The 72,089-nt window shown below is 33.2% G+C and overlaps 3 protein-coding genes across 3 annotated transcripts; all 3 read left to right on the top strand.

The window, feature by feature from the left end:
• The first annotated feature begins 8,258 nt into the window (after positions 1 to 8,258).
• LOC141715126 (AT-hook motif nuclear-localized protein 11-like) lies at positions 8,259 to 9,239 on the top strand. Its single transcript, XM_074518608.1, has 4 exons — positions 8,259 to 8,622; positions 8,844 to 8,911; positions 8,993 to 9,124; positions 9,216 to 9,239. The coding sequence occupies exons 1-4, from the start codon at positions 8,259 to 8,261 to the stop codon at positions 9,237 to 9,239; spliced, it is 588 nt and encodes a 195-aa protein (XP_074374709.1).
• A 30,179-nt stretch (positions 9,240 to 39,418) lies between these two features.
• LOC141715125 (AT-hook motif nuclear-localized protein 11-like) lies at positions 39,419 to 40,399 on the top strand. Its single transcript, XM_074518607.1, has 4 exons — positions 39,419 to 39,782; positions 40,004 to 40,071; positions 40,153 to 40,284; positions 40,376 to 40,399. The coding sequence occupies exons 1-4, from the start codon at positions 39,419 to 39,421 to the stop codon at positions 40,397 to 40,399; spliced, it is 588 nt and encodes a 195-aa protein (XP_074374708.1).
• A 16,638-nt stretch (positions 40,400 to 57,037) lies between these two features.
• Positions 57,038 to 58,419, top strand: LOC141715124 (AT-hook motif nuclear-localized protein 9-like). Its single transcript, XM_074518604.1, has 3 exons — positions 57,038 to 57,367; positions 57,621 to 57,689; positions 58,249 to 58,419. Exons 1-3 carry the CDS (start codon positions 57,038 to 57,040, stop codon positions 58,417 to 58,419), a joined length of 570 nt encoding a protein of 189 aa, XP_074374705.1.
• Positions 58,420 to 72,089: the final 13,670 nt, after the last annotated feature.

Raw genomic sequence — 72,089 nt, 5'->3', positions numbered from 1 at the left:
TCTTTCAGGCTTGCCAAGTTAATCTTCTCCGAATAATTGATAAAGTCCATGAATTTATAAAGCTCCTCCTGATTTGGAACCTCCACTAGCTTGTCAATAGGAATGCGCAAAGCCATGTTGACATCATCCTCAGAAATCTCCACATGTTGGCCCTTGATTGAACAGTTTACAAAAATTGAAGCAACCTTATTGTCATGCACTACTGTCCTGGTCACAGCTGTAGTCCAGAAATCCCTTAGAACATCCAAGTAGAGTAAGGGATTTACAGTAGGAGCCCCTGCAAGTTATGTCTCTAACAGAAACTTCACAAAGCTTTTAAAAGCTTCAAGAGCCTGGTTTGCATCTAAGAATGCAAGAAAGTTGGTTTCCATTGGGATAAAGGGTACAATAGTGTTTGATGCCATTGATTAGTGTTTGAGGTTTAGTGGGTAAGAGAAATTTAAGAGAAAGGGTTCAAAGCAAGAGAGAAATCGGTTTGGATTTGAAAGTTTTAGGTCACTTAGAGTTCTCGAAAGCGTAAAGAACTGTGTGTATAGATGTCTGAGTATTTATAGTAAAAGCAAATGACTTATCAAGAACTAAAAAATAAGCGTTTGGAATTTTCTTATCGAGAAGTCATTGTAAAGAGTGAATTACATATCGATAAGTCATTTAAATTTACTCTTTTAGAGAACTTAAAATTGACTTGTCTAGATGTAAAATAAATACTCAGTTTGTCCAACTTGGACTGAATTGTTTCCAGTTTTTATTTGAATAAATCAAAATAAAATCAGAATAATTTTGTCAGAAGTCTAAAATTATACTTGTAGAGAACTCTGTAAGTTGACACTTACAGAGAACTCTAAAATGACTTATCGATAAGTCATAATGAAGCTTATCGAGAAGTCCATCGAGAAGTCAGAAAATTGACTTATCGAGAACTCACTCGAGAAGTCTTAAAATGACTTGTCGATAAGTCAGTTAGACTTATCGAGAACTCGGTTCTTTATATAATTTTGATAACTTTGACTCTGCCTTGTGCTAATTTTACATATTCAAAATGCAAATAAACATATAGAAAGTTTTCCTAGAATTAAAAATTTCAAGCTAAATTTTGAATTTTAAAAAATAAATATGCAGATATTTCTAAAATATTTATAATTTATATTCCAAAAAATTTCCAATTAAATCAAATTAATTTTGATTTACTAGAAATTAATCTGCTGCAAAACATTACTAGAGTTCTTGCCTTAGGATGAAGAATTTAACATTCCAATTTCACCTACAAGTCTAGTGAAAGTTGCTTCATCCAAAGGTTTAGTAAAAATGTCAGCTAACTGTTTTTATGTTGGAACAAAAATTTGCTCAATGGAACCATTTGTAACATTTTCTCTTTTCTCTAATAAATTGGTATCTTATATCAATGTGCTTTGTTCCAGAATGATTAATTGGATTATCCCCCGATAGATATAGCATTAGTATTGTCACACATATTTGGAATTTTATGTAACACTAGGCCATAATCCATTTGCTGATTTCTAATCCAAAGCACTTGAGCACAATAACTTCCAGCAGTTATGTATTCAGCCTCAGCTGTGGAAGTTGAAACAAATTGTTGTTTCTTGCTATATCACGATACAAGTCTTTGTCCAAGAAACTGACAGCATTAACTAGTGCTCTTTCTGTCAACCCTGCATTTAGCAAAATCTGCATATGTGTATCCAACAGCTTCAAAACCAGTTACCTTAGGATACCATAATCCCAAGTTTGGAGTTCCCTTCAAATATCTAAAAATTCTCTTTACAACCATCAAATGTGATTCTTTTGGATTGGCTTGAAATCTTCCACACAGATATGTTGCAAACATGATATCCGGTCTACTTGTAGTTAAGTATAGCAAAGATCCAATCATTCCTCTACCGCTTGAAATATCTACATTTTTGCCCTTTTTATCTTCATCTAACTTTGTAGCTGTAGACATAGGTGTAGATGCAAGTGAGCAATGAAGATTCCATCACTTCTTTGACTAACTTGCAGTCCAAGAAAGTAACTCAATTCCCCCATCAATCTCATTTCATATTCACTCTGCATAAGCTTGGAGAATCTTTGACAAAGCTTTTCATTTGTAGAACCAAAAATAATATCATCCACATAGATCTGAACTAGGATCATATCATCGCCATGTTTCTTGTATAAGAGAGTCTTGCAATAGTACCTCTAGTTAATCCATATTTAATCAAAAATTCTGACAGTATGTCATACCAAACTCCAGGTGCTTATTTTAGTCCATAGAGAGCCTTGAGTTACTTATATATAAAATTTGGAAATTCCGGATTTTCAAATTCAGGTGGTTGTTGAACTTAAACTTCTTCTTCCAACTCACCATTAAGGAATGCACTCTTCACATCTATTTGATACACCTTGAAATTGGAGTGTGTAGAAAATGCAAGAAAGATCCTTATTGCTTCAAGTCTTACAACTGGAGCAAAGGTCTTCTCAAAATCAATTCCTTCCTCCTGTGAGTAGTCTTTTGCAACCAACCTTGCTTTGTTTCTGGTGACAATTCCATTTTCATCCATTTTGTTCCTGAACACCCACTTTGTTACAATTATACTCCTGTTCTTTGGTACGGGAACCAATTTACAAACTTTTTTTCTTTCAAACTGATTTAGCTCTTCTTGCATTGCAGATATCCAGTCATGATCAAGTAGGGCTTCCTCAGTTTTCTTTGGCTCAACTTGAGACATAAAACATGCATGAAGACATTCATTTGTAGTTGCACTTCTAGTCCTCACTCCAGCATCGGGATCACCAATAATTGCATATACATTTTGAATCCTATCCAATTTCCTTGTGTGAGTTTGCTGACTTATGTTTTTAGCTTCTTCTTCATTATTGGCATGACTTTCAGAATTTTCTTCTTTTTCGCCCCCTGAGTTTGTGCTATCAAATTCAGGTATTTGAGATGAGCTTCTATTCTCATGATTCACTTGATCAGTAGACTCTTCATCAATTCTGTGATTTGTGTTGACTTCATGTTCATCCTCAAAATCACTATCAATTTTGAGATTTTCAAATTCTAGGGTCTCAGCTTCATTTTCACTACGGCATTCCAAGCCTGAACATTTCTCATCATCAAAAGTAATATGTGTGCTTTCCATAATTTTCTTTTGTTCAATCACATAGACTTTGTATGTAGTTCTCTCCAAAGAATATCCCAGAAAAATTGCCTCAAAAACTTTAGACTCAAATTTTCCCACATATTCAAAGTTGTCCTTCAAAACATAGCAATTGCTTCCAAACACATGCAGATGCTTCACAGTAGTCTTTTTTATAAACAAGATTGAGTACGGTGACTTGCCAAGATTTTTGTTAAAGAGATATATATCTTGAGTATAACATGCAGTGTTCACAGCTTCTTCCTAAAAACTTGTTGGCAATTTTGTATCTTACAACATTGTTCTAGCAGCCTCTATTAGTGTTCTGTTCTTTCTCTCAACTACCCCAATTTGCTGAGGTGTTCTAGCAGATGAGAACTCTTGAACAATGCCCTTGTCTTTGCAAAATTCAGTTAAGGTTGCATTCCTGAATTCTGTTCCATTATCACTCCTCAATCTTTTCACATAAATCTGATCTTCATCCTGCTTCTCTACCTTCTTGATGTGTTCAATTATGTTGTATGGAGTTTCATCTTTAAAATGCATAAATTCTACCCATGTATATCTTGAGGAGTCATCCACCATCACAAGTGCATATCTCTTTCTTAAAATTGACAAAATATTAACTGGTCCAAATAAATCCATGTGAATAAGTTGCAAAGGTGCACTTATGGAATTCACAGTTTTACTCTTGTGACTTGATCTTTTAACTTTTCCATTTTGACAGGCATCACAGACTTCATCTTGAGCAAACTCTAGGTTTGGTATATCTCTCGCAAACTCCTTCTTGATTAGAGTATTTATTACTTTGAAATTCATGTGAGACAATTTCGTATGCCAAAGCTTGCTTTGCTCTACAGATGCCTTGGTGTAGAAGTAACAAATTTTATCCTCATTTGCTGAGTCCAAGTCTGCAACAAATAAGATTCCTTTACTTGCTCCTTTCAGAGCAACTTCACCAGTCTTTTTGCTGATAAAAGTGCATTCTCCTTCGTCAAATGAAACCATGAATCCTCTGTCTGTAAATTGACTGACACTGAGAAGATTCACTTTCAGACCAGCTACCAGTGCTACATCTTCAATGACAATATTTCCATTAATCAATTTTTTATATCCCATTGTGAAACCTTTGCTTTTGTCTCCAAAAGTCACTAATGGGTCATCCTTCTCCTCAAACTATGATAGCAGGGCCATATCACCTATCATATGTCTTGGGCATCTACTGTCTATGATCCATATGACTTTCTTCCCTTTGCCCAGCACACAATGAGGATTAAGTGTGTTTAGCAACCCAATCAGTGTTGGGTACTTTCTTCTTGTTAACAGAATGAGCAGAACTATAATGAGTTGTTTCAGAAAGAATAGTGTTCATGGACTGTTATGCATTCTCCTTTTTTAATGCATACCCAACATTTACTTCTTTAAGGTCTACTTTCAGCCTATGGTAACTTTTCATCACTTTCAAGTTGCAAGAGATGCGATCAAACTTGTCACATAATGAGTAGGGATCATTTCCATTTTCTTCATTATACTTGCATGCTCTACTGGCTTGCTAACAGCCTTTTTACAAAGGTGAGTTAGATGATTCACTGAGGCACATTTTTGACATTATTTCCTTGGAGCATCTGCAACAAATGCAAATTTTTTGCTTTTGTTTATCCTAATCTTTCCATTTCTATTCTTCTTCTTCTTTCTTGCATCTTCAGCTTTTACTTCCTTGACGGGTGTCTTGGAATCTTGGTTGACCATGGATTTCTTTTCAACTTTGGAAGTTGGAGTTGTTTCTGTATTTTTCTTTTCATTGTGTTCATCAGCAATTTCTTCCTTTATGATAAACTCTTCTTCACTGAAGTCTACTTCACATGCTTTCAACATAGGTGGACCAACCTTTCTTAGCATAGCTGGGACATCTTCATTCTCAGTTGATTTTCCTTTACCACCTATAGTTTTCTTGCTGTTATTCAAAGCATCATAATCAAGACCAATAGCTATGTTAGCACATGGCTTGTTCTTCCCATAGTACTGAACAACCAACTCAGACATCTTCTGTGGTATGTATCTACAAACACCTAAACATATAGAGAGACACACATCTTCACTTTTTCTGTTTGATGAAGTTATTTTTAATATTTGTGTATGTTTGAATTTATTAGAGAGAGAAAAAGTAAATAGTATTATTAGAGAGAGAGAGAGATGGAGTAGGGATAAATGAGATGAAGAAAGGGGTGGCAACCCAAATACTAAAAGGGGGAAATGAATCTGGATTACGAAGGAAAGAAAAATTAGAGAAGGGAAAAAAGGGGGTTAAAAGATGAATATGAGATTTTTTTTTCATTTATATGTATTATTTGATAGTAATTTTTATTTAAACATTTATTATATATTAATAAAACATAACTACATTTATAATGTGACATGATGAGAATTGATATATGTTAAAAGTCATATAGTTGAATCATCCAAAAATTTATTTTAAATAATTATCATATAACCAAGTATGAATCTCGTGTTACAGAGTAGTACTTTTATTATATTTTTCTACTTTCAGTCATGTAAGTGTAATTTGAAATTTTTTGATATTTTTTTCATATCATTAGAATAAATATATCTTTACATTCATATAGTTGGACCGTCAAAAAAATTATTTATAAAAATTATCTTTTCAATCGGGATAGAAACTGGTGATAGTGAGTAGTACTTTTACTAGGTTTTTCTATTCCCGTCATGTAAGTGTGATTTGAAATTTTTTGATAATTTTTTCGTATGACTAGAATTGATATATCTTAACATGTGTATGATTGGATCGTCGAAAAAATTATTTAAAAAAATTATCTTGTCAACTGGGTTAAAATATTATGATAGTAAGTAGTACTTTTAGTAGATTATTCTATTCCCGTCAAGCAAGTGTGATTTGATATATATTCATAATTTTTTTTATACGATTATAATCAATATATCTTAACATCTTTGAAAAATTATTTTAAAAAAATTATCTTGTCAATCGTGTTAGAATATCGTGATACTAAGTAGTACTTTTACTACATTATTCTATTCCTGTCAAGCAGGTGTGATTTGAATTTTTTTGATAATTTTTTATATGACTAGAATCAATATATGTTAACATCCACACAGTTGGATCGTCGAAAAAATTATTTAAAAAGATTATCTTGTAATCGGGTTAGAATCTCTTGATAATAAGCCGTACTTTTACCAGATTTGTTTATTCTTTTCATGCTAGTTTAATTTGATTTTTTTTTATAAATTTTTCATATGACTAGACTTAATATATCTTAACATCCGTACAGTTGGATCATAAAAAAATATTTAAAAAAATTATATTGCCAATCGGGTTAGAATGTCTTGATAGCAAGTAGTACTTTTATTAGATTTTTATATTCTTGTCTTGCAAATTTAATTTGAATTTTTTTAAAAAAAATTTCATATGACTAGAATTAGTATAACTTAACATATGTCTAAACAGTGTATAGACAACACAAAAAAGCAATGGTCTAATACAATACTTTTTTATGTCGTATGAGTTATACTAAAACAATTGTATTCTAAAACCGTTGTCTAATATTTAACAACTATTATTTGACCTGTGAATTATACTAAAATAATAGTTTTGAAAACAATTTTGTAATATTTTAGAACGGTTATGCGACCCGTTATATGAATTCTTATAATACAAGAGTTTTTAAAAACTGTTCTCTAACCTCCCAAAATTTTAGCATTTTTAAACAACGGTTCACAAAACCATTGTATGAACCTTGATTATATAATGGTTATGGGAGGAAAAAAAAGACCATTGTCTGTTATTTTAGAATAAGGGTTTTTCTTCAGTTGTTGTCTGATGTTGTTTTTATTGTAGAAATTTGAAGTTGATTTATTTAATTATGCGATTTTCAATCACACCAACTAGCTTATATCTCTAAACTGAATATCAATATTATAATATATTATATAAGCCAAAAATATTTTTGTTATTAACTACATACACTCAATACATTTTATATATCTAAAATGAACGTAGACCGGATTTTGATCTAAGAATGAAATTAATGTATAAACACAAGCGACAAAACAATACCGTTTATAGATATAGCAACGCATACTATACTAGTCAAAATGCGAATTGTAGATGTATTTCGAAAAATTACATATACCCTTTACAGATATAGCAATGCATACTATACAAGTCAAAATGTCAAGTGTAGATGTATTTCAAAAAATTACATATACAAGTCAAAATGCCAAGTGTAAATGTATTTCGAAAAATTACATATGAGTGCAAATCGTTAATATTTTTAAATATTGAATCCTCTCTATTGATATTTGAATTTCTCAATCGGTATACGAGATGTTATTTTTTATTTATATTATGAACCAAGGAGAAGAATAAAAAAAATAAGTTATGAAAATTATCTATAAGAAAATGAAAAATATTATATAAAAAATATAATAGAGAAGTTAGATTTTAGTAAAAAACATTAGTTGATTTTCAATAACATCAACCACGTTATATCTCTATAATAAATATCAATCTTGCAATATATTATATGAGTAAAAAATAGATAAATGCACCTAAGTAAATTTATATCTCTAAAATGAATGTGGATCGGATTTTGATCTATATTATGTAAACAATGAAATTAATGTATAACAGAAGCGACAAAATAATACGGCTTACAGATATAGAAATGCATGTTAGAAAAGTCAAAACGCCAAATGTAGATATATTTAGAAAAATTAAATATGAGTGCACAAACTTAGTTTTTTAAATATTGAATCCTTTTGATATTAATTGATATTTGAATTGCTAAATTGGAACACGACATAATAATTTTTATTTGTATTTTGAACCAAGGAGAAGAATAAAGAAAATAAGCTATGAAAATGAAAAACATTTTATAGAAAATATAATAGAGAAATTTAGATTTAAAAAATAAAATAAAATGTAAAACATATAAAGAAAAATAAAATAAAGTTTTGTTATATAGGTGGGTATATTTTTGATATGGTATCATTAATATAGGCAAGTCTCCAATACAACACTAAGTTTTCAACAGTTTCAATATAGTCACAAACACACACAAAGACCCTCTAAATAACAGAGAAAATATGGCATCTGAGAAGGGAAAGTGTACCCTAGACCTGAACACCCCCAGCGGGGAGGTAAAAAGAAAGAGGGGAAGGCCCCTAAAGTCTCAAGCAACAAGAAATTTGGTGCTGTCTCCTGGGAGTGCTGGTGCTTCCCTGTCAGTGATGGGTGCAGTATCTTCACCCCCAGCGATGAGTGCTGTTTCATCAATGCCCATGAGAGTTGCTGTTGTTTCACCGCCGGTACCATGGGCTATTTCCGAACCACAGCCAGCATTCAACTTGTCTCCCTCAGCTGAAAATTCTGTCCGGGGCCCACGTGGGCGAGGCCGTGATCGTGTACGGCCCCAGGGTTCTGAAAACTTGCAGATGCCTGCTTCCATGAGTGAGTACTTTTCCTTCACTGAATTTCAAAAAATAATTATAGAATTGCTTCTTCTTTCTTTTCATGTTTTTCTACTATATTTTTGGGGTTTAGGTATTTATCTGTATTTATGCTGTTGGAGGTTTAAAAAATAATAGATTTTGTTTATAGGAATGAGAATTTGTTTGTTCCCTAGTTATTATTATCGGAACTAAATGCATTGTAATTTTTCTTTTGTCAAGATGGGTTTTATGCAGACACAGCTGCTGCAGACTTTACGGCTCATGTGATACATGTAGACTGTGGGGAGGTATACATATTCTCTTTTTAAACTTTCTTGTATAATTTTTTATTAAATTGTGTTAAATATATATTGTACTGTTTCTTTTAGGATGTTATTAGAAAGATCATGTCTCTGGTTCAAAACGGGCCTAGAGGAATTTGTGTGGTTTCTGCCTACGGAACTGTTTCTAGTGCCCTGATTTCTCATCCCATTTCTTCTGGTGGTTCAGTCACCTATGAGGTTTGACTCCTATCTTCCTTACTACTACTTCAACTCTAATTTATTGGTTGCATTCATAATATAGGTTAATGTATGTGCATATGTCTGTTAGCTATCTCGTCTGAATGCAAATTGATTTAATTAAGAAATTACGAAAAAGGTCTTTTGTCTTGTGATTTATAGCCGTATAGTTACATATAGACCCCACTTTTGCTGATTTACATACAAGAATGGAGGACATGCCCTGCTCGGATCAGGGTGATTGTGTTACTTGTAATTCCTGAGTGGGGAGACAACTATGGCTGTATAGCTTCTCTGAGTATCCTTGTTGCAATAAAAATCTACTTAATAATGGAATTAGTACTCTTTTTTTTCTCTCTCTTCTCTTTAATGCACAATTTCAAACTATATACTGCAGGGTCAGTTTCATATCTTGTCTTTGACTGGCTCATTTACTGTGGCTGAAACTGGAATGGGGAGATGTAGAACAGGTGGTGTCAGTGTATCGCTAGCATGTCCCGACGGCCATGTCATAGGAGGTGCCGTGGCTGGCCCGCTAGTTGCAGCTGGCGGGGTTCAAGTAAGATCTTCTATTTGTTCTACTGTTAGGATTTAATTATGTACAAATAACTTAAATGTAAAAAGTCAGTGTGTCTCATGCTAGTTGTTGTAAAATCGTTAGGCTGAGATATAGTAGCATGCTCAATTTGTTTTCAATTTGTTTCGATGCATTTTACTTTCCAACATTCTGCTGATTGAAGCTACTGAGCTTGCATCAAGTCAGACCTGCACTTTTTTACCTTAATACCCCTGTTTTGTCATGAACATTTAACATAATGTATACTATCTATTTAGTTTTGGTGGTGCGTTATAAGTCTAGACTTTATTTTATAGTTTACTCCTCTTCCAGAGGCCTTCACCTACGCTTGTTGAAAAATTATAAAATCAAAGTTTCATGAAATCAATGGGTTGATATCATATAGTGCTTCCTTCTAAACAATTTTAACCTTCATGTTAACACTCATTTTCTTCTCAGACTGTGGTTGGGACCTTTCTCCCAAATGCTCGTAGAAATTATTAACGGCAGCAAGATGCAACAAGACCAGACCATGTCAGAGGCCGAGAAGGGAATGTTAGAATTAATATTAATATAAATATTATTTCTATAGTTTGCTTTAAAAGAAAAATCTAGAAAAATCTTCAAGACTTCTAGAAAAATCTTCAAGACTTTTCAGTTTGTGACTTTTCACTTTGGAGCCTTTTTACCTCCTTGTATTAATGGTGTCTTTTGGCCATTCTTGGAGTTACAAGTTTGAGCTCTTATAAAAGGAGGTCTCCCCCTCATGTTTGCACACACAAAACAATTTTCCTCTCATATAGATATAAGTATATTTTTGGGCAATGATCAAGAGTGTTTTCATCTATTTCTTTGTACTACACCAAAGAAATAGAAGTCGTGTAACCTTGGAGGTTGATTGCAAAGAGGCCGTGTGTACGTAGCGGGGCAAATTCAACTTTAGGGCAGTGTTAATTCACGCCACGACTCCTTCATTCTCTCAAGTTCTTTTCGGTTTGCTCTCTTCTTTTCCTACATTCTAAAGTTGAAATTTGTGTTAGCATATATCTTATCTGCCACCATGAATTCCAATACTTTTATTCCTGATATGTCTAAATTAGACCCTTTTGATGGGAAAAATTATAAAATGTGGTCCGATAAGATGGAGTTTTTCTTGAGTCAAATTGGAGTAGATTATTGTCTCACTAAAGACTCAGTCCCTGAAAATTCTGGAAAAGATTTCGAGAAGGATAATAAGACTTGTCGTGGAATGTTATTGCATTATATGACATCTGCTTTATATTTAATCTATAGCAAGTCCTTAAAGGCCAAAGAAATTTGGGATGCTTTAAAAACCAAGTATGGTTCTGATGATTATGGGACTAAGAAATATGCATGTAGTCGTTGGCTAAATTTTCGTATGTCTGATGATAAGCCTGTTCTTCAACAAGTTCATGAGTATGAATATTTATGTGCTGATATTATTGCTGAAGGAATGAAAATTTGTGAAATATTTCAAGCTAATTGTCTTCTTGAAAAATTACCACCATCTTGGCAAACATATGTTCATTCTATGAAGCACAAACAGAAGGACTTCACTCTGCAAGAGTTAGTGTCTCACATCAAGATTGAGGAACAAAATCGAATTCAAACAAATGAAACAACACTTGGTCATTCTTCATTTACTGCTAATCTTGTTGAGTCAAAAGATGCAGGTCATACGAAAGGACCAAAAGGTAAAGGTCCAAATCAGTTCCATGGCACTAAAATGAAAATTAAGAACTTCAAAGGGAGAAGGCAGTTTAAAGGAAATTGCTTCACTTGTGGAAAATTCGGGCATGCCGCAAAGGAGTGTAGGCAAGGAAAGGGACCTGGTTCAAAAACAAAGGAAGACAAATCTCAGACACAGGCCAATCTCACTGAAGAAATCATAGCTGCTGTTGTATCTGAAGTAAATTTGGTGAGCAATATTTCTGAATGGGTGGTGGATACCGGTGTAACTCGTCATATTTGTTCAAATAAGGATATGTTCCAGGACTATGATAAAGCATCTGATGGAGAATGTGTCTTCATGGGCAACTCAAGCACTGTGAGTATACTTGGAAAGGGAAAGGTTTCTCTTAAACTTACTTCTGGAAAAACTATTGCTTTGCATAATGTTTTGCATGTCCCTGATATTCGTAGAAACCTGATTTCTGGAGCCTTATTGAACAAAGCTGGTATTAAATTAACCTTTGAATCTGATAAACTTGTTCTTACTAAAAATGGTGATTTTGTGGGCAAAGGCTTTTGTAATGGTGGGCTGTTTGTACTTGATATTTTGACTGATAATAAAATTGCTACTGTTTCTGCTTATATTGCTGAATCTGTTACCTTATGGCATGCTAGACTGGGTCACGTAAATGTTGCTTCTGTGAAAAGGCTTAAACAACTTAGGCTAATCCCTGAATTCAGCAATACATCTTTTGATAAATGTGAAGTATGTGTTGAAGCAAAGCACCCTAAAAAGGCCTTTAATAAAATCGGAAACCGGTCTTCGACATTGCTTGAATTAATTCACAGTGATTTAGGTGACTTTAAGAACACTATGAGTAGAGGAGGTAAACGTTATTATATTACTTTTGTGGATGATTTTTCACGATTCACCAAGCTCTACTTGTTGAGTTCGAAAGATGAGGCCGAAGAAAAATTTCTTATTTATAAGGCTGAAGTTGAGAAACAATTGAATAAAAATATTAAAAGGTTAAGAACAGATAGGGGTGGTGAATATGATGGAGCAACTCTAAAGAAATTCTGTGAACTTAATGGGATTATTCACGAGGTTACAACACCATATACGCCTGAACAAAATGGGGTAGCTGAACGAAAAAATAGAACTCTTAAAGATATGATGAATGCTATGCTTATCAGTTCAGGAATGCCTTCTAATATGTGGGGTGAAGCTATTTTATATGCTTGCTATGTGCTTAATCGTGTGCCGCATAAAAAATCTGATAAAACTCCTTATGAATTATGGAAGGGTTTCGCGCCCAACTTGAGTTACCTTAAAGTGTGGGGGTGTTTGGGAAAAATTGGGCTCCCAGATTTTCAAAGAAGTAAAATTGGTCCCAAGACTGTTGATGGTATTTTTGTTGGTTTTAATGGTGGTGCATATAGACTTATTCTTAAAGATGCATATGGTTTTGGTCTATTTAAAGAGTCAAGAGACGTTGAATTTTTTGAGCATATTTTTCCTATGAAAGCTAATGTGCAATCATGTTTAGCATCTGGATCTTCTTCATCAGTGTCACATCATAATATTACATCTACCGATGCAAATCATGAGCCTAGAAGGAGTAAAAGAGCTAGAGTCGAGACTAGCTTTGGACCAGATTTTCTAACTACTTTTTTGACTGAAAAAGAGTTTGTAGGTGAGCAGGAGATAAATGTTTTCATTCTTGAAGAAGACCCTAAAACCTATGAGGAGGCTATGAGATCAATTGATTCTAATTTTTGGCGAGAGGCTATTAATAGTGAAATTGAGTCCATTATGAATAATAATACTTGGGTTTTATGTGATCTTCCTCGAGGTTGTAAAGCACTGGGAAGCAGGTGGATTTTTAAAAAGAAATATAAATCTGATGGATCAATTGAAAAATACAAAGCCAGGTTAGTGGTTGGTGGACATCGACAAAAGAAAGGTGTTGATTTCTTTGATACTTACTCTCCCGTAGCAAATATTTCCACCATTAGAGCCTTAATAGCTCTTGCATCTATTCATAATCTCATTGTGCATCAAATGGACGTGAAGACTGCCTTTTTAAATGGAGATTTAAATGAGGAGATATACATGAAGCAACCAGAAGGATGTGTTGTCCCGGGATATGAAGACAAGGTATGTCGGCTTATAAGATCATTGTATGGCCTCAGACAAGCTCCGAAAGACTGGTATGAAAAATTTCATCAAACTATCATCTCTGATGGCTTCCAAGTAAATGATTCTGATGCATGTGTTTATTCTAAATTTGATCAATTTGGTTGTGTGATCATATGTCTATATGTTGATGATATGTTAATTTTTGGTACCAATATTGATGTGGTAAATACTAGCAAGGCCTTCCTAAGTTCCTGTTTTGATATGAAGGATTTAGGAGAGGCAGATGTGATTCTTGGCATAAAAATTACTAGGAATTCATATGGGTTGTCGTTAAACCAGTCTCATTATGTTGAGAAAATTTTAAAGAAATTTAATCAATTTGATTGTACCCCTGTGAAGACACCATATGATCCTAGTATTCATTTGAAAAAGAATAAAGGTCATAGTGTTTCCCAAGAAGAGTATGCCAAGATAATTGGAAGTGTAATGTTTTTGATGAATCATACCAGGCCTGATATAGCATATGCTGTTAGTCGACTGAGTAGATACACTCACAATCCTAATCGTGATCATTGGGGTGCTTTGATTAGATTGTTGAAGTATTTAAAGGGTACTATAAATTGGGGTTTGCATTATCAAAGAAGTCCTCATGTTTTGGAAGGATATTGTGATGCAAATTGGGTGTCGGATAATGATGAGATTCAATCTACTAGTGGTTATGTATTCACTCTTGCTGGAGCTGCTATATCTTGGAAATCTTCAAAACAAACTTGTCATGCTAAATCCACACAAGAATCTGAGTTTATTGCGTTGGAGTTGGCTGGTCAAGAAGCTGAATGGCTAAGATGTTTACTTGCTGATATTCCTTTATGGGGGAAGCCAGCTCCATCAGTTTCAATGCATTGTGACTCACAAGCTGCAATGGGACTAGCGAATAATCAACTCTACAATGGGAAGAAAAGACATATTCGCTTGAGGCATGCTATAATTCGAAGTCTGATCAGAAATAATGTGATATCACTCGAGTATGTAAAATCAGAGAGGAATATTGCAGATCCTCTCACCAAAGGCCTTTGTAGAAAATTAGTGTTGGAGTCAGCACAAGGAATGGGTTTAAAGCCTATTGTGGAGTGAATTGTGATGGACACCCATCTTAAACTTGTTTAAGTTCAATGGGTCAAACGAAATCATAAAAGAACTCATGTTTATATACTACTACCATTCCTATTAATAAAGTGATGTAGTATTTTTATTATTGTCACATGTGTTAGGATGAGCTAATGCTCTTAATAAGTTCATAGTCTCGTAAGAGGTGGTTTGCGACAATACAAACTTGATGAACTTACCTATATGAATGTGGGGCAATTGCCCAACCCCTTATGAGAGTCCTTTGGCGAAGGACCTCTAGAGCGTTCACGAAAATCCAGATACAATGTGGGGGCACTTATATAAAAATATAATTTGCGAAATCACTTCTTGATTTGAGAAAGGTTAAAGTGCGCAAATATGTTTTCACTAACTTCCATGAGAGGTTCAAGGATTTTTCTACCTCACATGGTTTTGAGGCATGTTTGTATGCACCGGTATCAATTCAAGTCCACAAGACATTGGTGCTTAAGAAACCGACTATCCATTGCCCATTAAATTACTTAAATTATTTTTCTTTTGCAGCATGTGGGGGAATGTTAGAATTAATATTAATATAAATATTATTTCTATAGTTTGCTTTAAAAGAAAAATCTAGAAAAATTTTCAAGACTTCTAGAAAAATCTTCAAGACTTTTCAGTTTGTGACTTTTTACTTTGGAGCCTTTTTACCTCCTTGTATTAATGGTGTCTTTTGGCCATTCTTGGAGTTACAAGTTTGAGCTCTTATAAAAGGAGGTCTCCCCCTCATGTTTGCACACACAAAACAATTTTCCTCTCATATAGATATAAGTATATTTTTGGGCAATGATCAAGAGTGTTTTCATCTATTTCTTTGTACTACACCAAAGAAATAGAAGTCGTGTAACCTTGGAGGTTGATTGCAAAGAGGCCGTGTGTACGTAGCGGGGCAAATTCAACTTTAGGGCAGTGTTAATTCACGCCACGACTCCTTCATTCTCTCAAGTTCTTTTCGGTTTGCTCTCTTCTTTTCCTACAGGGAACCCCGATGTCAACATGGTTACGCCTGATGGAGTATCATAATACTTTCTTGATTTGCTTTAGGTTCCTAAGAAGCTTTGTAATTATTAACTTTAGTATTTCCGGCATATTATTTCTTGCATGAAGTTTCACCAATTTTATTCTTTGATCATTAGTATTGCAATTTTGCCTGTATTTATTTCTATTTACCCTAAAATAACTTTGGAACACCTATATGAGTGAAGATGGGTGATAGCTAACTAGTACCTATTCTTATATGTTACTTAATAATTAAGACCACCAACACACCTTTGGATTAATATTAATTATGTACCGTCTCAAAGATAGTATTAATCCATATGTAATGCATAAATTAAATAACAAGTAAATAAAACATATATTTTAGCATGTTTCTACCTTAACCCTATCAGTCTAAGTCTGGCTGGCTTAAAAATTTCACTAAAAAAATATATTATTAATCATCCTATTACAAGATTAAATAATATATATACTTTTATTAATATTTAACCTCTTTTTTTTGTCACACTAGTAATTAATAATGTCATACTCTCTAAGACCTTTTAGTAGCATATATAGCATTATATACATTTGGGATCACGTATGTACACCATCTGTTGATTTTTTTAATATAGGTGAGGAATAAGGTTTTGACTTTTCATGACGAAATACACCGACTTTATTCAGGCAAGTTGAAGGTGTTTATGGATTTGCTATAGTAAAACCAAGATTTGTATAATTGTGTGTATACAGTAAAAACACGTACGTGGGCGAAAGGGGGAGGGGCACTACGTCAAAAATACATGCAAATAATCAACCACATTCGTATTTAACTCCTGTTAGAAAATATTATAGATGAAAATTGATGTGACTCTACTTAGACCCTTTTTGTGTCGAAGCCAAAGATCAGTGGTTTGCTTCTTGCTTTAATCTTGAATAAAAATTAAGAATATGATTTGGTTTGATTTATTGTTTTTAATAAATATGTTTTATGTTGAATTTTTTAATTTCCCAATATGATTTATGTTTTATGTTCCCTCCGCATGCATAATTATGACAAAAACTTAACACAGATTCAAATTCATTATCAGGAAAACATCTTCTTATTACTAGATCGGGACAATACTTCCAAAGATATGGATCATCCCACACATAAAATTTTGAATCATGTTTAAAAAAGTGTGCAAGTAATTCACAATGTCTGCATACCATGTAATAAAGTGTTTTAGAGCACTTACCTCAATCTGGAGAAGTTGTGCGTCCGAAAATGTCTCATTTATAGGCACATCTTATTACTCCCTCACTAAGCGACTCAGATGATAAGCTACAACATTCTCAGATCCTTTCTTGTCCTTATTTCAATGTCAAACTCTTCTAGCAGCAAGATCCAACGAATGAGTCTTGGTTCATCGGTGGGGTGATTCTCTTTTTTTTTGAAATATTTAATGTTAAAATTGACCGGTTTTGGTATAATTTATTTAGGGGGGAGATTCAAATTTTCACAAAATTTCAAATTTCAAATTTAATAAAAGTGACCAAAGATTCGGTCGATTTTATATAAATTCCACCGTAAAACTTAAAATCCACCCTCTTAAAAGCCACCAACATGTTTCGGTCGATTTGATACTGAAATCCACCGAATATGGTCGATTATAGATAAATTCCACCGATATTTGGCGGTGGATTTTAGTAATTTTTGTTGTAGTGAATCAACCACATTCGTATTTAACTCCTGTTAGAAAATATTATAGATGAAAATTGATGTGACTCAACTTAGACCCTTTTTGTGTCGAATATAATATAGAATAAGGGTATCGTTAACGCCAAAGATCAATGGTTTGCTTCTTGCTTTAATCTTGAATAAAAAATAAGAATGTGATTTGGTTTGATTTATTGTTTTTAATTAAACTAAATATAACTTAATGAAAAATTTGTGTGTAAACAATTGGAGAGAGATGTTGGAAAACATGTAAATCCACCACTAAACCCATGACATACTACCTCCGTCCCTCTGATTTCTTTACAGTGTTTTTCACATGCTCTACACGCATTTTAAGACAATTATAAAGTATACTTCCGTAATTTATTTTTAAATTTTTCTTTTTTTGTATAAAATTTTGAACATAATATTTTTATTTCGCAGAAAAAAAATTTAAAAAATAATTATGCAACTACATTTAATAAGAGCATTAAAATGCGTGCCGAGTCCCCATCCCCCAATATAAAGAATTGAGGGGGACGGAGGGAGTACAAGTCTTGAATTATATCCGTGATATGCTAAATACTTACAGAAAACTTATCATGACCACATATAAATAAACTTTGCTATTCATATAACCTCATGACCAAATAGAAAAGTTAATATGAATTACAAACTTATACAATTAATCCCATGACCACATAGAAAGATTAATTGACTTTTTAGAGATAAAAATCACATAACAAACTTGGATGACCACATACCATTGTTAATTCAAGTATCTCTAAAAGCATTGACGAACATATAAGCATAATCAAGCACATCTCAAGAATTCAAGTTTAATACTCATAAAATTATCATTTGGTTTAGGGATTCAAAACAACCCTCCAACAAAGAAGGTTTATCCTACCATAGTCATGAATAAGTACATTAAAATCATAGAAAGTTGAGAATACAATACAAAGTAAAGATGTAGAAGAGAAATCCTTATATCGAAATTCCCAAGCACACAATCTTCTCCTTGAAATATTCTTCTCTCCTTGGTGGCTATGAATATATCTATCTCTAATAATATAAACCTAATATAAAAAGTATTTTTATTGTTCCTGGGAATAAAAAAGAGTTTCCAAAATTGAATGGGATTCTACGGTCAAAATTCGTAGTTGACTTTTCTATGCAGTTACTTGGATGATCCGAGTGTATTTTGAAGTTTAGACCATTCTTTAATTAAAGAGAATCTCGTTATCTTCGCGTGGGTTGTTGAATCGTCCAAATCTGATGAATGGAACTCAAGATACGACCCAAACAATAAGTCTTGCTCGAACAGTCCAACAAATCCGAATTTTCTTCTAATTTAGATACAATCCTTTCCAACTTAGAATTCTTTGATTCCTGCAATAAAATATTATAAACTAATTAATAAAGGTCCAATTAAATGCAAAATATAATCAATATGGGGATAAATATCATCTAAAATATACACAAATTTATATTCTATCAAATATCCCTATAATTAGCATTTTGCACGTCCTCGGGCAAATAAGAGAAATAAAATTATCTAATTAACTAACTCCACTTTCGTAGATGACACGATTGTATTGAGCATATGCAATAAGCCGTTAAACCCCTAGGCAACCCTAGTAAGACGAGTTGTGTCTCGTGAGGGTTTATAGAAGATATACCCACAAAATCTACCCATCCCATATAATATAGTCGTCCTCAAGCGATGGAGGACTACAATTACCTACATGACACTACAAGAAAAAAGTCCATAGACATCGCTTTTTGGCCGATGTCTATGCTGTTTCCCAACCGATGTTGATGTCGGTGATGTCTATTCTAGACATCGGTGAATACCCGATGTCTATACTGGATTAGACATCGATTTTAGTTAAAAAACAGATGTCTATGTGTTGATTATTAGAACAAAATGCTATAAGTAAATTATTTAATAACTAAATTACACCTAATTAAACATGTTAAACATATCATGAGCTATGTTTTTTGTCATAAAAACATCGATTTTAGTGAAAAACAATAATGTCTATGTGATGATTTTTCACAAAAAATGCTATAACAAATTATTTAATAACTAAATTACACCTATTAAAACATATTAAACATATATTGAGCTATGTTTTTTGTCACAAAAACATTGATAATTTTGACAGAGGTGATGTAAAATGGCATATTAAACATCTGTTTCTTTAATGAAAGGTGATGTCTAATTAAGCGTATAGACATCAGTTTTTTCTAGAATGAAGTGATGTCTATGTATCATTTAGGCTTGAACATGTTAGTCTTTCACATCAGTTATTTGCCTTAAACTGATGTACATTGCGTTTTTTGACAACAGTTTTGTTTGGTTAAAAGTGATGTTTATAACGTCACTTGACATCAGTTTTATCTTAAACAAAGTAATTTCTATGTTTAATTTAGACTTGAACCTGGATTCCTTTGACATCAGTTTTTTACCTTAAAGTGATGTACATTATCTTTTTTGACATCATCTTTTCTTAATTAAAAGTGATGTGTAAGAAATTTATAGACCAAATTGTGTAAAGTTTTACATCACTAATTTTCTAAAAAAGCGATGTACTCGTTACTAATAGACATTTGTTATAAATAAAACCGATGTCCTTTACTACATAACCAAAACTAAAACATTGGAATAATACGCATCCATACAAATCTAACCAGTCAATCATTCATACATTTAACCATTCAATCATCCGAAAACCACCAACACCAACCCCATCATCTGCATCAATCATCCAAAAATCACCAACACCAACCCCATCATCTGCATCAATCATTCAAAAACTACAGAATCTATATTACCAAATGTACAACCCCCAGCATTTGCAAACCTATACAGCAACCCCAGCATTCATACACTTACATTCTTACTACACAGAACCGTCTAAATTACCAAATGTACGACTACGCAAAAGAAAAGACCTTGAGTACAAGAATTGATCAAATATGCTCTTGGATAAACTGCAGAGCCTCAATGCAAACTTCATCTAGCTGTTCAATGCTGTAACACGATCGAGTCTTGGCCAACCATTACAAATTCCAAACAAACAAAATTCAGTACATGAATCAAAAGTAACCATATCGAAAAGTAACCATATCTCAGTATATAGCAAACTGGAAGCGTCAAGGTAATACCTTTTTAGCAAAATTCAACTTGTCATCATCGATAATTTCTTTCATGTATCGCATTATTACATACGCACATTCAATCCCACCGGGTTGTTTGGGAGATCCCTATTTCATTAATTGAAAGACAAATCAGGCATGTCAAATAAATCATATATTTAAGCACAAATATTAGGTACTCAATCTATTGTACTTATACTAAGAAACTTTGCCTTGGCCATCTTGTTGCCCCTGCCGGTTTTAGAGTTGTAACTTTTCAAAACCCTGCATAAAAAACATAAAATCTCATATAATGTAGAGAAATGAACATGCAATTATACCAAACTGTTACCTTAATAAAAATTTACCTTGATAACGCATTTTCTAGTTCTGAAAATTGTGTCGGGTGAGGTAGTGGATTCAGAATATATATTTCCCCTTCCCAGATAACGACCAAAATCCAATGCATACTATTTTCATAAAAAAACAAAGACAGATAGGACACATCACATAGAAATTTGTACTGTACTATCCATGTTTTTAATTTTCAGTATTACAATAAGTACTTACTTCTGATTATGCGAAAGAAAGAATAGGCGATCCGAGTTACCCTCTCTCAACCGGTTTAAAATGTATGCTTCAAAATCAGCATTCACGTGATATGTGGATCCGGGGTCAATAAAAGCAAATGTCTCCGCCAGTTCTGGTATTTCACTAATCTCAGAATGCAACTGCCTATCGAAAGAGTGCTGATATCAAATTCTCCCCCTCTTTTTCACACACATTTCCCCCTCTTTTCAATTAAAAATAAAACAAAAAATATTAAAAACATAAAACCAAAAATAAAAACAAAAAACTCAAAAACATCTCTCTTCATTCTATGTTCTCTCTGAAGAACACCCATATCACCTCTTTTCTCTCGAGTCTCGATTACGCTCTCTCTCTTCACTCTCTCCTCTCCCTGAAGAGCACCCACAATAATTTCGTCAATCTTTACCGAGTTTCACTCCCCTAATCTGCATCGTAATTTCTCTCGCCGGAATTTCATTACAATGTTCATTTGGATTTTCTTGCCGACGTATCCCAATTAGACATCGCAACGATATTGTCCATCTATACTCTTTTGTAATTACAATCTCTCTCTCCCCCTTGATGTTATATTATTATGTTTATATGTTTGTGCGTGCGTGTATTTGATTTCGATATTGTTGATTTTGCAAGGTTTTCGTGACGTTGATGGCGAATAAGAAAGTAATATAGAGGAAAAGAGCCTCTAGATCTGTATTTGCTGGTGATTCTTGTATCGTTTTCGATATTAGCTAAGTTGAAGTTAAAACTTGAATTTGGTAAGTTTTGAACCCTAATTTTAGAATTGGGGGTTTCAAATTGAAACCCTAATTTTTTAGTTTTTAATTGGTTCTAATTAAGCTAAGTTGTACGCTCTTTAATTATAGATTCGTAAATTTCTATCCGGATTGCTGGTTTGTCGAAATATAGCTCGTGATTCAAAAGACATACATAAAATATTTATACAACTATAAAGATGTGATGCTATGAATCGTGTAATGATATCAGAATTTAGAAGTATGCCTTCTACTTCTTGCATTATAGTGATAGAAATTAAATTAGATACAAGGGGGAGAAAAAAGGAGACAAAGTTATACATCCACAGTGCACTCATCGAGTTTAATTTTAATTTAAACTCGAAAGTGAAGCAAGGGAGCCAAGACGGCGTTATGCTGGCACAAAAACACGCAGTCACAGAGTTGATGAGCTCCTTCATCGCATGTTGAGCTCCGAGTTGGAGCAGCAGGCAGAGTGCTCCAACTCCAATGCTTAAATCATGCTTCATATCATGTACTAAATTAGAAGAGCAATGCACGTAATGTCTATGTTTGTGTTCAAATACAATTTGAAGCATATAAACTACAAACCGCCAAATCCTACATTTATTAGTTAATCTTATTCTTTTTTCATTGTTTATCCTCTAAATGGATAAAAAATAGATTTTATGCTGAATTTGATCTTTATATCTGTTGAATCTTGTATAGGTATATTATTTCTGAGAAGTTCTGAAGGTAGTAGAGTTGGTAGTTTAAGTTAGTTAAATGTTAAGCCATGTTCAATGTTAAGCCCTGTTCTTACCCTATGCTTCCTTTGACACCTACTGAATGACGTCTTCTTCACTACGTCATTCATACATATATTATCTACCATTGCATATGGTTCTCCTTGTTAGAAAGCTATATTATTGTGTTGTTTTGTAGATGCTGATATGGAGGATTATGGGTTTGAGTACTCTGACGAAGAACAAGAAGAGCAAGATGTTGACATTGAGAATCAATACTACAATTCTAAAGGTTTCTTTCTTTCTTTTTTTCCTTTTTAATTGAACAATTCTTATATGTGTATTTTATGTGCTTGTGATATTTGCGTTATGCCGGACTTTGGTTTTGCTAGATTATTTTACGGGTTATTAGTTGTTGTAATCACGATGAGATGTGATGGTGTTTTTGGTGGTTTTACTGTTAATCCCCGCACCAGGCAACCAATGTAGCTGTTCTGTGAATAGGAAGGTGGTTTATTTACGAGAATAGCTTTAAATTCTTTAAATTTAGACACGGAAGTCGATGCTTTACTAAGTTTTTTGTAGGCTTTGATCTGGACTTTAGTTGTGTGCTAAGCCTAAGCTGTGTGAATTTGATAGCAACTATATGAGGTATTTAACTAAATTTATCAGTCAAGGTATAGAAAAAATATCTGCATTGTGATGTGAAGTACTCAGGTAGGAAATTTATCATCTCTTCAAGTGATTTATTCTGTATTTCATTTGAAAAACAGGATTGTATCAACTATATAACCCTAATGCAATGTGGATGTATGTTTCAACTACTTCACTACCATTGCAAGTTATGAAACTAGTTGTTGTTTCTGATCAATTTCTTAACTCACAGTTCTAAACTTTAGATGAACCTCGAATTTATTCAATCTAGAAACATTAAAACTGCTGAATAAAGATACTGTTAAACTCTAAACTTATAATGCTCCATGTGGTACATTTTTTTTATGTGAGATTTTAAGTTGATATCTTTAGAATAAGTTTTAAAAGACAAGAGTAATACATCCTGAAGAAAAAAGATCAGTTCAGGTCAAACAGTGAGTAGTTTGTCCTAGGACAAACTTTTGTCTATATATACAGTAATACCTTTATTAAAGCAATTATATTGAGGGAAGCAAAGTGTTGCAGATCTTGGAGTTTACTTCTGCGTGAAATTTAGGTTTCCAAACAATATATTAAGTATTATATACCCCATGCATTTAATCGGAGGTCCGATGTCATTGCATATGGTTCTCCTTATGAGAAAGCTGCTGCACTCATTGATCTTGTATGTTCAGCTCACTTCTTTGCCCTCCTCCTCCACTTCATTACAAAATCTTTATAATGTGTCCGAAATCTGAATGCTCAAAAAAGTGCAACATGTAAAAGTAAACAACTTCCTGGAGGTTGGTCAATTTGTTATGTGCTATGGATATTTCTTAGATGCTTCTCTATGGTCTTTGGGCTATAAATGCCAGTATATTTCTGATCCAAATGCTATATATATTTCTGATCCAAATGTTATTGACTGTATGCATGTTTTTTTATCTGTTATTCTTAGAATATACGGCATTGATACATAGCATTGCAGCATTGCAGCCCTTCGAAATGCTATTGATACACAACATTGCAGCCCTTCGAAAAGAAATACATGATCTATCCATGACCTGTAACTATCCAGCAGACACCGAGGGAAAAATGTCAAATGGCTGCCATCTCTATGTTTTCTCCCATGTGTTCAGGTGTTGTAATCACTTCTGATATGATTCCTATAGTCGATCAAGTAATTCTGATGACAAGTGTATACCTGAAATTTATAGTTAGAGAAATAAATGCAGAGAAATCTCTTTATAAGTGTGTAAATGTATGTTTACATATAATATTATTTTTTTCAGAACTTTACCAATACCTATTTTTTTTTTAACTATTTTTTCCTAATCCATCTCAAATTCATTGATTGAAATGAATAATCTCATTTGTTTTACTTGGACAAATCAGGAGACTGCTAAAAACCAGTAAAAGAATGTGGAAGGAGGACATACAAAGTCTCTGGTGTGGCTGGTCCAGTCAACGACAAGGTTTGTCATGTTTCCTATGAGGTATGTTGTCACTGCCAAGTTAAATAACATGTAGACGATATCAAAGAGCATCTCCCCTGTGTTTTTGGCATGCAAGTCGTATCGAGTTGTAGTTAGTGTAACAATGGAACAATACATTGAAGTTACAAATCTTTTCGATAAGCTTTCTTCATTAAAATTTGGATACACACACATCTGCAGTCTTTTTGGACTTGGTGCTTATAATGATATTCTAATGATACTAGGGCTAAGAACCAAATTTTGCAGTCAAGTTGCAAATTAAGGAAAATATTAAGACTTGTCTATGATACTGATACCAAGTTGTAGTTGGGTTTTTGTGACAATATAAATAAATCAAATTTTACCTGCATACTTGCTCTGATCTCTTTCTATTGGACTCATTTTATTAGTTGCAGTTATAACTTGCAGGTTGGTCCAGTGAAGGGCATGCATGTGCAGAATTAGAGGACCTTAATTTTTCAGGTTCAGAAGTAAAAACACTCGTTGAAACAGTTTTAAGGCTTGGAACCGGAAGGTTTGCATGTGTTGGATGTTGTAGCTAGTGCATAATTAGAATAAATGGATGAATATGTGTAGTATTTGATGTTAGGATTAGATGAAAATATTGTACTTGATGTTTGGATATTGGTTTTTAGATATATAGACAACTGATGTAAAGCAGTAGTTGATTTTGACAGTTTATTGGTTTGGCAAATTTTTGGCATCTATATTTAGAAAATGTACATTAATGAAACAGGTAATCAGACATCATTACAATGGAAAATGATGTTAATTTAACACTTTAACAACTGTTATAAAATAAAAAACTGATGTCTATCAAAACTTAATACATCAGTTTTAGTGAAACATTGACATCAGTAATATCGAATAAAACCGATATTAAATACTACAACAAAAAAATCTTAAAACAGAAAACCGATGTTATTGAGCTTTATAGACAGCGGTTTGTTACCAATAGATATCGGTTTGAAATAAAGAATTGATGTTAAAAGTTATTTTTATATCGGTTTATCTTGAAAACTGTTGTTACTGGTATTAGTAACATCAGTTTAATAGCTAAATGGAAATATTTTGCTTATCTCACATATGTTTAAATTGATAAAAATATCATATCATGATAATATAACCCAAATTAGATATGCATTAGAAATTTAACATATTTAAAAACTGATGTTATATGTGTTCTTTAACATCAGTTTAAAACTGATGTTAAATGGGGGGTTTTTAACATCACCCACGAAGACATCGGATTTTTTTGTTCATAGACATCGGTTTTTAGCCGATGTCTATTCTACTTTTTCCAGTAGTGATCCCACAATTTTTTCCAAGATTTGTTTAATTTCCCTATTAGACACCTCTGCTTGTCAATTGATTTGTGGATGATAAGGTGTAGAAACCTTATGTGTGATGTTATACTTGCGAAACAATGCATCAATGGTCCAGTTGCAAAAATGTGATCCTCCATCTCTAAGAACAACTCTCAGCATTCCAAATCTAGCAAAAATATGTGTCATCAAGAACTCTGAAAAAACTTTAGCATCATTAGTTCTGGTGGCTTTAGCTTTCACCCACTTCGACACATAATCAACAGCCAACAAAATGTATAGAAAACCATTTGAATTCAAAAACGGTCCCATGAAATTAATACCCCAAACATCAAATAACTCAACATTTAAAATAGGATACATGGGCATTTGATTCTTAGCATTTATGTTCCCTAATCGCTGGCATCTATCACAAATGCTACAAAATTCCATAGCATAATTAAAGATTGTAGGCCAATAAAAACCTCACTATAAGACCTTATGTGTAGTTCGTTTCGCTCCAATGTTCCCTCCGCATGCATAACTATGACAAAACCTTAACACAGATTCAAATTCATTATCAGGAAAACAACTTCTTATTACTAGATCGGAACAATACTTCCAAAGATATGGATCATCCCACACATAAAATTTTGAATCATGTTTAAAAAAGTGTGCAAGTAATTCACAATGTCTGCATACCATGTAATAAAGTGTTTTAAAGCACTTACCTCAATCCAGAGAAGTTGTTCATCCGAAACTGTCTCAGTTATAGGCACATCTTCTTCCTCCCTCACCAAGCGACTCTGATAATAAGCTACAACATTCTCGGATCCTTTCTTGTCCTTAATTTCAATGTCAAACTCTTGTAGCAGCAAGATCCAATGAATGAGTCTTGATTTTGCCTCCTTCTTCTCCAATAAGTACTTTAAGGCCGCATGATCAGTGTACACAATCACCTTTATACCAAGCAAATATGACCAAAATTTCTCCAAAGCAAAAACAACAGCTAGGAGCTCCTTCTCAGTGGTTGCATAATTGAGTTGTGCATCATTTAAGGTCCTCGAAGTATAATAGATAGCATGCATCTTTTTGTCTTTCTGTTGCCCAAGTACAGCTCCAACAGCATAATATGAAGCATCACACATTATCTCGAAGGGAAAATTCCAATCAGGTCCTCAAATGCTAACTTGCATTCATCATTGAACTCGAATGAAACATCTTTCTGAAGAAGGTTAGTTAGAGGTCTTGCAATTTTTGAAAAGTCTTGAATGAATCTTCTGTAGAAACCAGCATGTCGAAGAAATGACCTAATCTCCTTTACACTTGTCGGAGCATGTAAATACCGAATCAACTCAATCTTTGCTTTATCCACCTCAATGCCTCTTGAAGAAATCACATGTCCAAGAATCATACCTTAGGTCACCATGAAGTGGCACTTTTCCCAGTTCAACACCAGATTTGTTTCTTCGAATCTTTGCAAAATTAATCCCAAGTTCCTCCAACAACCATCAAAATCATCACAAAAAATAGTGAAATCGTCCATGAAAACTTTGATAGTTTTTCCCACATAATCAGAGAATATGCTCATCATGCATCTCTGAAAAGTCCCAGGCGCATTGCACTGACCGAAAGATAAGCGCCAAAAGGCAAAAGTACCAAAAGGTCATGTAAATGTTGTCTTCTCTTGATCTTCGGGGGCTATAGCGATTTGATTATATCCGGATTATCCATCTGAGAAATAGTAATAAGCACAGCCAGCCAACCTCTCCAATATTTGATAAATGAATGGCAAAGGAAAATGATCCTTCCTTGTAGCATTGTTGAGAGGCCTATAATCAATCCAAACTCTATGAGAAGTGATGGTTCTTTGAGGCACCAATTTGTTCTCCTCCTTCGCTACAACTGTAACTCCAGACTTTTTAGGAACAATATTCACGGCAGAAACCCACTTTGAGTCCGAGATAAGATAAATGATTCCATTATCCAATAGCTTGTTGACTTCTTTCTTCACAACTTCCATCCTTGGAGGATTGAGTCAACGCTGAGGTACTCTCACAGGATTTGCACCTTCTTCTAAGTGGATACGATGAACACATAATGTGGGGCTGATTCCCCGAATATCTGCTAAACTCCACCCAATAGCCTTCATGTGTTTTCCAACTACCTTCACCACATTTTCTTCTTCTCCAGATGTTAGATTTGATGAAATTATGATCGGCAATGTCTCTTCTTTCCCTAGAAACACGTAATTGTTGTGGAGAGACACCCATAAAACTGTTAGAAGTTCATTGAATTCTTGATCTTGACATGGTGCTTCCGCAACTTTTAGAAGTCTGTCTTTCCCCACATTTTTTGATAATTGAGTTTTAGAAGAGCTTTGACCAGCTTGAGTAGTTGATGTCAATTTTCAAGGCTCCTTTGATTTACCAACATCCTTGGATTGTTGAATCCTAGCTTCTATCTCCCTTTAGTCTTGGGAACAGGCATGAGTAGAGGAGTTGGTATTTCTGGTCTCAGAGTCTCAGGAAGTGCCGGCAATGGAATGTTAAGTTTTCCAAGATGAATCCCAAATCTACAGAGTTTTGCATTTGTAAATGCTTGTGGGAGTCCACCAGAGTAGTGAGAGCTTGCACTTGAGTTGTGAGTGAATCATTGGAAGACTGCAGAGTTGTAACTTGTTGTTGGAGAGCTTGAATCTGTAAGTTTGTGGATGTAGAAGTGGGTTTTTGAGAACTTGAGGAAAGGGAGGTACCAAAGGTATCTTGCACAGCTTGTTTCATCATTCCATAAGAAGAGCAAATGGCTCATACCTGCTTTGGTGGAGTTGATTCAACTTGAGTTTTGTATCATTTGAACTTGTAATTTGTTGTTGAACTACCTCATGCAGAGCTATGAAAGACTGTCTGAGATTTTTGACATCCTTTTCTACAGAAGTCAGATCAAATTTGACCATTTGGTCAGCAAAGTGTTGAAATCTTGACGTGATCTTGAGTTGAGAAGGAATAATCTCATCCATCTTACCTCTCACCAGCTTCATGATCTTGTCTTCATAGCCAATCAATTTTATTTCTAGTGCTCTACCAAATAGGTGAAAAGCTTTGAAATGAGCCTTGTACACTTCATTGACTTCATCATAGACCTCTTGAGGAGTCAGGACCTTGGCATTGCTTCCCAGTATGGTTACATATTCATCTCTAAACCTGGCCAAGACCTGATCCATCTCCAAAGAAAAGTCCTTAGACAACCAAGCATCTACATATCCATCTTGCTTAGCTTCATTAACTATTTTCTACTTCTGATTTTCAACTTCTTTATTGTAGGTTAGCAGAATAGCTTGATAGTCTTGGTTGCTCATATCTGAGGTATGAAGATGTTGTTAGATGTTGGCTAGACCAGAGATTTGATCAACAAGGAGATCATCCATAGTTGTTGGTTGAGTTTCAGCTGTCTGTAACCATTGGAAAATGATATGTGGTTATTGTGGTTGAGAAGTAGAGGGTTGATCTGATGGGTTAGAACCACCTGTGACTAAGGTCACCGTTTGACTCACAGATTGCTCTGTGGTTTTGACAGTTTATTGTTCGTCACTTGTGGTGGGAACCTCCATTTGAATTGGAGTAAAGTTAGCTAGGTTACTTTCATTTACTCTATCCTCAAACCCTTGCTCATTTTGCATTGAGCTTGCACTTGAATGTGCTAAACTTGCCTCCCCTATAGTAGGATCATTGGAAATTAAACTCCTAGCTTCAATTGTGAGTGCAATCTCAGCTAGGGTTGTGAGGGGAGTTGTTCCCACAAGAGGAACCTACAATTGAATTGGAGAGGATTTAGATAGTTCTCCCTCAGGAGTACCACCCTCAAACATACAACTTGTGTCTTTGTGAAGGTTGATTTGCACATGAAGGTGCATTTGTATCTATTACAATGTCTTCAGTGAAAACTGATGAAACCCCTGTGTTTGTGTTGGTGTCATCAAGGTCTACCCCAACATGTAGCCTTTCACTAACTAATTGTGGTTCCTGGGTGGTGATCATAGTTTCTAGAACCATGTCACTTGAAGTTGGAAACTCTTGAGAACCCGAATCAAGAGTTTTATTGTAGGAAGAAGAAATTTGAGATATTAGATTTTGAATGTCAATATTGAGTGTTGGCAGCTCCCCCTGAGTAAATGAGGGAACTTCAATAGATGTGCTCTCCTTGTGTGTGTCATCCTTATTTCTCCTTCCATACACTTGAATTGCTTCAAGTGTTTGTGCAGACTCGTTACAGGGTGCATTAGAGAGAGTGCTCTTTTCAATAGAGACACCCTGTTGAGAGGATGCCCCCAGAGTCTGTTCCTGTCCCTATTTTACAACTACATCCTTTTGAGAGGATGCAGAGGTGGCTTGAGTGGTCAGCTCAGATTTTTTAGCCTTCTTTTTCTTTTTGACCAAGGGTGACTCAGGTACTGTTTGTTCCTCACCACTCTCATTTATGATTGTCAGGTTTTCCTACTTTCTCTTCTTTTCACTCACTTGACCCTTTTGAGAGGATGAAGTGGTTGGTTTCCTAGCTTTTAAAAGTACATAAAGAAGGGTCTTATAATTGGTAGGTCCTTGTTGGTGTGCCTGTGTTTGTACTTCCATAGGTACAGGGACTATTGATGTACTAGATTGTGCAATATTTGTCCTCATTTCAGGCATGGGGTAAGGATATGTCCTAAATCTCTCCAATTTGAATGAAGTTAATTTAATCCCTATCTGTACCTTATTCTTTGTAATAAGTGTTCCAAATAGAATTTTGGATACTTGTTTACAGTTTCCTATTAGTGATCTATCTATACCTTCTAGCATATGTATGTCATTAATTTTATGATTTAAAGCTGACATAATAAATCTATGAAGAAAAATTTCCTTACCTCTTGATGTCACAGGCATTGTTAGCCTGGTGCTTAGTTCTTCCAAGATGTAGTGACCTAAATTGATCTATTTGTTGTGAGTCATTGAGTAGACCAGCTTCTGGACAACACTTGAAATATTGTCAAACCCTGACTTTCTACAGGTGAATGCCCTTATTATTGAATCAAATAGAAAGGACCTTTCCCTTCTCAGGTTCTTTTCTTTCAGACTTGCCAAGTTAATCTTCTCCGAATAATTGATAAAGTCCATGAATTTATAAAGCTCCTCCTGATTTGGAACCTCCACTAGCTTGTCAATAGGAATGCGCAAAGCCATGTTGACATCATCCTCAGAAATCTCCACATGTTGGCCCTTGATTGAACAGTTTACAAAAATTGAAGCAGCCTTATTGTCATGCACTACTGTCCTGGTCACAGCTGTAGTCCAGAAATCCCTTAGAACATCCAAGTAGAGTAAGGGATTTACAGTAGGAGCCCCTGCAAGTTATGTCTCTAACATAAACTTCACAAAGCTTTTAAAAGCTTCAAGAGCCTGGTTTGCATCTAAGAATGCAAGAAAGTTGGTTTCCATTGGGATAAAGGGTACAATAGTGTTTGATGCCATTGATTAGTGTTTGAGGTTTAGTGGGTAAGAGAAATTTAAGAGAAAGGGTTCAAAGCAAGAGAGAAATCGGTTTGGATTTGAAAGTTTTAGGTCACTTAGAGTTCTCGAAAGCGTAAAGAACTGTGTGTATAGATGTCTGAGTATTTATAGTAAAAGCAAATGACTTATCAAGAACTAAAAAATAAGCGTTTGGAATTTTCTTATCGAGAAGTCATTGTAAAGAGTGAATTACATATCGATAAGTCATTTAAATTTACTCTTTTAGAGAACTTAAAATTGACTTGTCTAGATGTAAAATAAATACTCAGTTTGTCCAACTTGGACTGAATTGTTTCCAGTTTTTATTTGAATAAATCAAAATAAAATCAGAATAATTTTGTCAGAAGTCTAAAATTATACTTGTAGAGAACTCTGTAAGTTGACACTTACAGAGAACTCTAAAATGACTTATCGATAAGTCATAATGAAGCTTATCGAGAAGTCCATCGAGAAGTCAGAAAATTGACTTATCGAGAACTCACTCGAGAAGTCTTAAAATGACTTGTCGATAAGTCAGTTAGACTTATCGAGAACTCGGTTCTTTATATAATTTTGATAACTTTGACTCTGCCTTGTGCTAATTTTACATATTCAAAATGCAAATAAACATATAGAAAGTTTTCTTAGAATTAAAAATTTCAAGCTAAATTTTGAATTTTAAAAAATAAATATGCAGAGATTTCTAAAATATTTATAATTTATATTCCAAAAAATTTCCAATTAAATCAAATTAATTTTGATTTACTAGAAATTAATCTGCTGCAAAACATTACTAGAGTTCTTGCCTTACGATGAAGAATTTAACATTCAAATTTCACCTACAAGTCTAGTGAAAGTTGCTTCATCCAAAGGTTTAGTAAAAATGTCAGCTAACTGTTTTTATGTTGGAACAAAAATTTGCTCAATGGAACCATTTGTAACATTTTCTCTTTTCTCTAATAAATTGGTATCTTATATCAATGTGCTTTGTTCCAGAATGATTAATTGGATTATCCCCCGATAGATATAGCATTAGTATTGTCACACATATTTGGAATTTTATGTAACACTAGGCCATAATCCATTTGCTGATTTCTAATCCAAAGCACTTGAGCACAATAACTTCCAGCAGTTATGTATTCAGCCTCAGCTGTGGAAGTTGAAACAAATTGTTGTTTCTTGCTATATCACGATACAAGTCTTTGTCCAAGAAACTGACAGCATTAACTAGTGCTCTTTCTGTCAACCCTGCATTTAGCAAAATCTGCATATGTGTATCCAACAGCTTCAAAACCAGTTACCTTAGGATACCATAACCCCAAGTTTGGAGTTCCCTTCAAATATCTAAAAAATCTCTTTACAACCATCAAATGTGATTCTTTTGGATTGGCTTGAAATCTTCCACACAGATATGTTGCAAACATGATATCCGGTCTACTTGTAGTTAAGTATAGCAAAGATCCAATCATTCCTCTACCGCTTGAAATATCTACATTTTTGCCCTTTTTATCTTCATCTAACTTTGTAGCTGTAGACATAGGTATAGATGCAAGTGAGCAATCAACCATACCAAACTTCTTTAACAAATCCTTTGCATACTTAGTTTGGCCAATGAAGATTCCATCACTTTTTTGACTAACTTGCAGTCCAAGAAAGTAACTCAATTCCCCCATCAATCTCATTTCATATTCACTCTGCATAAGCTTGGAGAATCTTTGACAAAGCTTTTCATTTGTAGAACCAAAAATAATATCATCCACATAGATCTGAACTAGGATCATATCATCGCCATGTTTCTTGTATAAGAGAGTCTTGCAATAGTACCTCTAGTTAATCCATATTTAATCAAAAATTCTGACAGTATGTCATACCAAGCTCTAGGTGCTTGTTTTAGTCCATAGAGAGCCTTGAGTTACTTATATATAAAATTTGGAAATTCCGGATTTTCAAATTCAGGTGGTTGTTGAACTTAAACTTCTTCTTCCAACTCACCATTAAGGAATGCACTCTTCACATCTATTTGATACACCTTGAAATTGGAGTGTGTAGAAAATGCAAGAAAGATCCTTATTGCTTCAAGTCTTACAACTGGAGCAAAGGTCTTCTCAAAATCAATTCCTTCCTCCTGTGAGTAGTCTTTTGCAACCAACCTTGCTTTGTTTCTGGTGACAATTCCATTTTCATCCATTTTGTTCCTGAACACCCACTTTGTTACAATTATACTCCTGTTCTTTGGTACGGGAACCAATTTACAAACTTTTTTTCTTTCAAACTGATTTAGCTCTTCTTGCATTGCAGATATCCAGTCATGATCAAGTAGGGCTTCCTCAGTTTTCTTTGGCTCAACTTGAGACAGAAAACATGCATGAAGACATTCATTTGTAGTTGCACTTCTAGTCCTCACTCCAGCATCGGGATCACCAATAATTGTATATGCATTTTGAATCCTATCCAATTTCCTTGTGTGAGTTTGCTGACTTATGTTTTTAGCTTCTTCTTCATTATTGGCATGACTTTCAGAATTTTCTTCTTTTTCGCCCCCTGAGTTTGTGCTATCAAATTCAGGTATTTGAGATGAGCTTCTATTCTCATGATTCACTTGATCAGTAGACTCTTCATCAATTCTGTGATTTGTGTTGACTTCATGTTCATCCTCAAAATCACTATCAATTTTGAGATTTTCAAATTCTAGGGTCTCAGCTTCATTTTCACTACGGCATTCCAAGCCTGAACATTTCTCATCATCAAAAGTAACATGTGTGCTTTCCATAATTTTCTTTTGTTCAATCACATAGACTTTGTATGTAGTTCTCTCCAAAGAATATCCAAGAAAAATTGCCTCAAAAACTTTAGACTCAAATTTTCCCACATATTCAAAGTTGTCCTTCAAAACATAGCACTTGCTTCCAAACACATGCAGATGCTTCACATTAGTCTTTTTTATAAACAAGATTGAGTACGGTGACTTGCCAAGATTTTTGTTAAAGAGATATATATCTTGAGTATAACATGCAGTGTTCACAGCTTCTTCCTAAAAACTTGTTGGCAATTTTGTATCTTACAACATTGTTCTAGCAGCCTCTATTAGTGTTCTGTTCTTTCTCTCAACTACCCCAATTTGCTGAGGTGTTCTAGCAGATGAGAACTCTTGAACAATGCCCTTGTCTTTGCAAAATTCAGTTAAGGTTGCATTCCTGAATTCTGTTCCATTATCACTCCTCAATCTTTTCACATAAATCTGATCTTCATCCTGCTTCTCTACCTTCTTGATGTGTTCAATTATGTTGTATGGAGTTTCATCTTTAAAATGCATAAATTCTACCCATGTATATCTTGAGGAGTCATCCACCATCACAAGTGCATATCTCTTTCTTAAAATTGACAAAATATTAACTGGTCCAAATAAATCCATGTGAATAAGTTGCAAAGGTGCACTTATGGAATTCACAGTTTTACTCTTGTGACTTGATCTTTTAACTTTTCCATTTTGACAGGCATCACAGACTTCATCTTGAGCAAACTCTAGGTTTGGTATATCTCTCGCAAACTCCTTCTTGATTAGAGTATTTATTACTTTGAAATTCATGTGAGACAATTTCGTATGCCAAAGCTTGCTTTGCTCTACAGATGCCTTGGTGTAGAAGTAACAAATTTTATCCTCATTTGCTGAGTCCAAGTCTGTAACAAATAAGATTCCTTTACTTGCTCCTTTCAGAGCAACTTCACCAGTCTTTTTGCTGATAAAAGTGCATTCTCCTTCGTCAAATGAAACCATGAATCCTCTGTCTGTAAATTGACTGACACTGAGAAGATTCACTTTCAGACCAGCTACCAGTGCTACATCTTCAATGACAATATTTCCATTAATCAATTTTTTATATCCCATTGTGAAACCTTTGCTTTTGTCTCCAAAAGTCACTAATGGGTCATCCTTCTCCTCAAACTATGATAGCAGGGCCATATCACCTATCATATGTCTTGGGCATCTACTGTCTATGATCCATATGACTTTCTTCCCTTTGCCCAGCACACAATGAGGATTAAGTGTGTTTAGCAACCCAATCAGTGTTGGGTACTTTCTTCTTTTTAACAGAATGAGCAGAACTATAATGAGTTGTTTCAGAAAGAATAGTGTTCATGGACTGTTATGCATTCTCCTTTTTTAATGCATACCCAACATTTACTTCTTTAAGGTCTACTTTCAGCCTATGGTAACTTTTCATCACTTTCAAGTTGCAAGAGATGCGATCAAACTTGTCACATAATGAGTAGGGATCATTTCCATTTTCTTCATTATACTTGCATGCTCTACTGGCTTGCTAACAGCCTTTTTACAAAGGTGAGTTAGATGATTCACTGAGGCACATTTTTGACATTATTTCCTTGGAGCATCTGCAACAAATGCAAATTTTTTGCTTTTGTTTATCCTAATCTTTCCATTTCTATTCTTCCTCTTCTTTCTTACATCTTCAGCTTTTACTTCCTTGACGGGTGTCTTGGAATCTTGGTTGACCATGGATTTCTTTTCAACTTTGGAAGTTGGAGTTGTTTCTGTATTTTTCTTTTCATTGTGTTCATCAGCAATTTCTTCCTTTATGATAAACTCTTCTTCACTGAAGTCTACTTCACATGCTTTCAACATAGGTGGACCAACCTTTCTTAGCATAGCTGGGACATCTTCATTCTCAGTTGATTTTCCTTTACCACCTACAGCTTTCTTGCTGTTATTCAAAGCATCATAATCAAGACCAATAGCTATGTTAGCACATGGCTTGTTCTTCCCATAGTACTGAACAACCAACTCAGACATCTTCTGTGGTATGTATCTACAAACACCTAAACATATAGAGAGACACACATCTTCACTTTTTCTGTTTGATGAAGTTATTTTTAATATTTGTGTATGTTTGAATTTATTAGAGAGAGAAAAAGTAAATAGTATTATTAGAGAGAGAGAGATGGAGTAGGGATAAATGAGATGAAGAAAGGGGTGGCAACCCAAATACTAAAAGGGGGAAATGAATCTGGATTACGAAGGAAAGAAAAATTAGAGAAGGGAAAAAAGGGGGTTAAAAGATGAATGTGAGATTTTTTTTTCATTTATATGTATTATTTGATAGTAATTTTTATTTAAACATTTATTATATATTAATAAAACATAACTACATTTATAATGTGACATGATGAGAATTGATATATGTTAAAAGTCATATAGTTGAATCATCCAAAAATTTATTTTAAATAATTATCATATAACCAAGTATGAATCTCGTGTTACAGAGTAGTACTTTTATTATATTTTTCTACTTTCAGTCATGTAAGTGTAATTTGAAATTTTTTGATATTTTTTTCATATCATTAGAATAAATATATCTTTACATTCATATAGTTGGACCGTCAAAAAAATTATTTATAAAAATTATCTTTTCAATCGGGTTAGAAACTGGTGATAGTGAGTAGTACTTTTACTAGGTTTTTCTATTCCCGTCATGTAAGTGTGATTTGAAATTTTTTGATAATTTTTTCGTATGACTAGAATTGATATATCTTAACATGTGTATGATTGGATCGTCGAAAAAATTATTTAAAAAAATTATCTTGTCAACTGGGTTAAAATATTATGATAGTAAGTAGTACTTTTAGTAGATTATTCTATTCCCGTCAAGCAAGTGTGATTTGATATATATTCATAATTTTTTTTATACGATTATAATCAATATATCTTAACATCTTTGAAAAATTATTTTAAAAAAATTATCTTGTCAATCGTGTTAGAATATCGTGATACTAAGTAGTACTTTTACTACATTATTCTATTCCTGTCAAGCAGGTGTTATTTGAATTTTTTTGATAATTTTTTATATGACTAGAATCAATATATGTTAACATCCACACAGTTGGATCGTCGAAAAAATTATTTAAAAAGATTATCTTGTAATCGGGTTAGAATCTCTTGATAATAAGCCGTACTTTTACCAGATTTGTTTATTCTTTTCATGCTAGTTTAATTTGATTTTTTTTTTATAAATTTTTCATATGACTAGACTTAATATATCTTAACATCCGTACAGTTGGATCATAAAAAAATATTTAAAAAAATTATATTGCCAATCGGGTTAGAATGTCTTGATAGCAAGTAGTACTTTTATTAGATTTTTATATTCTTGTCTTGCAAATTTAATTTGAATTTTTTTAAAAAAAATTTCATATGACTAGAATTAGTATAACTTAACATATGTCTAAACAGTGTATAGACAACACAAAAAAGCAATGGTCTAATACAATACTTTTTTATGTCGTATGAGTTATACTAAAACAATTGTATTCTAAAACCGTTGTCTAATATTTAACAACTATTATTTCACCTGTTGTGTGAATTATACTAAAATAATAGTTTTGAAAACAATTTTGTAATATTTTAGAACGGTTATGCGACCCGTTATATGAATTCTTATAATACAAGAGTTTTTAAAAACTGTTCTCTAACCTCCCAAAATTTTAGCATTTTTAAACAACGGTTCACAAAACCATTGTATGAACCTTGATTATATAATGGTTATGGGAGGAAAAAAAAGACCATTGTCTGTTATTTTAGAATAAGGGTTTTTCTTCAGTTGTTGTCTGATGTTGTTTTTATTGTAGAAATTTTAAGTTGATTTATTTAATTATGCGATTTTCAATCACACCAACTAGCTTATATCTCTAAACTGAATATCAATATTGTAATATATTATATAAGCCAAAAATATTTTTGTTATTAACTACATACACTCAATACATTTTATATATCTAAAATGAACGTAGACCGGATTTTGATCTAAGAATGAAATTAATGTATAAACACAAGCGACAAAACAATACCGTTTATAGATATAGCAACGCATACTATACTAGTCAAAATGCGAATTGTAGATGTATTTCGAAAAATTACATATACCCTTTACAGATATAGCAATGCATACTATACAAGTCAAAATGTCAAGTGTAGATGTATTTCAAAAAATTACATATACAAGTCAAAATGCCAAGTGTAAATGTATTTCGAAAAATTACATATGAGTGCAAATCGTTAATATTTTTAAATATTGAATCCTCTCTATTGATATTTGAATTTCTCAATCGGTATACGAGATGTTATTTTTTATTTATATTATGAACCAAGGAGAAGAATAAAAAAAATAAGTTATGAAAATTATCTATAAGAAAATGAAAAATATTATATAAAAAATATAATAGAGAAGTTAGATTTTAGTAAAAAATATTAGTTGATTTTCAATAACATCAACCACCTTATATCTCTATAATAAATATCAATCTTGCAATATATTATATGAGTAAAAAATAGATAAATGCACCTAAGTAAATTTATATCTCTAAAATGAATGTGGATCGGATTTTGATCTATATTATGTAAACAATGAAATTATTGTATAACAGAAGCGACAAAATAATACGGCTTACAGATATAGAAATGCATGTTACAAAAGTCAAAACGCCAAATGTAGATATATTTAGAAAAATTAAATATGAGTGCACAAACTTAGTTTTTTAAATATTGAATCCTTTTGATATTAATTGATATTTGAATTGCTAAATTGGAACACGACATAATAATTTTTAGTTGTATTTTGAACCAAGGAGAAGAATAAAGAAAATAAGCTATGAAAATGAAAAACATTTTATAGAAAATATAATAGAGAAATTTAGATTTAAAAAATAAAATAAAATGTAAAACATATAAAGAAAAATAAAATAAAGTTTTGTTATATAGGTGGGTATATTTTAGATATGGTATCATTAATATAGGCAAGTCTCCAATACAACACTAAGTTTTCAACAGTTTCAATATAGTCACAAACACACACAAAGACCCTCTAAATAACAGAGAAAATATGGCATCTGAGAAGGGAAAGTGTACCCTAGACCTGAACACCCCCAGCGGGGAGGTAAAAAGAAAGAGGGGAAGGCCCCTAAAGTCTCAAGCAACAAGAAATTTTGTGCTGTCTCCTGGGAGTGCTGGTGCTTCCCTGTCAGTGATGGGTGCTGTATCTTCACCCCCAGCGATGAGTGCTGTTTCATCAATGCCCATGAGAGTTGCTGTTGCTTCACCGCCCGTACCACGGGCTATTTCCGAACCACAGCCAGCATTCAACTTGTCTCCCTCAGCTGAAAATTCTGTCCGGGGCCCACGTGGGCGAGGCCGTGATCGTGTACGGCCCCAGGGTTCTGAAAACTTGCAGATGCCTGCTTCCATGAGTGAGTACTTTTCCTTCACTGAATTTCAAAAAATAATTATAGAATTGCTTCTTCTTTCTTTTCATGTTTTTCTACTATATTTTTGGGGTTTAGGTATTTATCTGTATTTATGCTGTTGGCGCTTTAAAAAATAATAGATTTTGTTTATAGGAATGAGAATTTGTTTGTTCCCTAGTTATTATTATCGGAACTAAATGCATTGTAATTTTTCTTTTGTCAAGATGGGTTTTATGCAAACACAGCTGCTGCAGACTTTACGGCTCATGTGATACATGTAGACTGTGGGGAGGTATACATATTCTCTTTTTAAACTTTCTTGTATAATTTTTTATTAAATTGTGTTAAATATATATTGTACTGTTTCTTTTAGGATGTTATTAGAAAGATCATGTCTCTGGTTCAAAACGGGCCTAGAGGAATTTGTGTGGTTTCTGCCTACGGAACTGTTTCTAGTGCCCTGATTTCTCATCCCATTTCTTCTGGTGGTTCAGTCACCTATGAGGTTTGACTCCTATCTTCCTTACTACTACTTCAACTCTAATTTATTGGTTGCATTCATAATATAGGTTAATGTATGTGCATATGTCTGTTAGCTATCTCGTCTGAATGCAAATTGATTTAATTAAGAAATTACGAAAAAGGTGTTTTGTCTTGTGATTTATAGCCGTATAGTTACATATAGACCCCACTTTTGCTGATTTACATACAAGAATGGAGGACATGCCCTGCTCGGATCAGGGTGATTGTGTTACTTGTAATTCCTGAGTGGGGAGACAACTATGGCTGTATAGCTTCTCTGAGTATCCTTGTTGCAATAAAAATCTACTTAATAATGGAATTAGTACTCTTTTTTTTCTCTCTCTTCTCTTTAATGCACAATTTCAAACTATATACTGCAGGGTCAGTTTCATATCTTGTCTTTGACTGGCTCATTTACTGTGGCTGAAACTGGAATGGGGAGATGTAGAACAGGTGGTGTCAGTGTATCGCTAGCATGTCCCGACGGCCATGTCATAGGAGGTGCCGTGGCTGGCCCGCTAGTTGCAGCTGGCGGGGTTCAAGTAAGATCTTCTATTTGTTCTACTGTTAGGATTTAATTATGTACAAATAACTTAAATGTAAAAAGTCAGTGTGTCTCATGCTAGTTGTTGTAAAATCGTTAGGCTGAGATATAGTAGCATGCTCAATTTGTTTTCAATTTGTTTCGATGCATTTTACTTTCCAACATTCTGCTGATTGAAGCTACTGAGCTTGCATCAAGTCAGACCTGCACTTTTTTACCTTAATACCCCTGTTTTGTCATGAACATTTAACATAATGTATACTATCTATTTAGTTTTGGTGGTGCATTATAAGTCTAGACTTTATTTTATAGTTTACTCCTCTTCCAGAGGCCTTCACCTACGCTTGTTGAAAAATTATAAAATCAAAGTTTCATGAAATCAATGGGTTGATATCATATAGTGCTTCCTTCTAAACAATTTTAACCTTCATGTTAACACTCATTTTCTTCTCAGACTGTGGTTGGGACCTTTCTCCCAAATGCTCGTAGAAATTATTAACGGCAGCAAGATGCAACAAGACCAGACCATGTCAGAAGCCGAGAAGGGAACCCCGATGTCAACATGGTTACGCCTGATGGAGTATCATAATACTTTCTTGATTTGCTTTAGGTTCCTAAGAAACTTTGTAATTATTAACTTTAGTATTTCCGGCATATTATTTCTTGCATGAAGTTTCACCAATTTTATTCTTTGATCATTAGTATTGCAATTTTGCCAGTATTTATTACTATTTACCCTAAAATAACTTTGGAACACCTATATGAGTGAAGATGGGTGATAGCTAACTAGTACCTATTCTTATATGTTACTTAATAATTAAGACCACCAAGACACCTTTGGATTAATATTAATTATGTACCGTCTCAAAGATAGTATTAATCCATATGTAATGCATAAATTAAATAACAAGTAAATAAAACATATATTTTAGCATATTTCTACCTTAACCCTATCAGTCTAAGTCTGGCTGGCTTAAAAATTTCACTAAAAAAATATATTATTAATCATCCTATTACAAGATTAAATAATATATATACTTTTATTAATATTTAACCTCTTTTTTTGTCACACTAGTAATTAATAATGTCATACTCTCTAAGACATTTTAGTAGCATATATAGCATTATATACATTTGGATCACGTATGTACACCATCTGTTGATTTTTTTAATATAGGTGAGGAATAAGGTTTTGACTTTTCATGACGAAATACACCGACTTTATTCAGGCAAGTTGAAGGTGTTTATGGATTTGCTATAGTAAAACCAAGATTTGTATAATTGTGTGTATACAGTAAAAACACGTACGTGGGCGAAAGGGGGAGGGGCACTACGTCAAAAATACATGCAAATAATCAACCACATTCGTATTTAACTCCTGTTAGAAAATATTATAGATGAAAATTGATGTGACTCAACTTAGACCCTTTTTGTGTCGAATATAATATAGAATAAGTAAGGGTATTGTTAAAGCCAAAGATCAGTGGTTTGCTTCTTGCTTTAATCTTGAATAAAAATTAAGAATATGATTTGGTTTGATTTATTGTTTTTAATAAATATGTTTTATGTTGAATTTTTTAATTTCCCAATATGATTTATGTTTTATGTTCCCTCCGCATGCATAATTATGACAAAACCTTAACACAGATTCAAATTCATTATCAGGAAAACATCTTCTTATTACTAGATCGGGACAATACTTCCAAAGATATGGATCATCCCACACATAAAATTTTGAATCATGTTTAAAAAAGTGTGCAAGTAATTCACAATGTCTGCATACCATGTAATAAAGTGTTTTAGAGCACTTACCTCAATCTGGAGAAGTTGTTCGTCCGAAAATGTCTCATTTATAGGCACATCTTATTACTCCCTCACCAAGCGACTCAGATGATAAGCTACAACATTCTCAGATCCTTTCTTGTCCTTATTTCAATGTCAAACTCTTGTAGCAGCAAGATCCAACGAATGAGTCTTGGTTCATCGGTGGGGTGATTCTCTTTTTTTTTGAAATATTTAATGTTAAAATTGACCGATTTTGGTATAATTTATTTAGGGGGGAGATTCAAATTTTCACAAAATTTCAAATTTCAAATTTAATAAAAGTGACCAAAGATTCGGTCGATTTTATATAAATTCCACCGCAAAACTTAAAATCCACCCTCTTAAAAGCCACCAACATGTTTCGGTCGATTTTATACTGAAATCCACCGAATATGGTCGATTATAGATAAATTCCACCGATATTTGGCGGTGGATTTTAGTAATTTTTGTTGTAGTGAATCAACCACATTCGTATTTAACTCCTGTTAGAAAATATTATAGATGAAAATTGATGTGACTCAACTTAGACCCTTTTTGTGTCGAATATAATATAGAATAAGTAAGGGTATCGTTAACGCCAAAGATCAATGGTTTGCTTCTTGCTTTAATCTTGAATAAAAAATAAGAATGTGATTTGGTTTGATTTATTGTTTTTAATTAAACTAAATATAACTTAATGAAAAATTTGTGTGTAAACAATTGGAGAGAGATGTTGGAAAACATGTAAATCCACCACTAAACCCATGACATACTACCTCCGTCCCTCTGATTTCTTTACAGTGTTTTTCACATGCTCTACACGCATTTTAAGACAATTATAAAGTATACTTCCGTAATTTATTTTTAAATTTTTCTTTTTTTGTATAAAATTTTGAACATAATATTTTTATTTCGCAGAAAAAAAATTTAAAAAATAATTATGCAACTACATTTAATAAGAGCATTAAAATGCGTGCCGAGTCCCCATCCCCCAATATAAAGAATTGAGGGGGACGGAGGGAGTACAAGTCTTGAATTATATCCTTGATATGCTAAATACTTACAGAAAACTTATCATGACCACATATAAATAAACTTTGTTATTCATATAACCTCATGACCAAATAGAAAAGTTAATATGAATTACAAACTTATACAATTAATCCCATGACCACATAGAAAGATTAATTGACTTTTTAGAGATAAAAATCACATAACAAACTTGGATGACCACATACCATTGTTAATTCAAGTATCTCTAAAAGCATTGACGAACATATAAGCATAATCAAGCACATCTCAAGAATTCAAGTTTAATACTCATAAAATTATCATTTGGTTTAGGGATTCAAAACAACCCTCCAACAAAGAAGGTTTATCCTACCATAGTCATCAATAAGTACATTAAAATCATAGAAAGTTGAGAATACAATACAAAGTAAAGATGTAGAAGAGAAATCCTTATATCGAAATTCCCAAGCACACAATCTTCTCCTTGAAATATTCTTCTCTCCTTGGTGGCTATGAATATATCTATCTCTAATAATATAAACCTAATATAAAAAGTATTTTTATTGTTCCTGGGAATAAAAAAGAGTTTCCAAAATTGAATGGGATTCTACGGTCAAAATTCGTAGTTGACTTTTCTATGCAGTTACTTGGATGATCCGAGTGTATTTTGAAGTTTAGACCATTCTTTAATTAAAGAGAATCTCGTTATCTTCGCGTGGGTTGTTGAATCGTCCAAATCTGATGAATGGAACTCAAGATACGACCCAAACAATAAGTCTTGCTCGAACAGTCCAACAAATCCGAATTTTCTTCTAATTTAGATACAATCCTTTCCAACTTAGAATTCTTTGATTCCTGCAATAAAATATTATAAACTAATTAATAAAGGTCCAATTAAATGCAAAATATAATCAATATGGGGATAAATATCATCTAAAAAATACACAAATTTATATTCTATCAAATATCCCTACAATTAGCATTTTGCACGTCCTCGGGCAAATAAGAGAAATAAAATTATCTAATTAACTAACTCCACTTTCGTAGATGACACGATTGTATTGAGCATATGCAACAAGCCGTTAAACCCCTAGGCAACCCTAGTAAGACGAGTTGTGTCTCGTGAGGGTTTATAGAAGATATACCCACAAAATCTACCCATCCCATATAATATAGTCGTTCTCAAGCGATGGAGGACTACAATTACCTACATGACACTACAAGAAAAAAGTCCATAGACATCACTTTTTGGCCGATGTCTATGCTGTTTCCCAACCGATGTTGATGTCGGTGATGTCTATTCTAGACATCGGTGAATACCCGATGTCTATACTGGATTAGACATCGATTTTAGTTAAAAAACAGATGTCTATGTGTTGATTATTAAAACAAAATGCTATAAGTAAATTATTTAATAACTAAATTACACCTATTTAAACATGTTAAACATATCATGAGCTATGTTTTTTGTCACAAAAACATCGATTTTAGTGAAAAACAATAATGTCTATGTGATGATTTTTCACAAAAAATGCTATAACAAATTATTTAATAACTAAATTACACCTATTAAAACATATTAAACATATATTGAGCTATGTTTTTTGTCATAAAAACATTGATAATTTTGACAGAGGTGATGTAAAATGGCATATTAAACATCTGTTTCTTTAATGAAAGGTGATGTCTAATTAAGCGTATAGACATCAGTTTTTTCTAGAATGAAGTGATGTCTATGTATCATTTAGGCTTGAACATGTTAGTCTTTCACATCAGTTATTTGCCTTAAACTGATGTACATTGCGTTTTTTGACAACAGTTTTGTTTGGTTAAAAGTGATGTTTATAACGTCACTTGACATCAGTTTTATCTTAAACAAAGTAATTTCTATGTTTAATTTAGACTTGAACCTGGATTCCTTTGACATCAGTTTTTTACCTTAAAGTGATGTACATTATCTTTTTTGACATCATCTTTTCTTAATTAAAAGTGATGTGTAAGAAATTTATAGACCAAATTGTGTAAAGTTTTACATCACTAATTTTCTAAAAAAGCGATGTACTCGTTACTAATAGGCATTTGTTATAAATAAAACCGATGTCCTTTACTACATAACCAAAACTAAAACATTGGAATAATACGCATCCATACAAATCTAACCAGTCAATCATTCATACATTTAACCATTCAATCATCCGAAAACCACCAACACCAACCCCATCATCTGCATCAATCATCCAAAAATCACCAACACCAACCCCATCATCTGCATCAATCATTCAAAAACTACAGAATCTACATTACCAAATGTACAACCCCCAGCATTTGCAAACCTATACAGCAACCCCAGCATTCATACACTTACATTCTTACTACACAGAACCGTCTAAATTACCAAATGTACGACTACGCAAAAGAAAAGACCTTGAGTACAAGAATTGATCAAATATGCTCTTGGATAAACTGCAGAGCCTCAATGCGAACTTCATCTAGCTGTTCAATGCTGTAACACGATCGAGTCTTGGCCAACCATTACAAATTCCAAACAAACAAAATTCAGTACATGAATCAAAAGTAACCATATCGAAAAGTAACCATATCTCAGTATATAGCAAACTGGAAGCGTCAAGGTAATACCTTTTTAGCAAAATTCAACTTGTCATCATCGATAATTTCTTTCATGTATCGCATTATTACATACGCACATTCAATCCCACCGGGTTGTTTGGGAGATCCCTATTTCATTAATTGAAAGACAAATCAGGCATGTCAAATAAATCATATATTTAAGCACAAATATTAGGTACTCAATCTATTGTACTTATACTAAGAAACTTTGCCTTGGCCATCTTGTTGCCCCTGCCGGTTTTAGAGTTGTAACTTTTCAAATCCCTGCATAAAAAACATAAAATCTCATATAATGTAGAGAAATGAACATGCAATTATACCAAACTGTTACCTTAATAAAAATTTACCTTGATAACGCATTTTCTAGTTCTGAAAATTGTGTCGGGTGAGGTAGTGGATTCAGAATATATATTTCCCCTTCCCAGATAACGACCAAAATCCAATGCATACTATTTTCATAAAAAAACAAAGACAGATAGGACACATCACATAGAAATTTGTACTGTACTATCCATGTTTTTAATTTTCAGTATTACAATAAGTACTTACTTCTGATTATGCGAAAGAAAGAATAGGCGATCCGAGTTACCCTCTCTCAACCGGTTTAAAATGTATGCTTCAAAATCAGCATTCACGTGATATGTGGATCCGGGGTCAATAAAAGCAAATGTCTCCGCCAGTTCTGGTATTTCACTAATCTCAGAATGCAAGTGCCTATCGAAAGAGTGCTGATATCAAATTATCCCCCTCTTTTTCACACACATTTCCCCCTCTTTTCAATTAAAAATAAAACAAAAAATATTAAAAATATAAAACCAAAAATAAAAACAAAAAACTCAAAAACATCTCTCTTCATTCTATCTTCTCTCTGAAGAACACCCATATCACCTCTTTTCTCTCGAGTCCCGATTACGCTCTCTCTCTTCACTCTCTCCTCTCCCTGAAGAGCACCCACAATAATTTTGTCAATCTTTACCGAGTTTCACTCCCCTAATCTGTATCGTAATTTCTCTCGCCGGAATTTCATTACAATGTTCATTTGGATTTTCTTGCCGACGTATCCCAATTAGACATCGCAATGATATTGTCCATCTATACTCTTTTGTAATTACAATCTCTCTCTCCCCCTTGATGTTATATTATTATGTTTATATGTTTGTGCGTGCGTGTATTTGATTTCGATATTGTTGATTTTGCAAGGTTTTCGTGACGTTGATGGCGAATAAGAAAGTAATATAGAGGAAAAGAGCCTCTAGATCTGTATTTGCTGGTGATTCTTGTATCGTTTTCGATATTAGCTAAGTTGAAGTTAAAACTTGAATTTGGTAAGTTTTGAACCCTAATTTTAGAATTGGGGGTTTCAAATTGAAACCCTAATTTTTTAGTTTTTAATTGGTTCTAATTAAGCTAAGTTGTACGCTCTTTAATTATAGATTCGTAAATTTCTATCCGGATTGCTGGTTTGTCGAAATATAGCTCGTGATTCAAAAGACATACATAAAATATTTATACAACTATAAAGATGTGATGCTATGAATCGTGTAATGATATCAGAATTTAGAAGTATGCCTTCTACTTCTTGCATTATAGTGATAGAAATTAAATTAGATACAAGGGGGAGAAAAAAGGAGACAAAGTTATACATCCACAGTGCACTCATCGAGTTTAATTTTAATTTAAACTCGAAAGTGAAGCAAGGGAGCCAAGACGGCGTTATGCTGGCATAAAAACACGCAGTCACAGAGTTGATGAGCTCCTTCATCGCATGTTGAGCTCCGAGTTGGAGCAGCAGGCAGAGTGCTCCAACTCCAATGCTTAAATCATGCTTCATATCATGTACTAAATTAGAAGAGCAATGCACGTAATGTCTATGTTTGTGTTCAAATACAATTTGAAGCATATAAACTACAAACCGCCAAATCCTACATTTATTAGTTAATCTTATTCTTTTTTCATTGTTTATCCTCTAAATGGATAAAAAATAGATTTTATGCTGAATTTGATCTTTATATCTGTTGAATCTTGTATAGGTATATTATTTCTGAGAAGTTCTGAAGGTAGTAGAGTTGGTAGTTTAAGTTAGTTAAATGTTAAGCCATGTTCAATGTTAAGCCCTGTTCTTACCCTATGCTTCCTTTGACACCTACTGAATGACGTCTTCTTTACTACGTCATTCATACATATATTATCTACCATTGCATATGGTTCTCCTTGTTAGAAAGCTATATTATTGTGTTGTTTTGTAGATGCTGATATGGAGGATTATGGGTTTGAGTACTCTGACGAAGAACAAGAAGAGCAAGATGTTGACATTGAGAATCAATACTACAATTCTAAAGGTTTCTTTCTTTCTTTTTTTCCTTTTTAATTGAACAATTCTTATATGTGTATTTTATGTGCTTGTGATATTTGCGTTATGCCGGACTTTGGTTTTGCTAGATTATTTTACGGGTTATTAGTTGTTGTAATCACGATGAGATGTGATGGTGTTTTTGGTGGTTTTACTGTTAATCCCCGCACCAGGCAACCAATGTAGCTGTTCTGTGAATAGGAAGGTGGTTTATTTACGAGAATAGCTTTAAATTCTTTAAATTTAGACACGGAAGTCGATGCTTTACTAAGTTTTTTGTAGGCTTTGATCTGGACTTTAGTTGTGTGCTAAGCCTAAGCTGTGTGAATTTGATAGCAACTATATGAGGTATTTAACTAAATTTATCAGTCAAGGTATAGAAAAAATATCTGCATTGTGATGTGAAGTACTCAGGTAGGAAATTTATCATCTCTTCAAGTGATTTATTCTGTATTTCATTTGAAAAACAGGATTGTATCAACTATATAACCCTAATGCAATGTGGATGTATGTTTCAACTACTTCACTAACATTGCAAGTTATGAAACTAGTTGTTGCTTCTGATCAATTTCTTAACTCACAGTTCTAAACTTTAGATGAACCTCGAATTTATTCAATCTAGAAACATTAAAACTGCTGAATAAAGATATTGTTAAACTCTAAACTTACAATGCTCCATGTGGTACATTTTTTTTATGTGAGATTTTAAGTTGATATCTTTAGAATAAGTTTTAAAAGACAAGAGTAATACATCCTGAAGAAAAAAGATCAGTTCAGGTCAAACAGTGAGTAGTTTGTCCTAGGACAAACTTTTGTCTATATATACAGTAATACCTTTATTAAAGCAATTATATTGAGGGAAGCAAAGTGTTGCAGATCTTGGAGTTTACTTCTGCGTGAAATTTAGGTTTCCAAACAATATATTAAGTATTATGTACCCCATGCATTTAATCGGAGGTCCGATGTCATTGCATATGGTTCTCCTTATGAGAAAGCTGCTGCACTCATTGATCTTGTATGTTCAGCTCACTTCTTTGCCCTCCTCCTCCACTTCATTACAAAATCTTTATAATGTGTCCGAAATCTGAATGCTCAAAAAAGTGCAACATGTAAAAGTAAACAACTTCCTGGAGGTTGGTCAATTTGTTATGTGCTATGGATATTTCTTAGATGCTTCTCTATGGTCTTTGGGCTATAAATGCCAGTATATTTCTGATCCAAATGCTATATATATTTCTGATCCAAATGTTATTGACTGTATGCATGTTTTTTTATCTGTTATTCTTAGAATATACGGCATTGATACACAGCATTGCAGCATTGCAGCCCTTCGAAATGCTATTGATACACAACATTGCAGCCCTTCGAAAAGAAATACATGATCTATCCATGACCTGTAACTATCCAGCAGACACCGAGGGAAAAATGTCAAATGGCTGCCATCTCTATGTTTTCTCCCATGTGTTCAGGTGTTATAATCACTTCTGATATGATTCCTATAGTCGATCAAGTAATTCTGATGACAAGTGTATACCTGAAATTTATAGTTAGAGAAATACATGCAGAGAAATCTCTTTATAAGTGTGTAAATGTATGTTTACATATAATATTATTTTTTTCAGAACTTTACCAATACCTATTCTGTTTTTTTAACTATTTTTTCCTAATCCATCTCAAATTCATTGATTGAAATGAATAATCTCATTTGTTTTACTTGGACAGATCAGGAGACTGCTAAAAACCAGTAAAAGAATGTGGAAGGAGGACATACAAAGTCTCTGGTGTGGCTGGTCCAGTCAACGACAAGGTTTGTCATGTTTCCTATGAGGTATGTTGTTACTGCCAAGTTAAATAACATGAAGACGATATCAAAGAGCATCTCCCCTGTGTTTTTGGCATGCAAGTTGTATCGAGTTGTAGTTAGTGTAACAATGGAACAATACATTGAAGTTACAAATCTTTTCGATAAGCTTTCTTCATTAAAATTTGGATACACACACATCTGCAGTCTTTTTGGACTTGGTGCTTATAATGATATTCTAATGATACTAGGGCTAAGAACCAAATTTTGCAGTCAAGTTGCAAATTAAGGAAAATATTAAGACTTGTCTATGATACTGATACCAAGTTGTAGTTGGGTTTTTGTGACAATATAAATAAATCAAATTTTACCTGCATACTTGCTCTGATCTCTTTCTATTGGACTCATTTTATTAGTTGCAGTTATAACTTGCAGGTTGGTCCAGTGAAGGGCATGCATGTGCAGAATTAGAGGACCTTAATTTTTCAGGTTCAGAAGTAAAAACACTCGTTGAAACAGTTTTAAGGCTTGGAACCGGAAGGTTTGCATGTGTTGGATGTTGTAGCTAGTGCATAATTAGAATAAATGGATGAATATGTGTAGTATTTGATGTTAGGATTAGATGAAAATATTGTACTTGATGTTTGGATATTGGTTTTTAGATATATAGACAACTGATGTAAAGCAGTAGTAGATTTTGACAGTTTATTGGTTTGGCAAATTTTTGGCATCTATATTTAGAAAATGTACATTAATGAAACAGGTAATCAGACATCATTACAATGGAAAATGATGTTAATTTAACACTTTAACAACTGTTATAAAATAAAAAACTGATGTCTATCAAAACTTAATACATCAGTTTTAGTGGAACATTGACATCAGTAATATCGAATAAAACCGATATTAAATACTACAACAAAAAAATCTTAAAACAGAAAACCGATGTTATTGAGCTTTATAGACAGCGGTTTGTTACCAATAGATATCGGTTTGAAATAAAGAATTGATTTTAAAAGTTATTTTTATATCGGTTTATCTTGAAAACTGTTGTTACTGGTATTAGTAACATCAGTTTAATAGCTAAATGGAAATATTTTGCTTATCTCACATATGTTTAAATTGATAAAAATATCATATCATGATAATATAACCCAAATTAGATATGCATTAGAAATTTAACATATTTAAAAACTGATGTTATATGTGTTCTTTAACATCAGTTTAAAACTGATGTTAAATGGGGGGTTTTTAACATCACCCACGAAGACATCGGATTTTTTTGTTCATAGACATCGGTTTTTAGCCGATGTCTATTCTACTTTTTCCAGTAGTGATCCCACAATTTTTTCCAAGATTTGTTTAATTTCCCTATTAGACACCTCTGTTTGTCAATTGATTTGTGGATGATAAGGTGTAGAAACCTTATGTGTGATGTTATACTTGCGAAACAATGCATCAATGGTCCAGTTGCAAAAATGTGATCCTCCATCTCTAAGAACAACTCTCAGCATTCCAAATCTAGCAAAAATATGTGTCATCAAGAACTCTGAAAAAACTTTAGCATCATTAGTTCTGGTGGCTTTAGCTTTCACCCACTTCGACACATAATCAACAGCCAACAAAATGTATAGAAAACCATTTGAATTCAAAAACGGTCCCATGAAATTAATACCCCAAACATCAAATAACTCAACATTTAAAATAGGATACATGGGCATTTGATTCTTAGCATTTATGTTCCCTAATCGCTGGCATCTATCACAAATGCTACAAAATTCCATAGCATAATTAAAGATTGTAGGCCAATAAAAACCTCACTATAAGACCTTATGTGTAGTTCGTTTCGCTCCAATGTTCCCTCCGCATGCATAACTATGACAAAACCTTAACACAGATTCAAATTCATTATCAGGAAAACAACTTCTTATTACTAGATCGGAACAATACTTCCAAAGATATGGATCATCCCACACATAAAATTTTGAATCATGTTTAAAAAAGTGTGCAAGTAATTCACAATGTCTGCATACCATGTAATAAAGTGTTTTAGAGCACTTACCTCAATCCAGAGAAGTTGTTCATCCGAAACCGTCTCAGTTATAGGCACATCTTCTTCCTCCCTCACCAAGCGACTCTGATAATAAGCTACAACATTCTCGGATCCTTTCTTGTCCTTAATTTCAATGTCAAACTCTTGTAGCAGCAAGATCCAATGAATGAGTCTTGATTTTGCCTCCTTCTTCTCCAATAAGTACTTTAAGGCCACATGATCAGTGTACACAATCACCTTTATACCAAGCAAATATGACCAAAATTTCTCCAAAGCAAAAACAACAGCTAGGAGCTCCTTCTCAGTGGTTGCATAATTGAGTTGTGCATCATTTAAGGTCCTCGAATCATAATAGATAGCATGCATCTTTTTGTCTTTCCATTGCCCAAGTACAGCTCCCACAACATAATCTGAAGCATCACACATTATCTCGAAGGGAAAATTCCAATCAGGTCCTCAAATGCTAACTTGCATTCATCATTGAACTCGAACGAAACATCTTTCTGAAGAAGGTTAGTTAGAGGTCTTGCAATTTTAGAAAAGTCTTGAATGAATCTTCTGTAGAAACCAACATGTCCAATAAATGACCTAATCTCCTTTACACTTTTCGGAGCATGTAAATACCGAATCAACTCAATCTTTGCTTTATCCACCTCAATGCCTCTTGAAGAAATCACATGTCCAAGAACAATATCTTGGGTCACTATGAAGTGGCACTTTTCCCAGTTCAACACCACATTTGTTTCTTCGCATCTTTGCAAAATTAATCCCAAAGATGTTAAGATCCTTATATTTTGTTGATATGATAAAATTATTAGAAAAAAATAAACATATACGGTTTTATAATTTAATAGTCAACTTGTAGTTTGACCTGTTCTTCTTTCTAACGTTTAGTCTCATATTGTTCTTTTGATTTTTTTTTAAAATATTTATGAATATTTCAACCATTCGGATATCAATATATATATATATATATATATTTAAGTGATATGATAAAAATATTTGAAAAAAATTATTGTATTTGATTTGCTATTTTAGTAGTCAACCAGTAGTTTCATCAACGTTTTTTACTAGTGTTTAATCCCATATTAATGTTTCATTTTTTTTAAAAAAATATTTATGAATGATCTTCGGTTTTTTAGAAATATTTATGGATGATTCAACCGTACATATGTCAAGATGTGTGATATTCAAAGTCATGTATTTCTCCTAAATATGGGCCCAAATATGGATAAAATGTGTGATATTCATATTTTCAGAAAACATGACTTCGAAGATCGACCTGAGAACTCAATTAACGATTCAGCGAGCAAAACTGTAACTCTCTCTCTACACGACTATACACCTGGGTCCAAATATCATTTCTAACACTAAACTAGAAGAATTCTTAACTGATTTGATCTTCGAGCAAGATTTGGCTGATTTTGGTCTATATTCTCAAGCTCAAGTTGCTTCTGTGGTATGTATCTACAAACACCTAAATATATAGAGAGACACACATCTTCACTTTTTCTGTTTGATGAAGTTATTTTTAATATTTAGGTATGTTTGAATTTATTAGAGAGAGAGAAAGTAAATAGTATTATTAGAGAGAGAGAGAGATGGAGTAGGGATAAATGAGATGAAGAAAGGGGTGGCAACCCAAATACTAAAACGGGGAAATGAATGTGGATTACGAAGAAAAGAAACATTAGAGAAGGGAAAAAAGGGGGTTAAAAGATGAATGTGAGATTTTTTTTTCATTTATATGTATTATTTGATAGTAATTTTTATTTAAACATTTATTATATATTAATAAAACATAACTACTTTTATAATGTGACTTGATGAGAATTGATATATGTTAAAAGTCATATAGTTGAATCATCCAAAAATTTATTTTAAATAATTATCATATAACCAAGTATGAATCTCGTGTTACGGAGTAGTACTTTTATTATATTTTTCTACTTTCAGTCATGTAAGTGTAATTTGAAATTTTTTGATATTTTTTTCATATCATTAGAATAAATATATCTTTACATTCATATAGTTGGACCGTCAAAAAAATTATTTATAGAAATTATCTTTTCAATCGGGTTAGAAACTGGTGATAGTGAGTAATACTTTTACTAGGTTTTTCTATTCCAGTCATGTAAGTGTGATTTGAAATTTTTTGATAATTTTTTCATATGACTAGAATTGATATATCTTAACATCTGTATGATTGGATCGTCAAAAAAATTATTTAAAAAAATTTTCTTGTCAACTGGGTTAAAATATTGTGATAGTAAGTAGTACTTTTAGTAGATTATTCTATTCCCGTCAAGCAAGTGTGATTTGATATATATTCATAATTTTTTATACGATTATAATCAATATATCTTAACATCAGTTCAGGTGGATCGTTAAAAAATTATTTTAAAAAAATTATCTTGTCAATCGTGTTAGAATATCGTGATACTAAGTAGTACTTTTACTACATTATTCTATTCCTGTCAAGCAGGTGTGATTTGAATTTTTTTGATAATTTTTTATATGACTAGAATCAATATATGTTAACATCCACACAGTTGGATCATCGAAAAAATTATTGAAATAGATTATCTTGTAATCGGGTTAGAATCTCTTGATAATAAGCCGTACTTTTACTAGATTTGTTTATTCTTTTCATGCTAGTTTAATTTGATTTTTTTTGATAAATTTTTCATATGACTAGAATCAATATATCTTAACATCCGTACAGTTGGATCATAACAAAATATTTAAAAAAATTATATTGCCAATGGGGTTAGAATGTCTTGATAGCAAGTAGTACTTTTATTAGATTTTTATATTCTTGTCATGCAAATTTAATTGAAATTTTTTTAATAATTTTTTCATATGACTAGAATTAGTATAACTTAACAGATGTCTAAACAGTGTATAGACAACACAAACAAGCAATGGTCCAATACAATACTTTTTTGTGTCGTATGAGTTATACTAAAACAATAGTATTCTAAAACCGTTGTCTAATATTTAACAACTATTATTTGACCTGTTGTGTGAATTATACTAAAATAATAGTTTTGAAAATAATTTTGTAATATTTTACAACGGTTATGTGACCCGTTATATGAATTCTTATAGTACAAGAGTTTTTAAAAACTATTGTCTAACCTCCCAAAATTTTAGCATTTTTAAACAACGGTTCACAAAACCATTGTATGAAAGGTGATTAGATAATGGTTATCGGAGGAAAAAAAAGACCATTGTCTGTTATTTTAGGATAAGGGTTTTTCTTCAGTTGTTGTCTGATGTCGTTTTTGTTGTAGAATTTTTAAGTTGATTTATTTAATTATGCGATTTTCAATCACACCAACTAGCTTATATCTCTAAACTGAATATCAATATTGTAATATATTATATAAGTTAAAAATATTTTTGTTATTAACTACATACACTCTATTCATTTTATATATCTAAAATGAACGTAGACCGGATTTTGATCTAAGAATGAAATTAATGTATAAACACAAGCGACAAAACAATACCGTTTACACATATAGCAACGCATACTATACTAGTCAAAATGCCAATTGTAGATGTATTTCGAAAAATTACATATACCCCTTAGAGATATAGCAATGCATACTATACAAGTCAAAATGTCAAGTGTAGATGTATTTCAAAAAATTACATATACAAGTCAAAATGCCAAGTGTAAATGAATTTCGAAAATTTACATATGAGTGCAAATCGTTAATATTTTTAAATATTGAATCCTCTCTATTGATATTTGAATTTCTAAATCGGTATACGAGATGTTATTTTTTATTTATATTATGAACCAAGGAGAAGAATAGAAAAAATAAGTTATGAAAATTATCTATAAGAAAATGAAAAATATTATATAAAAAATATAATAGAGAAATTAGATTTTAGTAAAAAATATTAGTTGATTTTCAATAACATCAACCACCTTATATTTCTATAATAAATATCAATCTTGCAATATATTATATGAGTAAAAAATAGATAAATGCACCTAAGTAAATTTATATCTCTAAAATGAATGTGGATCGGATTTTGATCTATATTATGTAAACAATGAAATTAATGTATAACAGAAGCGACAAAATAATACCGCTTACAGATATAGAAATGCATGTTACAAAAGTCAAAATGCCAAATGTAGATGTATTTAGAAAAATTAAATATGAGTGCACAAACTTAGTTTTTTAAATATTGAATCCTTTCCATATTAATTGATATTTGATTGCTAAATTGGAACACGACATAATAATTTTTATTTGTTTTTTGAACCAAGGAGAAGAATAAAGAAAATAAGCTATGAAAATGAAAAACATTTTATAGAAAATATAATAGAGAAATTTAGATTTAAAAAATAAAATAAAATGTAAAACATATAAAGAAAAATAAAAATAAAGTTTTGTTATATAGGTGGGTAGATTCTAGATATGGTATCATTAATATAGGCAAGTCTCCAATACAACACTAAGTCTTCAACAGTTTCAATATAGTCACAAACACACACAAAGACCCTCTAAATTACAGAGAAAATATGGCATCTGAGAAGGGAAAGTGTACCCTAGACCTGAACACCCCCAGCGGGGAGGTAAAAAGAAAGAGGGGAAGGCCCCTAAAGTCTCAAGCAACAAGAAATTTGGTGCTGTCTCCTGGGAGTGCTGGTTCTTCCCTGTCAGTGATGGGTGCTGTATCTTCACCCCCAGCGATGAGTGCTGTTTCATCAATGCCCATGAGAGTTGCTGTTGTTTCACCGCCGGTACCACGGGCTATTTCCGAACTACAGCCAGCATTCAACTTGTCTCCCTCAGCTGAAAATTCTGTCCGGGGCCAGGTGGGCGAGGCCGTGATCGTGTACGGCCCCAGGGTTCTGAAAACTTGCAGATGCCTGCTTCCATGAGTGAGTACTTTTCCTTCACTGAATTTCAAAAAATAATTATAGAATTGCTTCTTCTTTCTTTTCGTGTTTTTCTACTATATTTTTGGGGTTTAGGTATTTATCTGTATTTATGCTGTTGGGGGTTTAAAAAATAATAGATTTTGTTTATAGGAATGAGAATTTGTTTGTTCCCTAGTTATTATTATCGGAACTAAATGCATTGTAATTTTTCTTTTGTCAGGGTGTGTTTTATGCAGACACAGCTGCTGCAGACTTTACGGCTCATGTGATACATGTAGACTCTGGGGAGGTATACATACTAATTCTCTTTTTAAACTTTCTTGTATAATTTTTTATTAAATTGTGTTAAATATATCTTGTACCGTTTCTTTTAGGATGTTATTAGAAAGATCATGTCTCTAGTGCCCTGATTTCTCATCCCCTTTCTTCTGGTGGTTCAGTCACCTATGAGGTTTGACTCCTATCTTCCTTACTACTACTTCAACTCTAATTTATTGGTTGCATTCATACTATAGGTTAATGTATGTGCATATGTCTGTTAGCTATCTCGTCTGAATGCAAATTGATTTAATTAAGAAATTACGAAAAAGGTGTTTTGTCTTGTGATTTATAGCCGTATAGTTACATATAGACCCCACTTTTGCTGATTTACATACAAGAATGGAGGACATGCCCTGCTCGGATCAGGGTGATTGTGTTACTTGTAATTCCTGAGTGGGGAGACAACTATGGCTGTATAGCTTCTCTGAGTATCCTTGTTGCAATAAAAATCTACTTAATAATGGAATTAGTACTCTCTTTTTTCTCTCTCTTCTCTTTAATGCACAATTTCAAACTATATACTGCAGGGTCAGTTTCAAATCTTGTCTTTGACTGGCTCATTTACTGTGGCTGAAACTGGAATGGGGAGATGTAGAACAGGTGGTGTCAGTGTATCGCTAGCATGTCCCGACGGCCATGTCATAGGAGGTGCCGTGGCTGGCCCGCTAGTTCCAGAGGCCTTCACCTACGCTTGTTGAAAAATTATAAAATCAAAGTTTCATGAAATCAATGGGTTGATATCATATAGTGCTTCCTTCTAAACAATTTTAACCTTAATGTTAACACTCATTTTCTTCTCAGACTGTGGTTGGAACCTTTCTCCCAAATGCTCGTAGAAATTATTAACGGCAGCAAGATGCAGCAAGACCAGACCATGTCAGAGGCCGAGAAGGGAACCCCGATGTGAACATGGTTACGCCTGATGGAGTATCATAATACTTTCTTGATTTGCTTTAGGCTCCTAAGAAGCTTTGTAAATATTAACTTTAGTGTTTCCCGCATATTATTTCTTGCATGAAGTTTCACCAATTTTATTCTTTGATCATTAGTATTGCAATTTTGCCAGTATTTATTTCTATTTAGCCTAAAATAACTTTGGAACACCTATATGAGTGAAGATGGGTGATAGCTAACTAGTACATATTCTTATATGTTACTTAATAATTAAGACCACCAAGACACCTTTTGATTAATATTAATTATGTACCGTCTCAAAAATAGTATTAATCCATATGTAATGCATAAATTAAATAATAAGTAAATAACACATATATTTTAGCATGTTTCTACCTTAACCCTATCAGTCTAAGTCTGGCTGGCTTAAAAATTTCACTAAAAAAATATATTATTAATCATCCTATTACAAGATTAAATAATATATATACTTTTATTAATATTTATCCTCTTTTTCTTTGTCACACTAGTAATTGATAATGTTATACTCTGTAAGACCTTTTAATAGCATATATAGCATTATATATATTTGGGATCACGTATGTACACCATCTGTTGATTTTTTTAATATAGGTGAGGAATAAGGTTTTGACTTTTCATGAAGAAATACACCGACTTTATTCCGGCAAGTTGAAGGTGTTTATGGATTTGCTATAGTAAAACCAAGATTTGTATAATTGTGTGTATACAGTAAAAACACGTACGTGGGCGAAAGGGGGAGGGGCACTACGTCAAAAATACATGCAAATAATCAACCACATTCGTATTTAACTCCTGTTAGAAAATATTATAGATGAAAATTGATGTGACTAACTTAGACCCTTTTTGTGTCGAATATAATATAGAATAAGTAAGGGTATTGTTAAAGCCAAAGATCAGTGGTTTGCTTCTTGCTTTAATCTTGAATAAAAATTAAGAATGTGATTTGGTTTGATTTATTGTTTTTAATAAATATGTTTTATGTTGAATTTTTTAATTTCCCAATATATTTTATGTTTTATGTTCCCTCCGCATGCATAATTATGACAAAACCTTAACACAGATTCAAATTCATTATCAGGAAAACATCTTCTTATTACTAGATCGGGATAATACTTCCAAAGATATGGATCATCCCACACATAAAATTTTGAATCATGTTTAAAAAAGTGTGCAAGTAATTCACAATGTCTGCATACCATGTAATAAAGTGTTTTAGAGCACTTACCTCAATCTGGAGAAGTTGTTCGTCCGAAAATGTCTCATTTATAGGCACATCTTCTTACTCCCTCACCAAGCGACTTAGATGATAAGCTACAACATTCTCAGATCCTTTCTTGTCCTTAATTTCAATGTCAAACTCTTGTAGCAGAAAGATCCAACGAATGAGTCTTGGTTTTGCCTCCTTCTTGGCCAACAAGTACTTTAAGGCCGCATGATCAGTGTACACAATCATCTTTGTACCAAGCAAATATGACCGAAATTTCTCCAAAGCAAAAACAATAGCTAGGAGCTCCTTCTCAGTGGTTGCATAATTGAGTTGTGCATCATTTAAGGTCCTCGAAGTATAATAGATAGCATGCATCTTTTTGTCTTTCTGTTGCCCAAGTACAGCTCCAACAACATAATATGAAGCATCACATATTATCTCGAAGGGAAAATTCCAATCAGGTCCTCAAATGCTAACTTGCATTCATCATTGAACTCGAATGAAACAAATTTCTGAAGAAGGTTAGTTAGAGGTCTTGCAATTTTTGAAAAGTCTTGAATGAATCTTCTGTAGAAACCAGCATGTCGAAGAAATGACCTAATCTCCTTTACACTTGTCGGAGCATGTAAATACCGAATTAACTCAATCTTTGCTTTATCCACCTCAATGCCTCTTGAAGAAATCACATGTCCAAGAATCATACCTTAGGTCACCATGAAGTGGCACTTTTCCCAGTTCAACACCAGATTTGTTTCTTCGAATCTTTGCAAAATTAATCTCAAGTTCCTCCAACAACCATCAAAATCATCACAACAAAAAATGAAATCGTCCATAAAAACTTTGATAATTTTTCCCATATAATCAGAGAATATGCTCATCATGCATCTCTGAAAAGTCCCAGGCCCATTGCACTGACCGAAAGATAAGCGCCAAAAGGCAAAAGTACCAAAAGGTCATGTAAATGTTGTCTTCTCTTGATCTTCGGGGGCTATAGCGATTTGATTATATCCGGATTATCCATCTGAGAAACAGTAATAAGCACAGCCAGCCAACCTCTCCAATATTTGATAAATGAATGGCAAAGGAAAATGATCCTTCCTTGTAGCATTGTTGAGAGGCCTATAATCAATCCAAACTCTATGACAAGTGATGGTTCTTTGAGGCACCAATTTGTTCTCCTCCTTCGCTACAACTGTAACTCCAGACTTTTTAGGAACAATATTCACGGCAGAAACCCACTTTGAGTCCGAGATAAGATAAATGATTCCATTATCCAATAGCTTGATGACTTCTTTCTTCACAACTTCCATCATTGGAGGATTGAGTAAACGCTGAGGTACTCTCACAGGATTTGCACCTTCTTCTAAGTGGATACGATAAACACATAATGTGGGGCTGATTCCCCGATTATCTGCTAAACTCCACCCAATAGCCTTCATGTGTTTTCCAACTACCTTCACCACTTTTTCTTCTTCTCCAGATGTGAGATTTGATGAAATTATGATCGGCAATATCTCTTCTTTCCCTAGAAACACGTAATTGTTGTGGAGAGACACCCATAAAACTGATAGAAGTTCATTGAATTCTTGATCTTGACATGGTGCTTCTGCAGCTTTTAGAAGTCTGTCTTTCCCCACATCTTTTGATAATTGAGCTTTAGAAGAGCTTTGACCATCTTGAGTAGTTGATGTCAATTTTCAAGGCTCCTTTGATTTACCAACATCCTTGGATTGTTGAATCCTAGCTTCTATCTCCCTTTAATCTTGGGAACAGGCATGAGTAGAGGAGTTGGTATTTCTGGTCTCACAGTCTCAGGAAGTGCAGGCAATGGAATGATAAGTTTTCCATGATGAATCCCAAATCTACAGAGTTTTGCATTTGTAAATGCTTGTGGGAGTCCACCAGAGTAGTGAGAGCTTGCACTTGAGTTGTGAGTGAATCATTGGAAGACTGCAGAGTTGTAACTTGTTGTTGGAGAGCTTGAATCTGTAAGTTTGTGGATGTAGAAGTGGGTTTTTGAGAACTTGAGGAAAGGGAGGTACCAAAGGTATCTTGCACAGCTTGTTTCATCATTCCATAAGAATAGCAAATAGCTCATACCTGCTTTGGTGGAGTTGATTCAACTTGAGTTTTATATCATTTGAACTTGTAATTTGTTGTTGAACTACCTCATGCAGAGCTATGAAAGACTGTCTGAGATTTTTGACATCCTTTTCTACAGAAGTCAGATCAAATTTGACCATTTGGTCAGCAAAGTGTTGAAATCTTGAAGTGATCTTGACTTGAGAAGGAATAATCTCATCCATCTTACCTCTCACCCGCTTCATGATCTTGTCTTCATAGCCAATCAATTTTATTTCTAGTGCTCTACCAAATAGGTGAAAAGCTTTGCAATGAGCCTTGTACACTTCATTAACTTCATCGTAGACCTCTTGAGGAGTCAGGACCTTGGCATTGCTTCCCAGTATGGTTACATATTCATCTCTAAACCTGGCCAAGACCTGATCCATCTCTAAAGAAAAGTCCTTAGACAACCAAGCATCTACATATCCATCTTGCTTAGCTTCATTAACTATTTTCTACTTCTGATTTTCAACTTCTTTATTGTAGGTTAGCAGAATAGCTTGATAGTCTTGGTTGCTCATATCTGAGGTATGAAGATGCTGTTAGATGTTGGCTAGACCAGAAATTTGATCAACAAGGAGATCATCCATAGTTGTTGGTTGAGTTTCAGCTGTCTGTAACCATTGGAAAATGATATGTGGTTGTTGTGGTTGAGAAGTAGAGGGTTGATCTGATGGGTTAGAACCACCTGTGACTAAGGTCACCGTTTGACTCACAGATTGCTCTGTGGTTTTGACAGTTTATTGTTCGTCACTTGTGGTGGGAACCTCCATTTGAATTGGAGTAAAGTTAGCTAGGTTACTTTCATTTACTCTATCCTCAAACCCTTGCTCATTTTGCAGTGAGCTTGCACTTGAATGTGTTAAACTTGCCTCCCCTATAGTAGGATCATTGGAAATTAAACTCCTAGCTTCAATTGTGAGTGCAATCTCAGCTAGGGTTGTGAGGGGAGTTGTTCCCATAAGAGGAACCTACAATTGAATTGTAGAGGATTTAGATAGTTCTTCCTCAGGAGTACTACCCTCAAACATACAACCTGTGTCTTTGTGAAGGTTGATTTGCACATGAAGGTGCATTTGTATCTATTACAATGTCTTCAGTGAAAACTGATGAAACCCCTGTGTTTGTGTTGGTGTCATCAAGGTCTACCCCAGCATGTAGCCTCTCACTAACTAATTGTGGTTCCTGGGTGGTGATCATAGTTTCTAGAACCATGTCACTTGAAGTTTGAAACTCTTGAGAACCCGAATCAAGAGTTTTATTGTAGGAAGAAGAAATTTGAGATATTAGATTTTGAATGTCAATATTGAGTGTTGGCAGCTCCCCCTGAGTAAATGAGGGAACTTCAATAGATGTGCTCTCCTTGTGTGTGTCATCCTTATTTCTCCTTCCATACACTTGAATTGCTTCAAGTGTTTGTGCAGACTCGTTACAGGGTGCATTAGAGAGAGTGCTCTTTTCAATAGAGACACCATGTTGAGAGGATGCCCCCAGAGTCTGTTCCTGTCCCTATTTTACAACTACATCCTTTTGAGAGGATGCAGAGGTGGCTTGAGTGGTCAGCTTAGATTTTTAGCCTTCTTTTTCTTTTTGACCAAGGGTGACTCAGGTACTGTTTGTTCCTCACCACTCTCATTTATGATTGTCAGGTTTGCCTACTTTCTCTTCTTTTCACTCACTTGACCCTTTTGAGAGGATGAAGTGGTTGGTTTCCTAGCTTTTAAAAGTACATAAAGAAGGGTCTTATAATTGGTAGGTCCCTATTGGTGTGCCTGTGTTTGTACTTCCATAGGTACAGGGACTATTGATGTACTAGATTGTGCAATATTTGTCCTCATTTCAGGCATGGGGTAAGGATATGTCCTAAATCTCTCCAATTTGAATGAAGTTAATTTAATCCCTACCTGTACCTTATTCTTTGTAATAAGTGTTCCAAATAGAATTTTGAATACTTGTTTACAGTTTTCTATTAGTGATCTATCTATACCTTCTAGCATATGTATGTCATTAATTTTATGATTTAAAGCTGACATAATAAATCTAGGAAGAAAAATTTCCTTACCTCTTGATGTCACAGGCATTGTTAGCCTGGTGCTTAGTTCTTCCAAGATGTAGTGACCTACATTGATCTATTTGTTGTGAGCCATTGAGTAGACCAGCTTCTGGACAACACTTGAAATATTGTCAAACCCTGACTTTCTACAGGTGAATGCCCTTATTATTGAATCAAATAGAAAGGACCATTCCCTTCTCAGGTTCTTTTCTTTCAGGCTTTCCAAGTTAATCTTCTCCGAATAATTGATAAAGTCCATGAATTTATAAAGCTCCTCCTGATTTGGAACCTCCACTAGCTTGTCAATAGGAATGCGCAAAGCCATGTTGACATCATCCTCAGAAATCTCCACCTGTTGGCCCTTGATTGAACAGTTTACAAAAATTGAAGCAGGCTTATTGTCATGCACTACTGTCCTGGTCACAGCTGTAGTCCAGAAATCCCTTAGAACATCCAAGTAGAGTAAGGGATTTACAGTAGGAGCCCCTTCAAGGTATGTCTCTAACAGAAACTTCACAAAGCTTTTAAAAGCTCCAAGAGCCTGGTTTGCATCTAAGAATGCAAGAAAGTTGGTTTCCATTGGGATAAAGGGTACAATAGTGTTTGATGCCATTGATTAGTATTTGAGGTTTAGTGGGTAACAGAAATTTAAGAGAAAGGGTTCAAAGCAAGAGAGAAATCGGTTTGGATTTGAAAGTTCTAGGTCACTTAGAGTTCTCGAAAGCGTAAAGAACTGTGTGTATTGATGTCTGAGTATTTATAGTAAAAGCAAATGACTTATCAAGAACTAAAAAATAAGCGTTTGGAATTTTCTTATCGAGAAGTCATTGTGAAGAGTGAATTACATATCGATAAGTCATTTAAATTTACTCTTTTAAAGAACTTAAAATTGACTTGTCGAGATGTTAAATAAATACTCAGTTTGTCCAACTTGGACTGAATTGTTTCCAGTTTTTATCTGAATAAATCAAAATAAAATCAGAATAATTTTGTCAGAAGTCTAAAATTATACTTGTAGAGAACTCTGTAAGTTGACACTTATAGAGAACTCTAAAATGACTTATCGATAAGTCATAATGAAGCTTATCGAGAAGTCCATCGAGAAGTCAGAAAATTGACTTATCGAGAACTCACTCAAGAAGTCTTAAAATGACTTGTCGATAAGTCAGTTAGACTTATCGAGAACTCGGTTCTTTATATAATTTTGATAACTTTGACTCTGCCTTGTGCTAATTTTACATATTCAAAATGCAAATAAACATATAGAAAGTTTTCTTAGAGTTAAAAATTTCAAGCTAAATTTTGAATTTTAAAAAATAAATATGCAGAGATTTCTAAAATATTTATAATTTATATTCCAGAAAATTTCCAATTAAATCAAATTAATTTTGATTTACTAGAAATTAATCTGCTGCAAAACATTAGTAGAGTTCTTGCCTTAGGATGAAGAATTTAACATTCCAATTTCACCTACAAGTCTAGTGAAAGTTGCTTCATCCAAAGGTTTAGTAAAAATGTCAGCTAACCGTTTTTATGTTGGAACAAAAATTTGCTTAATGGAACCATTTGTAACATTTTCTCTAATAAATTGGTATCTTATATCAATGTGCTTTGTTCCAGAATGATTAATTGGATTATCCCCCGATAGATATAGCATTAGTATTGTCACACATATTTGGAATTTTATGTAACACTAGGCCATAATCCATTTGCTGATTTCTAATCCAAAGCACTTGAGCACAATAACTTCCAGCAGTTATGTATTCAGCCTCAGCTGTGGAAGTTGACACAAATTGTTGTTTCTTGCTATATCACGATACAAGTCTTTGTCCAAGAAACTGATAGCATTAACTAGTGCTCTTTCTATCAACCCTGCATCTAGCAAAATCTGCATATGTGTATCCAACAGCTTCAAAACCAGTTACCTTAGGATACCATAATCCCAAGTTTGGAGTTCCCTTCAAATATCTAAAAATTCTCTTTACAACCATCAAATATGATTCTTTTGGATTGGCTTGAAATCTTCCACACAGATATGTTGCAAACATGATATCCGGTCTACTTGCAGTTAAGTATAGCAAAGATCCAATCATTCCTCTACCGCTTGAAATATCTACATTTTTGCCCTTTTTATCTTCATCTAACTTTGTAGCTGTAGACATAGGTGTAGATGCAAGTGAGCAATCAACCATATCAAACTTCTTTAACAAATCCTTTGCATACTTAGTTTGGCCAATGAAGATTCCATCACTTCTTTGACTAACTTGAAGTCCAAGAAAGTAACTCAATTCCCCCATCAATCTCATTTCATATTCACTCTGCATAAGTTTGGAGAATCTTTGACAAAGCTTTTCATTTGTAGAACCAAAAATAATATCATCCACATAGATCTGAACTAGGATCATATCATCGCCATGCTTCTTGTATAAGAGAGTCTTGCAATAGTACCTCTAGTGAATCCATATTTAATCAAAAATTCTGACAGTATATCATACCAAGCTCTAGGTGCTTGTTTTAGTCCATAGAGAGCCTTGAGTTACTTATATATAAAATTTGGAAATTCCGGATTTTCAAATTCAGGTGGCTGTTGAACTTAAACTTCTTCTTCCAACTCACCATTAAGGAATGCACTCTTCACATCTATTTGATACACCTTGAAATTGGAGTGTGTAGCAAATGCAAAAAAGATCCTTATTGCTTCAAGTCTTACAACTGGAGCAAAGGTCTTCTCAAAATCAATTCCTTCCTCCTGTGAGTAGTCTTTTGCAACCAACCTTGCTTTGTTTCTGGTGACAATTCCATTTTCATCCATTTTGTTCCTGAACACCCACTTTGTTACAATTATACTCCTGTTCTTTGGTATGGGAACCAATTTCCAAACTTTTTTTCTTTCAAACTGATTTAGCTCTTCTTGCATTGCAGATATCCAGTCATGATCAAGTAGGGCTTCCTCAGTTTTCTTTGGCTCAACTTGAGACAGAAAACATGCATGAAGACATTCATTTGTAGTTGCACTTCTAGTCCTCACTCCAGCATCGGGATCACCAATAATTGCATATGCATTTTGAATCCTATCCAATTTCCTTGTGTGAGTTTGCTGACTTATGTTTTTAGCTTCTTCTTCATTATTGGCATGACTTTCAGAATTTTCTTCTTTTTCTCCCCCTGAGTTTGTGCTATCAAATTCAGGTGTTTGAGATGAGCTTCTATTCTCATGATTCACTTGATCAGTAGACTCTTCATCAATTCTGTGATTTGTGTTGAATTCATGTTCATCCTCAAAATCACTATCAATTTTGAGATTTTCAAATTCTAGGGTCTCAGCTTCACTTTCACTACGGCATTCCAAGCCTGAACATTTCTCATCATCAAAAGTAACATGTGTGCTTTCCATAATTTTCTTTTTTTCAATCACATAGACTTTGTATGTAGTTCTCTCCAATGAATATCCCAAAAAATTTCCTCAAAAACTTTAGACTCAAATTTTCCCACATATTCAAAGTTGTCCTTCAAAACATAGCACTTGCTTCCAAACACATGCAGATGCTTCACAGTAGTCTTTTTTGTAAACAAGATTGAGTACGGTGACTTGCCAAGATTTTTGTTAAAGAGATATCTATCTTGAGTATAACATGCAGTGTTCACAGCTTCTTCCTAAAAACTTGTTGGCAGTTTTGTATCTTACAACATTGTTCTAGCAGCCTCTATTAGTGTTCTGTTCTTTCTCTCAACTACCCCAATTTGCTGAGGTGTTCTAGCAGATGAGAACTCTTGAACAATGCCCTTGTCTTTGCAAAATTCAGTTAAGGTTGCATTCCTGAATTTTGTTCCATTATAACTCCTCAATCTTTTCACACAAATCTGATCTTCATCCTGCTTCTCTACCTTCTTGATGTGTTCAATTATGTTGTATGGAGTTTCATCTTTAAAATGCATAAATTCTACCCATGTATATCTTGAGGAGTCATCCACCATCACAAGTGCATATCTCTTTCTTAAAATTGACAAAATATTAACTGGTCCAAATAAATCCATGTGAATAAGTTGCAAAGGTGCACTTATGGAATTCACAGTTTTACTCTTGTGACTTGATCTTTTAACTTTTCCATTTTGACAGGCATCACATACTTCATCTTGAGCAAACTCTAGGTTTGGTATATCTCTCGCAAACTCCTTCTTCATTAGAGTATTTATTACTTTGAAATTAATGTGAGACAACTTCGTATGCCAAAGCTTGCTTTGCTCTACAGATGCCTTGGTGTAGAAGTAACAAATTTTATCCTCATTTGCTGAGTCCAAGTGTGCAACAAATAAGATTCCTTTACTTGCTCCTTTTAGAGCAACTTTACCAGTCTTTTTGCTGATAAAAGTTCATTCTCCTTCGTCAAATGAAACCATGAATCCTCTGTCTGCAAATTGACTAACACTGAGAATATTCACTTTAAGACCAACTACCAGTGCTACATCTTCAATGACAATATTTCCATTAATCAATTTTGTATATCCCATTGTGAAACCTTTGCTTTTGTCTCCAAAAGTCACTAATGGGTCATCCTTCTCCTCAAACTATGATAGCAGGGCCATATTACCTGTCATATGTCTTGGGCATCTACTGTCTATGATCCATATGACTTTCTTTCCTTTGCCCAGCACACAATGAGGACTAAGTGTGTTTAGCAACCCAATCAGTATTGGGTACTTTCTTCTTGTTAACAGAATGAGCAGAACTATAATGAGTTGTTTCAGAAAGAATAGTGTTCATGGACTGTTATGCATTCTCCTTTTTTAATGCATACCCAACATTTACTTCTTTAAGGTCTACTTTCAGCCTATGGTAACTTTTCATCACTTTCAAGTTGCAAGAGATGCAATCAAACTTGTCACATAATGAGTAGGGATCATTTCCATTTTCTTCATTGTACTTGCATGCTCTACTGGCTTGCTAACAGCCTTTTTACAAAGGTGAGTTAGATGATTCACTGAGGCACATTTTTGACATTATTTCCTTGGAGCATCTGCAACAAATGCAAATTTTTTACTTTTGTTTATCCTAATCTTTCCATTTCTATTCTTCTTCTTCTTTCTTGCATTTTCAGCTTTTACTTCCTTGACGAGTGTCTTGGAATCTTAGTTGACCATGGATTTCTTTTCAACTTTGGAAGTTGGAGTTGTTTCTGTATTTTTCTTTTCATTGTGTTCATCAGCAATTTCTCGCTTTATGATAAACTCTTCTTCACTGAAGTCTACTTCACATGCTTTCAACATAGGTGGACCAACCTTTCTCAGCATAGCTGGGACATCTTCATTCTCAGTTGATTTTCCTTTACCACCTAAAGCTTTCTTGCTGCTATTCAAAGTATCATAATCAAGACCAATAGCTATGTTAGCACATGGCTTGTTCTTCCCATAGTACTGACCAACCAACTCAGACATCTTCTATGGTATGTATCTACAAACACCTAAACATATAGAGAGACACACATCTTCACTTTTTCTGTTTGATGAAGTTATTTTTAATATTTGTGTATGTTTGAATTTATTAGAGAGAGAAAAAGTAAATAGTATTATTAGAGAGAGAGAGAGATGGAGTAGGGATAAATGAGATGAAGAAAGGGGTGGCAACCCAAATACTAAAAGGGGGAAATGAATGTGGATTACGAAGGAAAGAAAAATTAGAGAAGGGAAAAAAGGGGGTTAAAAGATGAATGTGAGATTTTTTTTTCATTTATATGTATTATTTGATAGTAATTTTTATTTAAACATTTATTATATATTAATAAAACATAACTACATTTATAATGTGACATGATGAGAATTGATATATGTTAAAAGTCATATAGTTGAATCATCCAAAAATTTATTTTAAATAATTATCATATAACCAAGTATGAATCTCGTGTTACGGAGTAGTACTTTTATTATATTTTTCTACTTTCAGTCATGTAAGTGTAATTTGAAATTTTTTGATATTTTTTTCATATCATTAGAATAAATATATCTTTACATTCATATAGTTGGACCGTCAAAAAAATTATTTATAAAAATTATCTTTTCAATCGGGTTAGAAACTGGTGATAGTGAGTAGTACTTTTACTAGGTTTTTCTATTCCCGTCATGTAAGTGTGATTTGAAATTTTTTGATAATTTTTTCGTATGACTAGAATTGATATATCTTAACATGTGTATGATTGGATCGTCGAAAAAATTATTTAAAAAAATTATCTTGTCAACTGGGTTAAAATATTATGATAGTAAGTAGTACTTTTAGTAGATTATTCTATTTCCGTCAAGCAAGTATGATTTGATATATATTCATAATTTTTTTTATACGATTATAATCAATATATCTTAACATCAGTTCAGCTGGATCGTTGAAAAATTATTTTAAAAAAATTATCTTGTCAATCGTGTTAGAATATCGTGATACTAAGTAGTACTTTTACTACATTATTCTATTCCTGTCAAGCAGGTGTGATTTGAATTTTTTTGATAATTTTTTATATGACTAGAATCAATATATGTTAACATCCACACAGTTGGATCGTCGAAAAAATTATTTAAAAAGATTATCTTGTAATCGGGTTAGAATCTCTTGATAATAAGCCGTACTTTTACCAGATTTGTTTATTCTTTTCATGCTAGTTTAATTTGATTTTTTTTTTATAAATTTTTCATATGACTAGAATCAATATATCTTAACATCCGTACAGTTGGATCATAAAAAAATATTTAAAAAAATTATATTGCCAATCGGGTTAGAATGTCTTGATAGCAAGTAGTACTTTTATTAGATTTTTATATTCTTGTCTTGCAAATTTAATTTGATTTTTTTTAATATTTTTTTCATATGACTAGAATTAGTATAACTTAACATATGTCTAAACAGTGTATAGACAACACAAAAAAGCAATGATCTAATACAATACTTTTTTGTGTCGTATGAGTTATACTAAATCAATAGTATTCTAAAACCGTTGTCTAATATTTAACAACTATTATTCGACCTGTTGTGTGAATTATACTAAAATAATAGTTTTGAAAACAATTTTGTAATATTTTAGAACGGTTATGCGACCCGTTATATGAATTCTTATAATACAAGAGTTTTTAAAAACTGTTGTCTAACCTCCCAAAATTTTAGCATTTTTAAACAACGGTTCACAAAACCATTGTATGAACCTTGATTATATAATGGTTATGGGAGGAAAAAAAAGACCATTGTCTATTATTTTAGAATAAGGGTTTTTCTTCAATTGTTGTCTGATGTTTTTATTGTAGAAATTTTAAGTTGATTTATTTAATTATTCGATTTTCAATCACACCAACTAGCTTATATCTCTAAACTGAATATCAATATTGTAATATATTATATAAGCCAGAAATATTTTTGTTATTAACTACATACACTCAATACATTTTATATATCTAAAATGAACGTAGACCGGATTTTGATCTAAGAATGAAATTAATGTATAAACACAGGTGACAAAACAATACCGTTTATAGATATAGCAACGCATACTATACTAGTCAAAATGCGAATTGTAGATGTATTTCGAAAAATTACATATACCCTTTACAGATATAGCAATGCATATTATACAAGTCAAAATGTCAAGTGTAGATGTATTTCAAAAAATTACATATACAAGTCAAAATGCCAAGTGTAAATGTATTTCGAAAAATTACATATGAGTGCAAATCGTTAATATTTTTAAATATTGAATCCTCTCTATTGATATTTGAATTTCTCAATCGGTATACGAGATGTTATTTTTTATTTATATTATGAACCAAGGAGAAGAATAAAAAAAATAAGTTATGAAAATTATCTATAAGAAAATGAAAAATATTATATAAAAAATATAATAGAGAAGTTAGATTTTAGTAAAAAACATTAGTTGATTTTCAATAACATCAACCACCTTATATCTCTATAATAAATATCAATCTTGCAATATATTATATGAGTAAAAAATAGATAAATGCACCTAAGTAAATTTATATCTCTAAAATGAATGTGGATCGGATTTTGATCTATATTATGT

This window comes from Apium graveolens, chromosome 3, assembly GCF_009905375.1.
Source record: "Apium graveolens cultivar Ventura chromosome 3, ASM990537v1, whole genome shotgun sequence".
Lineage (NCBI taxonomy): Eukaryota > Viridiplantae > Streptophyta > Magnoliopsida > Apiales > Apiaceae > Apium > Apium graveolens.
This window is presented reverse-complemented; position numbering and strand designations above follow the sequence as displayed.

Bases quoted from the DNA above. Each gene is read 5' to 3' on its own strand.
- LOC141715126 (XM_074518608.1), top strand. From the start codon at position 8,259: ATGGCATCTGAGAAGGGAAAGTGTACCCTAGACCTGAACACCCCCAGC. The intron at 8,912-8,992 runs GTATACATATTC...TGTTTCTTTTAG, and splicing joins TACATGTAGACTGTGGGGAG to GATGTTATTAGAAAGATCAT. The intron at 9,125-9,215 runs GTTTGACTCCTA...TATGTCTGTTAG, and splicing joins GTGGTTCAGTCACCTATGAG to CTATCTCGTCTGAATGCAAA.
- LOC141715125 (XM_074518607.1), top strand. From the start codon at position 39,419: ATGGCATCTGAGAAGGGAAAGTGTACCCTAGACCTGAACACCCCCAGC. The intron at 40,072-40,152 runs GTATACATATTC...TGTTTCTTTTAG, and splicing joins TACATGTAGACTGTGGGGAG to GATGTTATTAGAAAGATCAT. The intron at 40,285-40,375 runs GTTTGACTCCTA...TATGTCTGTTAG, and splicing joins GTGGTTCAGTCACCTATGAG to CTATCTCGTCTGAATGCAAA.
- LOC141715124 (XM_074518604.1), top strand. From the start codon at position 57,038: ATGGCATCTGAGAAGGGAAAGTGTACCCTAGACCTGAACACCCCCAGC. The intron at 57,368-57,620 runs GTTCTGAAAACT...TTCTTTTGTCAG, and splicing joins TGATCGTGTACGGCCCCAGG to GGTGTGTTTTATGCAGACAC. The intron at 57,690-58,248 runs GTATACATACTA...TATATACTGCAG, and splicing joins TACATGTAGACTCTGGGGAG to GGTCAGTTTCAAATCTTGTC.